At 45.3% G+C, this 72,089-nt stretch overlaps 1 protein-coding gene and 1 pseudogene across 1 annotated transcript; one reads left to right on the forward strand and one right to left on the reverse strand.

The window, feature by feature from the left end:
• Positions 1 to 14,936: 14,936 nt before the first annotated feature.
• Positions 14,937 to 53,729, forward strand: LOC124672545 (annotated as a pseudogene).
• Positions 53,730 to 62,427: 8,698 nt separating this feature from the next.
• LOC124670031 (E3 ubiquitin protein ligase RIN2-like) lies at positions 62,428 to 71,968 on the reverse strand. Its single transcript, XM_047206546.1, has 12 exons — positions 71,762 to 71,968; positions 71,042 to 71,119; positions 69,083 to 69,169; positions 68,890 to 69,011; positions 67,571 to 67,667; positions 67,297 to 67,402; positions 66,048 to 66,205; positions 65,821 to 65,958; positions 65,665 to 65,732; positions 65,013 to 65,222; positions 62,847 to 63,210; positions 62,428 to 62,757 (listed from the first exon to the last, which is right to left on the reverse strand). Exons 1-12 carry the CDS (start codon positions 71,966 to 71,968, stop codon positions 62,698 to 62,700), a joined length of 1,695 nt encoding a protein of 564 aa, XP_047062502.1. The 3' UTR covers positions 62,428 to 62,697.
• Positions 71,969 to 72,089: the final 121 nt, after the last annotated feature.

The raw sequence follows: 72,089 nt of genomic DNA on the forward strand, positions 1-72,089 counted from the left end.
GCTAAGTGCAAAGCTCTCAAGAGCTATGCATCACCCCTTTTTACCTTATGCTTAGTGGTCCTATCCCAATTTTTATTATACGAGTTTTAATGCTTTATTTTCAAAGTACTTTTTGATTGATGTTTTTACTTGGTCTAGAGTAGCATATGAGCACAAGCTTAGAGCTAGAACAAGCAATGCTAAGTTAGCACCCCTCATGATTAGTGCTATTGCTAACAAATAAAACTTGACTACTCTAGATGGGAACTTGGTGAAGTGAAGTTGTTTTTGAATGATTTTTGAAAGGTGATATGACCAAGAGAAGATGGTGATTTTTGATTTAAAACTGATATTGGTTTGGATGCGATACCTTTCCAATTTACAAGTACCCCCACAATACCTGATTATGGGTAGGGCTTAGCTGGAAGTTTGTGTGTCTTAGTATGGGTTCCCTCTGAACAAGCATCATAGGGGTTACGCCGAGGCTGCCTCCGTAGTTGAGAAATGATGTGAATTGAGGTGAATTGTACGGCCAAGCCCTGTGCAGTTCCCAGGCTGACGGTTTGTCTTCACTGGGAGGCCAAGCTCATGGGGAGAGGTGCCTATACTAGGATATATAAGTGAAAGGTTAAGGTTGATGATCCGCGTCTTGAGTTACGATGATTCGGGGTTATTCCCGACGGATGTAATCAAATGTTGTGGCACAAGTGTGCAACCTCTGCAGAGTGTAAACCTATTCGAATAGCCGCGTCCACGGTTACGGACGGTTGGAAAGGCCATACAGTTTCCAATGTCATATCTTTGAAAATGATATTGAAAAGGATGATGGTGAAGTATCTTGTGGTGAATTGAATTGAAATCACCACTTGAATGGTGGGAATGACACTAATGTTCCCACTTGAGTTAGTTAGCAAAGTTGAGTCTTTTACTAAGCTGTTTATGAAATAAAACTAGCTTTATGCAAATCAAACTAGAGCTTAGTACCCCCACTAGAACTGAATAGCACTTACAATAGTATTAGTTTGCGAGTACTCAACGTACTCACGGCTTTGTCCCTGGCTATTCAAATGGCCAGAGTATGAAGACGAACAGAACTATCAAGGTGAAGATCAGCGGGACGCCTACGACAACTAGGAGTCTTCTGACGTCAAGCGTTGGCCTGTGGACTAGAGAGTCCTTGTATCTTACGCTTCCGCTATGAACTTGTGTTTGTTCGTTGATCAATAGATCAACTATTCGTGTAATATGGATGATGTGATTCCAAATGTAAGACCTTATGGTTTGTAATGAATGATGATCTGTGATACTTAACTATTATGCCTCGCAACAACAATATTCCTGGGATTGCGATGTATGACATAATAGGCATCCGGACTTAAAAATCCGGGTGTTGACAAGTTGGTATCGAGCCATTGTTTGACCTTAGAAGACCCTAGTTAGAATGGACGTTCATAAAAATTTAACTTTGAAATCAAACCAAGAAGCTATTTATGAAAATCTAATTACATTCTTGCCTTTGAGACTTTTTCAAAATTTGAATCATGCTCTTTCTTATTCGAATTTACTTAAAATTTTGCCACACTTGTTCACTCTCTAACTTACTTATCCAATTCGCTTTCAGATGGAGCAAAATGAACCCATCAACACCAAGTTCTACCAGCTTGGAAATGGTGGACACTTGATCTTCGAGCATGACCTCGACTCCCTGTCGGAGCACCTTGGCCGCCCCCACCCTGAGTTCCACGGGATTCAGGTGGACGACCAGCCGGGAGGGGAACTGCAGTGGATTATCACCGCTGACTTGAGGGGCAAGCTGGAGCCTCCCACCTCTGAGAGGATCCTTTTCTCTTTCAGGGAGAGCAACTGGCTCGACGGGCTTGCACGTGCTCTTCAGGAAGCACTTGCTCGCCTGTGCGGACAGAATGTGGAAGCACTTCAGGAGGAACGCTTTGCGCATCTTGCAAGGCGTAACCCTGAGGGAGTACCCATGGAGGTGCCCCTGCACCCCCAGTTGAGGCACCATGTGGATCACTTGGACTTCATGCTCTACCAGACTCAGAGGGACCTCGACGCCTCTCGCGCTTATGCGAACCAGACCCATGCTCACATCACCGAGCAGGGTGAGGCGATCAAGCTCCTCAACAACGATCGCAAGAGCCTTCGCCAGCAGCGTGCCAAGAAGGACGCTACGATTCGTCGCCTTCGCGCCCGGATCGCGTCACTTGAGGCCACTGTTCAGGCTCAGGAAGCTCAGCTGAATGAGATGGAGGAAGAAGGCGAAGACATTCAGGGAGGAGGCGCCTTCCCGAGTGACGACGACGACTTTGAGGAGGATGAGAACACCGAGGAGGAGGACTACGAGTTTACGGAGGCCGGAGAGGATGGAATCATCCCTATCGATGTGGATGATGAGGAAGAGTAGTTGCACTAGTTTCACTTATAGTAGGTGTGAGTTGTATCCCGTCCCTTGTATCGTAGCTCGAGAATGGTTCTTAAAACCATTGGAGTATGTGTGTAGTTTGTACTATGTGTTGCATGAATAAATGAATGTTATGTTTGTCATGAAAAGCTTACAAGTTTTCAAATTGTTTTCAAACTTAACCAAAATGAACCATAGAATGTTCCCCCTTATCTCATAATCTTCTATATATTCGAGATGGCCCCTCCAAATCGCACCAACGACGCGATGCTTGCAACTGCTGCAAACCTTGCTTGCTGACCGGGAAACTGAAAGAGCTGAACGTCAAGCCAACCTCATCGCCTTGCAGAACATCGCTAACCAAGGCCATGGAAATCATGACCACCCCGGATCCAAGCTCAAGAACTTCCAAAACACCAACCCTCCTGTGTTTAGCAAGACCGAGGAACCCCTCGACGCCGACGATTGGCTCCAGACTATGGAGAACAATGCTGGAGGTAGCCGGAGTGGAGGCCAACGAGAAAGTCTTGTTCGCCACTCACTATCTCGCTGGACCAGCCCGCGCTTGGTGGACAAGCACCCGTGCCATGAATGGAGGTCAATTCATGACTTGGGAGGATTTCAAACTGAAGTTCAGCAAGTACCATGTACCCCGGGTCTTATCAAGAAGATGAGGGATGAATTCCGTGAACTAAAACAGGGTCGCATGACGGTGGTTGAATACCGCGACAAGTTTCTCACCTTGTCAAGGTATGCCCCTGATGAAACCGACACCGTTGAAAAGAGGAAGGAGAGATTCCTGAACGGACTGCATGATGAGATGCAGACTGTCCTCGTCAACATCCCCTTCGCCGACCTCGAAGCCCTTGTTGACTCCGCCATCCAGATGGAGGGCAAGTTACACCAAGCCAATGAGAACCGCAAGCGCCGCATGGCAAATCAGAGTGGATCAAGCCACCCCCAAAAGTTTCGCCCTAGCTCAAGCGGAGGTTTCACTCCGAGAAACAACAAGCCACCGATGCAGAACTCTCGCCCTGGTTATCAGAACCGGAGTGGAGGAAACTCCAAGCCAGGAGGCTACAACCACAACAACTACAACAACAACAACAATCACAACTACAACCGCGCTCCACCCCGAGCCCCTAACAACAACAACACCAACACCGCCCCCAGAACTGGAAGCAATGCCATTCCCGTTGCGAACAAGCCAGACAAGACCACTATCACTTGTTATGAGTGTGGTGTAGTGGGGCACTACTCCAACGAGTGTCCCAAGCGTCTGGCCAAGCTCGCCGGCAACACCGCTGCACCTGCTCAGCAGCAGCGCCGTGTCTCCACCGGCAAGAAGTTCGCCCCCAACAACCCCAACAACCGCAACGGCCGCCTCTACCACATGAGCGCCGAAGAAGCCCAGGAAGCACCCGATGTTGTACTGGGTATGTTTTCTGTCAACCACACCCCTGCCAGAGTGTTGTTTGATTCCGGAGCATCTCATTCCTTTGTCACTGAAGACTTTGCATCAACAAGTAAAATTCAACCCCTCAGTTTGAAGCATGTCATGATAGTTCAAATTCCCGGATCAACCACCAAAGCTAGAAAATTTTGCAAAAATGTGCCAATCAAAATCCATGATGTAGATTTCTTTGCAAATCTAATCATACTGGGAACTAAAGGGTTGGAAGTTGTCCTAGGAATGGACTGGATGTCCAAACACAACGGATTGATAGACTGTGCCAAGAAAGCCATAACCATGACTAGTAGCACCGGTATCGTAGTTGAGCATGTCTCTGAAAAACTACCCAGAAAATTCACCTGCAACTCAAGTGTAGCCAAGCCAACACTGGATCAAATCAGGGTCGTTTGTCGTTACCCTGATGTGTTTCCGGATGACCTACCCGGTATGCCCCCGGATAGGGATATCGAGTTCATCATCGAGCTAATCCCTGGAACGGGACCTATCGCCCAGAGAGCCTATAGCATGAACCCAGCAGAGCTAGTGGAGCTGAAGAAGCAGATTGACGATATGCTAGCCAAAGGTTTGATTAGCCCGAGTGCATCCCCCTGGAGATCACCAGTTTTATTTGTGGACAAGAAGGATGGTGCCAATCGTTTATGTACGGACTACCGTAAGCTTAACGACGTCACCATCAAAAACAAATACCCGCTACCAAAGATAGAAGACCTGTTTGACCAGTTGACCGGAGCCAAAGTTTTCTCTAAGATAGATCTTAGAACTGGGTATCATCAGCTGAAGATTCGAGCCACCGATATTCCCAAGACTGCCTTTACCACTAGATATGGGTTGTACGAGTACAACGTCATGTCGTTTGGATTAACCAATGCCCCCGCTTACTTCATGAACCTCATGAATAAGATCTTCATGGAATTTCTGGACAAATTTGTCGTTGTGTTCATCGACGACATTCTTGTCTACTCCAAGTCCGAAGAGGAACATGAACAACACTTGGAGATGGTCCTAGAAACCCTTAGACACCACCAGCTATATGCCAAGTTTAGCAAATGTGAGTTTTGGCTGAAGGAAGTTGGATTCCTGGACACATCTTGTCCGCGGGAGGAATTGCCGTAGATCCCGCCAAGATTAAAACCGTTATGGAATGGCAAGCCCCAACCACTCAAACCGAGGTCCGCGCTTTTCTTGGATTAGCCGGATATTACCGCAGATTTGTAGAAGGCTTTTCGAGCATCGCTCGACCAATGACCCAACTGCTGAAAAAGGACAGAAAGTTTGAGTGGACCGATAAATGCGAAGAGAGCTTTCAACAGCTCAAGAGTAGACTGACAACAGCCCCAATACTGATCATGCCAGATATCGCAAAACCCTTTGACGTATATTGCGACGCCTCCAAGACTGGACTTGGATGCGTGCTTATGCAAGAAGGCAAGGTTGTATCCTACCTTTCAAGACAGCTCAAGCAACATGAACAGAACTACCCAACCCATGACCTCGAGCTTGCAGCCGTGGTCTTAGCCCTGAAAGTTTGGCGTCATTACCTCATGGGTAATCGATGCGAGATCTACTCCGACCACAAAAGCCTCAAATACATATTCACCCAGAAAGAGCTAAACATGAGACAACGCCGATGGATCGAACTGATCAAGGATTACGACATGGAGATTCACTACCACCCTGGCAAGGCCAATGTGGTAGCGGATGCTTTGAGTCGACTGCCGTGCCAGTTGAACTCCATGCTCGCGACCGAACAGCCCAGCTTGCATCAAGAGTTTGAACAGTTCAGATTGGAACTTGTTAGTGAGGGATTCCTAGCCAGCATAGAACTGCAACCCACCTTGGTTGGTCAGATCAAGGAAGCCCAGAAGGACAACGCTAGCATTGACGGAATAAAGAAACAGATAGCCGCAGGAAAAGCCCCCGGATTCACCGTAGACGAAGCCGGAGTGCTTTGGTACAAAGAACGTCTCTGCGTACCATCGGACTCTGACTTAAAGCAAGTCATCCTGCAAGAAGCCCATGACACCCTTTATTCAATCCACCCCGGAGGTACCAAGATGTACCAAGACCTAAAAGAACAATTTTGGTGGCACGGAATGAAGAGAGAGATCGGTAGCTATATCGCTAAGTGTGACATCTGTCAGAGAGTCAAGGCAGAACATCAACGACCCGCCGGACTATTACAACCCCTCCAGATTCCGGAATGGAAATGGGACTCCGTAGGAATGGACTTCATCACCGGACTGCCCAAATCCAGCAAAGGCAATGATTCAATATGGGTCGTGGTCGATAGATTGACCAAAGTCGCCCATTTCATCGCCGTCAAAACCACCTATCAAGGCCCAAAGCTAGCTGAACTTTACATCTCCCGAATAATCGCTCTGCACGGAACCCCCAAATCGATAGTGTCAGATAGAGGATCACAGTTCACCTCAAGGTTACGGCGAGAAAGTGCATGAAGGACTAGGCACTCGCCTAAATTTCAGCACAGCCTATCACCCTCAGACTGACGGACAGACCGAGAGAGTCAACCAGATACTGGAAGACATGTTGAGAGCTTGCGTCCTAGAATATGGATCCAAGTGGGAAGACTGCCTGCCTTACGCAGAATTCTCGTACAACAATAGCTACCAAGCCAGTTTGCAAATGGCCCCCTTTGAAGCCCTGTACGGAAGGAAGTGCCGTACCCCCCTGAACTGGTCAGAAGTCGGAGAGAGCCAAGTCTTTGGACCAGATGTCCTCCGAGAAGCCGAAGAGAAGGTGCACAAGATCCGCGAGTACCTCAAGACCGCTCAGTCAAGACAGAAGAGCTACGCCGACAAGCGACGTCGAGAGATGACCTTCGAGATTGGAGACTTTGTCTATCTCAAAGTGTCACCCCTCAAAGGAATGCAGAGATTCCAGCTGAAGGAAAGCTCGCCCCCGGATATGTCGGACCTTTCAAAGTCCTGAGCCGCCGAGGAGAAGTTTCATATCAACTTAAACTACCGGAGGAAATGTCGGCGGTGCACAATGTGTTTCACATCTCGCTACTCCGAAAGTGCCTTGAAGTCCCCGAGAAGACTGAAGTGTTCAAGAATATCGATCACCGCTCGGTGGATATCAACACGGATTTGACATACCGTGAAGTGCCTATTCGCATCCTGGAAGAAGCCTTCAGGACCACCCGCACCAGGAGTATCAAGTTTCTGAAGATTCGGTGGAGCAATCACACCGAAGATGAAGCCACTTGGGAACGCGAAGAGGACATGAAGAAGGAATACCCGGATCTCTTTAGTACCTAATTTTTTCTTTAGATCTCGGGACGAGATCTTTTGTAAGGGGAAGGGTTTGTAACATCCCAAGTTTTCAATAAAGAGACAAAGAGAGAATCACCCAAATACCAAATTTGAGAACCAACAAAAACTTTTTCTCATCATATAGTGCTATGCATATAGGTCACTTGATTGTTTACTTGAGTGTGCAATTGACCATGTTATGTGCTTATGTGTTTACACTCATACCTAAACCCTAACATTGATCTTTAGATCACCCAAATACAAGGGAAAAGAAATAAGAAAAGAAAAGAGAAAATCCATCTCCACACACACATATGGCTTATGCCATTTTTGCAAATTATTAACCAAGACTACTTTGGCTTGCACCATTAGTTTTAATTGGTTACTAAACATATTTAAACACCTTTGAACTCAAAGAAACTCAAATCAAATGAAAATCAAATGCAATTTCCAAGTTACATGCAATATGGTCACATGTGAAAATTATAACTCGATGCCTACTTTGGGCCCTGTTATTTCAAGATTTCTCAACTAAACTTTGCCCAACCTCTGCACCTCATCCAAGACAACATAAAAGTGAACAACTTTGCTCAAGCAACCCTATACAAACTCCTTACGGATTCAAAGATAGCATCAAGCAAAGTTGGGACCAGAGAACAAAGTGAAGATCATATGCATTTTGGATTTTTGCATTCCAACTCCATTTTGACCACCACCACCACCAATCTACTGCAAATAATATATGATTACACTCCACCAAAATTCAATTCAAAATTTGAAAGTCAAGTTCTTGCGGGCATTTCATCAAACACTTGGTGAGCACAAATCTGCCAAACCAAGACATGGTATTGTCCAGCGAGGTTTTAGCATAAACCATCCACACTAGGTCATCACTTGTACTCCATTGACCTTCCTCTATCCTGCCAAGCACACCAGACAAGCCCTGGTACACCATGGCATCATCATCTGATGCAAAACATGCCATGCCGTGGCATGGCATGAGCTCACCATGCCCACCTGCTCTCTGGCCCTCTCCACCGTGCACCACCTTGCCAACGAGCTTCCCCACACTCCACTGAGTCTCCACGACACCAGCCCCGGTCGATTCGTGCACCACAGTGCCCAGGAACGTGACGCCCAGACACGCCCAGGATGTACACATGCACGCCAGAGCGCGCACGGCGAGCGTCGCGGACGCGTCTGGCCACGTCGACCCCAAGCGCCTCCGTTGACCCCTCCTGCTCCTCTCTGCGCCAAACGCTTCACGACGCCACGGTGAGCCGCCCAAACACTGCCATTGGTCCGCGGGAACGCCGTGCACCTCGCCCATGCCGACGACGTCCGCCACGGACACCCAGCTCGCGAGGACGGTGACGAGCTCGCCTCGTGCCTCGTTTTCAACGCAATCACGCTTCACGTCATCGCCGGGACGTCGCCTGCCCGCGTGCGTCATCGCCAGCCCATGACCGCCGCCGTAGCACCGTCGACGAGGATGAGATCATCCATGCGCCCGGCCACCTCGCGCTGCTATAAAAGGGGCGCCCTCTCGCTCAAATTGACCACACCACCCGCTTCTCCTCTTCCCCCTGAGCCGCCTAGCCACCTCGCCTTGCTCGATTCACCACCACACCGCCCCAATTGCAAGATCGTCGCCGCCGCCAGTACACGGAGCCCGCCGGAGAAGGACGCCACCCCCGGCGACGCAACTGCTTCCCTCTGCTTCCCCTTCATCAACAACGTCGCCGCAGCTCGTCGCCGACCCTCGCCGCGCCGCCGGTGAGCCGTCGACCCCCTGCCGTCGCCGCCCGTAGCCTAGCTTCTCGTCGGAGACGACGATGCTCGTCGTCCGTTCGATCTAACTCTAATCCGACGGCCCTCTTTTCCTCATACCGGTTCGGTGTTTTAAACACACTGACGTGTGGTCCCCACACTGTCGGGCGGCCCACTGCGCCGGACGCGATGCTCGGGCCGGCCCATTTCCCTCCTCTGCTAGTTAGCCCGTTAGCGTTTCCCGCCGAAGCCCATCGTTTGAAATTTGAATTTTAGATTTTGATTATTATTCTCAGATGCTGTTTTCAAAATTAAATAGGGGAAAATCTACCAAACCAAATTTGACAAATTTTATATATTTGAAAACCTTGTCAAATTGTCTACAAAACTACACTGGCCCCAACTCAAGATCTGTTATAGAATAAATGTGATAAAAAGAACAAAACAGGGACTTTTCCATATTCAAATAATTCTTAAAAATCAACCAAATTAGATATTAAGTTGATTCCAACTCTAATAGCTCACTTTTGACTTACACTAATTGTTTATGCAATAAAATGGTGTGGTCACTTTGCATGATCAGGCCCTAGTTTAATGGAAGGATCATTTGACTAGTTTAACTAGTTGATATTGTCCAAAACTATTAAAGTAAATAATGTGGAGTTTTACACTCCATTTAAACTTGTCTCACATGAATTCATGGGATGCTTGGACCCCTGGTTTCAAGCTCTCTTATATGAATTACTTGAGATTTAAATCAAATGTAGTGTTACTTAAATAGTAGGAGGTGATCTACCTCATTTAAATTATTTTCCCAAGTAATACTTATGAAGAGGTTGACCTTGGTCAACCTAGGTCATATAATATTATTTGAGGAAATTAAATCTTAACAAGATTCAATGAGAGGAAATCATTTTTTTTACGGAGAATACACCAAGGCCAACTTATGTAATAAGCATGTTGTGTGGTAGCCTAGAGGGTGTGACCCATGTGGTGTGCATTAGTCTAGTAATTAAGCTTGTGTGGTGATTATACTTCGTATTCGTATTATAGACGCTAGTACGGAAGAGTATCAAGAGGAGGAGGAGGCTTACTCCCAAGGAGAAGAAGATCAATTTGATCAATACCACTACCAAGGCAAGCTAATATACTTGCTAAGTGCAAAGCTCTCAAGAGCTATGCATCACCCCTTTTTACCTTATGCTTAGTGGTCCTATCCCAATTTTTATTATACGAGTTTTAATGCTTTATTTTCAAAGTACTTTTTGATTGATGTTTTTACTTGGTCTAGAGTAGCATATGAGCACAAGCTTAGAGCTAGAACAAGCAATGCTAAGTTAGCACCCCTCATGATTAGTGCTATTGCTAACAAATAAAACTTGACTACTCTAGATGGGAACTTGGTGAAGTGAAGTTGTTTTTGAATGATTTTTGAAAGGTGATATGACCAAGAGAAGATGGTGATTTTTGATTTAAAACTGATATTGGTTTGGATGCGATACCTTTCCAATTTACAAGTACCCCCACAATACCTGATTATGGGTAGGGCTTAGCTGGAAGTTTGTGTGTCTTAGTATGGGTTCCCTCTGAACAAGCATCATAGGGGTTACGCCGAGGCTGCCTCCGTAGTTGAGAAATGATGTGAATTGAGGTGAATTGTACGGCCAAGCCTCGTGCGGTTCCCGGGCTGACGGTTTGTCTTCACCGGGAGGCCAAGCTCATGGGGAGAGGTGCCTATACTAGGATATATAAGTGAAAGGTTAAGGTTGATGATCCGCGTGTCGAGTTACGATGATTCGGGGTTATTCCCGACGGATGTAATCAAATGTTGTGGCACAAGTGTGCAACCTCTGCGAGTGTAAACCTATTCGAATAGCCGCGTCCACGGTTACGGACGGTTGGAAAGGCCATACAGTTTCCAATGTCATATCTTTGAAAATGATATTGAAAAGGATGATGGTGAAGTATCTTGTGGGGAATTGAATTGAAATCACCACTTGAATGGTGGGAATGACACTAATGTTCCCACTTGAGTTAGTTAGCAAAGTTGAGTCTTTTACTAAACTGTTTATGAAATAAAACTAGCTTTATGCAAATCCAACTAGAGCTTAGTACCCCCACTAGAACTGAATAGCACTTACAATAGTATTAGTTTGCGAGTACTCAACGTACTCACGGCTTTGTCCCTGGCTATTCAAATGGCCAGAGTATGAAGACGAACAGAACTATCAAGGTGAAGATCAGCGGGACGCCTACGACAACTAGGAGTCTTTGACGTCAAGCGTTGGCCTGTGGACTAGAGAGTCCTTGTATCTTACGCTTCCGCTATGAACTTGTGTTTGTTCGTTGATCAATAGATCAACTATTCGTGTAATATGGATGATGTGATTCCAAATGTAAGACCTTATGGTTTGTAATGAATGATGACTGTGATACTTAACTATTATGCCTCGCAACAACAATATTCCTGGGATTGCGATGTATGACATAATAGGCATCCGGACTTAAAAATCCGGGTGTTGACAAAGCTTAAGTCCAGCGAGATGGCTCGCAAGAAAGCCGAAAAAGAAGCCGCAGCTGTCGAGGGTCTCTGCCAAAGACTCAAGACTACTGAGGATGCTTTAAGCGAGAGAGAGGCCCGGCAAATTGAGCGTGAAAACACCATAGTGGACCACTTCGATACGCAGAAACGAAGATTCATTAGGACGATTTTACTTCACTTGCCTTTTGCTTCTGCCTTTATTTGTTTGTCTCTGATGTTGATGAACCCGTGATTTGCTCCAGCAGGGCGGATGGGTGAAGAATATACCTTGCACGAGGAGACCGAGGACCGTCTGCTCGACACTCTCTCAATCTTTGAGCTAAATGGTGACTTGGCGTGCACCAACATTTCCAATGCCCGGTCCACGTTTAAGCGCATCTTCCCCCATTTCTTCCCCAAGGAGACGCAGCCGGAGATTTTCTCTGAGCTCGTCCAACGCTTCCTGACGAAGGAAGATCCTGCTTTGGCCCATCGTCAGGGTAGCCTGAAGATTGGAGTCGAAGGGACCATCGCCTTGGTCGCTGCCAGCGGTCAGGAAGTTGACTGGGTGAAGGCTGGCACTCCCCAAGGACAGAACAAGGAAAAGTGGAAGGCTCTGGTGAGGGACGCCAAGCCCCACTCGAAGAAAATCATCGCCTATCTTGACCCGAAGTCTGTTGCGTCCACTAGCACTGTCAGGACGGAGGTCAAGTAGACCAACCCGTGTCTATTTTTCCTTTCCTTTTGTAGTTGTCGCCTTATTTTGCTAATCGCGATAACTCATGTCGACTCGCTAGGAGTCGCCTTTTATACGGACCCTCTTTTATGTATATGTATTGAATGTTAATGAAAAAGTGTTCCTTGCTGAATGATTGATGTCGATATTTATTTCTTCCAGTTGATTTTTGATAACTATACCGAAGCTGCCGGCGTTTTCTTGGACGATTCTTCGTGCGCTGACTCAATTCATCAAGAACTTTCCGATCTTCGACAGCAACTCCAAGCTATGAGGAATCAGGCTGTGATTGTTATGGACCGGTCTCGCAAATCTTCGGATCGTGAATAAGTGTGGTGACCCTGCATACCACTGCATGTTGTAGTATGCTAGTCGTTGATATAACATTCACGAAGTACCATTCCGCAAATATTACATCCCTCAGAGTAGTACAACAGAACATAGCAGGGTCCATAACTCATTCACTTATTATTACAAGCATCAAACATATATTGTCTTGGAGCTCCTCTTGGGTCCTAAGAGGGATACCCCGGGTTCGAGGCGAACCCACCTTAACTTACAATACGTAAGTTTCACTAGGTTATACATTTATTACCACGAGCAGCTAAATACTAGGTGTTCCCACCGCTCGGCTACAACTACTACTTGGTGCTTCTAGGCTTGATCTCCACCGGAAGCCTCCCCGGTTCCGTAGACTATGAGATAGTCTACGCCTTCAATACCTCCTGAGAGGTCTGGTTCTTCATAGCCGATGATCTCGGCTCCTTCAGGGTTGTCGTAGCTCTCCTCCAGACGATTCGGACAATCTAAGCAAGGGATTTAAGAGTGGGATGAGTACGAGCGTACTCAACAAGTTCATTATAGGAAAGAGGTGTTTAATGCACTACCTACGATATTAGACCAGAAAGTCTAATACCAATGCAAGTTTTGTTAAACATTTCTTCAAGAGATTGCTTTTATTTCAAAGAGCTATGTCCGTCGACCTTCACCGGTTTACTAGAACTTCATGGAGCTCCTTTCCGGCCGCGTTCGCAGTTCCTCATCCCGGAACAGTGGAGTGACAGGTCACGGCTCTTTACACTCTGCAGAGGTGTGTTGCTTTACCCATAAGAGATCTTAACCTTGGTGCCAACCGAGTCTAGTTCTCGTCCACACTTCCTTTGGTGTGAGGCCCGGTATAAGGTCTAGCCAATCATGTTCCTCTCGCTACCTCGAACACCCACCCTTTGTTGCATGCCCCGACCCCGGGTCCACGCCGGTCCCATTATTCCTGTAGATTTCAAGGTGGACCCCGACCACGACGACAGTCGTCGGGCTCTACCATACACTCCTACGCCGGTAGCTGCAACCCATCATAGACCGCAATACCGTGGGGACTTAGGACTCCCCAGCCTCACCGCTTGCTCCTTCGGGCGACAAGTGTACTACGGACTATGCCGTGGGGACTTAGGACTCCCTGAGCCTCACCGCTTTCCCCCTTGGATCACAAGTGTACTACGGTAAAGCGCATCCGTTGATGAACGAGAGGTGGAAACACTTTTGACTACTCCGTCCCACTCCGGATCTTATGGTTAACACGGGTATTACGGCACAAGAATCACTGGCGACATTTGTTGTTTAATCCTAGATGGATATAAACCCTTGCAATGGAACCTCCACCATATCAACACAATCCATGGTTCCATTGCCCACCACATAGTCATATTCATAGTTATGAAAGTAGTGATTTTGGTTTTTATGCAATAGTGATAACCATAGTACTTTGCAAGTAATTTGATAGAAATACTCAAATGACATGAGCAAGTGATGAACTTGCCTCGAACACCGCAAAGTTTTGCAGTTGGATGGTGTGGACTGACCCTTGTCCTCTGGTTCTGAAAAATAGCATCATTGTCCGATAAGGGCAATGGTTAAAGAAGCAATTATGCATGATTCTAGTTTTAGGGTTTGTTCCCCCCTTCTGATGTCGTTGTTATTTTATGAGAGGTTAGTACTAAGATGGATTTGGAGATACTCTGTTTAGGGTAAATACAACCTTGAAATATTGTCAAGGTGTTTTGAAAATCCAATAGCATTAATGGACTTATTTTCATTATTGAAAATAATATGTGTGTTTTAAATCATTATTTAAGTCCTCAAGATAGGACTTATTCTTAATTGTCTTCAAAAATTCTCTTTGATATTTTATTTAAATAGAGAATTTTATGCTGATCCTTTTTCATAATTTTAATTTATTTTTTTCAGCTTTTATCAATTTTCTATTGAATTTCAAAGTTTCATGTATTTATTGAATTGTGAAAAGTCATTTTTGCCCCTGGGCCCACCTGTCAGGGTGGCCCAGTGGGTTGGGCTAAACCAGCTCGGGTCCAACCGACCCGAGCGGTCGCTTGCTCACTCCCTCACCTCGCGCCGCTCGACCTAACCCTAATCCCCTCCGCTCTCACTAGCGACCTGCGTCGCCCGCACCGTCGCCGGCCGATTCCGGTGGTCTCCGGCCGCCATGGCTTACGCCATGGGGCGCAATCGAACCGCCAGACGACGGCGATTCGCTCCCTCCGCGTCGATTTGGAGCTGATGCTGTCCCTCGCTCGTCATCGACCCTCACCGCCATGCCTAGGGTTCGGGATCCGCTTGATCCTGTGGTTCCCCAAGCTCCGGGCGTGATGGTGATGTGGCCGCCACGATGGGGTGGTGCTGTGGCGCCGCCATGGCCTGGCTTGGCCTAGCGCCGCCGAGCCCTGGCGTGTGCCGCCGTGGCCGCCATGGTGGTTGGCCAGCTCGACCCTGGTACATCCTCCACCGCTTCTTCTCTCTTATGTCCTGTTCTTCTTCCTCTCTCAGTAGCTCTAGCCAACGCGTTCCTCCTCATGGAGGCCTGCCGTGCTGTTGCTGCTGCTCTGTTGCGCCTAGCTTGCTGTGTGGCGTGTGCTGTTGCTGCTTGTGCTACTGCCATGGATTCTAGCTACGGTGCTGCCCTATTCTGCTTATTAGCTAGGCTTAATTCTTGCTATCTTGATTGTGCACAGTTTCGTGCATGTTTCAGAGCCACATGCTTGTTGAATCTTGCATATCTGTCTTGGATCCTTCCCTATGCCTCTGTTCTAGTTACTATTCTTGCTAGACATTCATGTGTATTCAATTTGGCTGCCCTGGCCTGATTACCATGTGTATTCCTTTCAATTTGCAAGTTCCAGGGCACTGGTATGCTGTCCCTTGTGCTCAATTTCATGTGTATGCTTGATTGAGCATTACTGCTGGTTTAACTGCATGATTCAGTGATGAGCACTAAGTGCTTTACTAAATTATCTTGATCTAGAGGTTCATCCTTCCTTGGATGTGCTTCTGGATACAATCATTTAATTATCTATTTATGTGTATGTGTGTGGCACAGATCAGTGCTGGTGCTTGCTCAAGCATCGACTGATGCTTGCGATGATCCTCCGGATCATTAGCATGTGTCTGTTTCATGATTTACTTGTTATTATCAATTATCTATGTTGCCTTTATTGATTGAGTGGATAATTGATGTGAACTGTGATACAGTAATGATCATCACATTTGATTGGCTTAGGCTAGATGGATGCCCACAGTGGTTGGGAACCCTAGCCCTTCTTTGAACCCAATCGTGGTGATGATAATTGTATTTGGCTTGTTGGTTTGGCTGTTCTAGGGTTTGAGGTGACCCTGGCAGTAGTCATATGCTGCCCTAGGGTAGCTCCCCTATTTGGTGGATTTCTGTTGATGGATAGATGCTTACTGGCTAGTCACTTAGTGAATTTCCAGTAGCCTTGATGTTGATAAATAGGATAGGCACATGTTGCCTGTCAATCTGATGGTTTAGCTAGGCTAATGGGTGCCTTGGGAACCTGAATGACTACAAGGAGTAAATCCATGCTGGATTTCTCTGGTTTTGACACTGTGTTGTCACAACCAGTGTTCCCTGGTTTATTTTCCTTTTAGCCTTGGTTGTACTTGCTGGCACCAATTGGTTTAGTAACCAAATGATGATACACCCAGGGTTTTCCTACCCTTCTGTGCTCCTGTGATGCAAGCATGCTTAAGTATGAGCAAGATATGATCTTGCTCAGGCTCTTGTGTGGTATACCTCACTCCAGCTCCTAGAAATAGGTGTTGGTGTAGAGGATTGCTTCGTGATGCTTGGTTTGCTTGCCCTCGCTCCTCCTTGCAAGCTTGTGGTGCTTTACTCCATCCGGTACTTGCTCACAGCTGACAGCTTCTTGATGAATCTGTCCCCGGATGGTTTCGGTGGCTTGTTGTTCTTCCCTGTTCTAAGTGTTCTTGCTGTTCTTGGTGAACTTACCCAGGAGCTTGTGTCGATGGAATGTTTAGGGTTTGGATGGAAAAAGGTTTTATATCATTCTCACTTTGCTCTCCTAGTCGACAACTGAGCTCGGCACCATTTTGGTGACTCCCCGGCTTGTGTGTGTCTGTTGTGCATGCACATAGCCCGGTGAGCTGCCCGGTTGTGTGTGTGTGCAAGTGCCGTGCACCTAGGCTTGATTCTATCTATGGCATGGACCTCGCTCTGCGAAACTTGAGCATATCCATCTCATTCCATTGTTTGCTAACCTGCCAAGTGGCTTTGCCACTTGGCTTAATACTTGTTTATTTGTGTATGTGTGCAGGTACCAAGTGCTGATCAGGATGAATTCAAGATCAGCAAGATCATAGAATTCATGAAAATCACTTTGTAGTTAGTTTATTTAGATAACTTGTAATTTTCCTTTTCTTTTTTCTATTTATTCAATTCTTGTAATGTGTTGTAATTCCATAATTCAAATCTGAATATTGTAAAGACAATGTATAATGTGTGTGATTATCAATAAAGCTCAATTTTTCCTTAATGAGCTTTAAGTAATTGTTGTATTACTTATATTCTTGCTTAATGATAATTGTTTATTAAATTATCTCAAATTTGAATTATGTGATAACCATTTAATGTTTGAATTTGAAATTCAAATTCAAAGTTGTTTGAATTCATTCAAACAACTTAACTTGTAATTCAATCATGCAACTTAAGATTTTTAATGCAATATCACTCTCTCTTCTCAAAACCCTAATTTTAGACAAGTAGGAACAAGTTCATCGCACTCTCGAAACCCTAACCCTGTAAGGTGTCGAGAGAGAAACTTGTCCCCCTTCGATGCAGTTTTTGTTTAAAAGTGCGAAATTTCCCCGTAAGTTACAATGCAATGCACATCTCTTTCTAAATATACCCCTCGATCGTCTCTAAACCTGGGATATTACAGCCTTTCCCCCTTAAAGAAAACTTCGTCCCGAAGTTGTGGTGGTAATACCTGAAAAGTTCGGGGTATGTTTTCCTCAGGTCTTCCTCTTTTTCCCAAGTAGCTTCCCTCTCGGGATGATGCTTCCATTGTATCTTGCGATATTTTATGGCTCGATTCCTCGAGTTGTTTCAGCTTTCCTCGAGAATCTTTGCTCGGCTTCTCGATGTACGTCAAATCTGGTTGTAATTCAAGTTCTTCATGTGATACCGGCTCATCTCGGGGTCTTCAAACACTTTCTCGAGTTGCGACACATGGAATACGTTGTGAACTCCGAGATAACCTTCCCGGTAGTTCCAATTCGAAGGCTAACCCTCGGTTTTGACTCAGAATCTTGAAAGGTCCGATGTATCTAGGGTTGAGCTTTCCTTTTACTCCAAACCTCTGGAGTCCTTTCATCGGGCTCACCTTAAGGTATACCATGTCTCCAACTCGTGGCTCCCATGTTCTCCTCTTTTGATCGGCATAACTCTTCCTGTCGGCTCCGGGCTATTTTGAGCCTATCTCTCGATGATGTCAATGATTTGTTGCTTTTCCTTGACATAATCAGGGTTGAACTCTTTGCTTGCTCCGGCTTCATACCAACATATCGGGGATCTACACTTCCTTCCGTAGAGAGCTTCAAACGGTGCCATCTTGATGCTGCTTTGATAGCTATTATTGTATGAAAACTCTGCTAGTGGCAAGTGCTCCTCCCATGATCCTCCGAAATCTAGGGCACAAGCCCTAAGCATATCCTCTAGGATCTGGTTGGTTCTCTCGGTTTGTCCACCGGTCTGGGGATGATAAGCGGTACTATAGTCCAACTTGGATCCTAAAGCTTCGTGTAGTTGCTTCCATAATGCTGATGTGAACACGGATCCTCGATCCGACACGATCTTCTTGGGCACTCCATGCTTACTCACGATCTCTTTGATGTAAAGATCGATGAGTTTCTCTCCTTTATCCCGCTGATTTACCGCTAAGAAGTGTGCACTCTTCGTCAACCGGTCCACGATTACCCATATCATGTCCTTCTTTTTATTGGTCATGGGTAGTCCGGTGATGAAATCCATCCCTATTTCTTCCCATTTCCACTCTGGTATAGGTAAAGGTTGTAACTTTCCTGCCGGACTTTGGTGTTCAGCCTTCACCCTTTGGCAGGTATGACATTCCGCCACATATTGTGCTATCTCTCTCTTCATGTTGTTCCACCAGAATAACTCCTTTAGATCCATGTACATCTTCGTACTTCCCGGATGAATAGAGTATGGTGTTTGATGGGCTTCCCGGAGTATTACTTCCTTGATTTCAGCAATATCTGGAACACAAATTCTCTTCTGGAACCATAGTGATCCTGATTCTCCTCGGTGAAATTCTGATGGTCTTCCTTCATCTATCCTTCTCATCTCCTCCAGGATGAATGGATCGTCTAGCTGACCCATCATTATCTCATTCTTCAAGTTGACATTAAGCTCATCGGCTACTTGTAAAGCCGATAGTCCTTCATGAGCTTCCTTCTCCCAAAGTTGTATCTGAGCTTGGCTTATTTCCTTCCTCAACTCCGGTGATAACTCTTGTTCCACTCCTCCAGTGCTCTTCCTACTCAAAGCATCTGCTACAACATTGGCCTTCCCTGGAGTGTAATTGATGGTCAAATCATAATCCTTGATCAATTCTAGCCATCTTTTCTGTCTCATGTTGAGTTCCTTCTGAGTGAAGAAATATTTGAGACTCTTATGATCTGTATAGAGCTCACACTTGGCTCCATAAAGGAAATGTCTCCATGTTTTGAGTGCAAATACAACTGCTGCTAGCTCTAAATCATGTGTTGGATAATTCACTTCATGAGGTCTGAGTTGCCTCGATCCATAAGATATCACTTTCCGATCTTGCATGAGTACGCAACCCAATCCATGTTTGGATGCGTCACAGTACACGGTGTAATCCTTGCCAACTTCTGGAACTGCTAACACCGGTGCCGTGGTGAGTTTCTCTTTTAGAGTTTGAAAACTCTTCTCACACTCCTCTCGTCCACACAAATGGTGTGTTCTTTCTTAACAGCTTCGTCATTGGTCCTGCTATCTTGGAGAATCCTTCAATGAATCTCCGGTAATAACCTGCCATTCCTAGGAATCCTCGGATTTCCTTGACAGTCTTGGGTGCTTCCCATTCTAAAACTGCTGCGACCTTGCTTGGGTTAACAGCTATTCCATCTTTGCTAATGACATGACCAAGAAATTCCACTTGACCTAGCCAAAATTCACACTTGCTAAATTTGGCATAGAGTTGATGTTCTCTTAGTGTTTGCAACACTAATCTCAAATGTTCAGCATGTTCGGCCTTGTTCTTGGAATAGATCAAGATATCATCAATGAATACAATGAAAAATTTGTCTAGATATGGCATGAAAATCTTATTCATGAGATTCATGAATATTGCTGGGGCATTGGTTAATCCAAAAGGTACTACAAGGTATTCGTGATGTCCGTACCTTGAAACAAAGGCAGTTTTCAGAACGTCTTCCTTCTTGATCTTTATCTGGTGATAACCGGATCTTAGATCAATTTTGGAAAAGACTCCCGAGCCTCTAACTTGATCAAATAGATCTTGAATTCTTGGAAGTGGATACTTGTTCTTGATTGTGACATTGTTCAAATTTCTGTAGTCTCCGCACATCCTTCTACCACCATCTCTTTTATCCACGAAGATTACAGGTGATCCCCATGGTGAAACACTTTCTTGTATAAATCCTTTCTGTTCCAAGTCATCCAATTGCTCCTTAAGTTCTTTCAACTCCTTGGGCCCCATCTTGTATGGTGCCTTAGCAATCGGAGCTGTTCCTGGAATTAGGTCGATAGTGAATTCTATCTCCCTATCTGGTGGCATACCAGGTAATTCCGCAGGAAACACATCCTGGAATTCATTCACTACCGGTATGTCTTCCAATTTCACTTCCTTCATGCTGTTCAGCTGTAGCTCCACTTCAATCTGTGTATGTTTGTCGCCTTGGTAAATCATTCTACTTCCATCGGGGCTTTTCAACGATACCGTCTTATTCACACAGTCGATCAATGCTCCATTAGCTTCCAACCAGTTCATACCAAGAATGACATCAATGTCCTTCATCGGTAAAATGAACAGGTCCGCGTCAAACGCGCACTTATTGATCATGATGACTTGTTTTTGTTTGGTATGGGTTACTACTATCGTTCCCCCGCGAAAGTATGGTTATGGGTGTATCTAACTTAGTGCAACTAATCCCATGTTTGATGATGAATTGTTGAGAAATGAATGATGTAGTTGCACCAAGTATCAAAAAGTACTTTGCCAGGATGAGTGAGTATCTGGAGCGTACCTATCACCGCCTGATCGGAGTTGACCACCTCCTCCAGACTGGTTCAGTTCAGCTTGCCGAAGGGCTTCTTATTCTTCCAGTTCCCTCCGGTGTTTCCTCCTCGGCTTCCACCTCCTCCAGACTGACTTCCTCCGGTGTTTCTCTTGGGGCAGTCCTTCAGCATGTGCCCCTCCTGACGACAACCAAAGCATATAATCCTTGGTTTCTTGCAATCCTTGGCGAAATGCCCTGTGAGTCCACGACTTCTGCAAACTATTTGATTTGCAGTACCGGAATGCTTGGTTCTTCCTACTACCGTAGTAGTTGCTGTTGTTGTTGTTGTTGTTGTTGTATCTGGGCTTGAAACTCAAGCTGGTATTAGGCTTGTTACTAACAAACCTCTTAGGCTCAAACTTGGCCTTTTTCCTTTTCTCTTCCTGCAGTTGTTTGAAATCATCTTCCGCAGTGATGGCCGCATCCACCAACTCTTGAAACTCCGTCGCTCTCATCATACGGAGCTGTACTTTGAACTGGGGACTTAACCCCCTCAGAAACCTTTTCTTCTTCTTGTCCTCAGTGTTGACTTCTTCAACAACATACCATGACAGCTTAGAGAATTCCCTGACATAGGTCAGGATGGCCTTGTCCTTTTGCTCGAGACTTTCAAATTCTCGACGCTTCAGTTCCACAATACTTTCAGGGACATTGGATTCCCTGAACTTCTTGGCAAACTCCTCCCAGGTAAATACCTTTCCAGCCGGATAAACGGCTACTATATTGTCCCACCATGATGCGGCAGGTCCACACAGCAGGTGGGTAGCATAACGGACCTTCTCTTGGTCATTGCATCCAACGGTATTGAGCTTTCGCTCGGTATCCATAAGCCAATCTTCCGCGTCCATTGGCTCGGGCGCGTATGCGAAAGATATAGGCTTGGTGTTCTGGAAGTCTGCTAAGGTGACTCCCGGGTTCTCGGGTCTCTCTACCCGGTTCTGTTGCAGCAGCTCTTGAAAGAATTTGTTTTGCTGCTCCAACGTCACACGTTGTCGTTCCTCCACCAGCTGCATGTACTGGACGAAATTCTGCTGCGTCATGGGTGGTGGTGGTGGTGGAAACTGATTCCTGGCTGCTTTGTCAGCCTCTTCCTTTTGCTTCGCCTCGCGCTCCATGCGCTGCGCTTCGCTCTCCTCTCCTATTGGTCCCGACATAACCCCCTAGTTCTGCAACACAAGATGACACTCATAATTACTCCATGCGCAAGTTTTCTGAGCTCAACACTGTGCACAGAACTAGTCACGCAATGGAAATCAAGAAGCAAATCCAAATCATACAAAACTTATACCATATATTTACATACTTAAGTGGTCTTATTACAATACTCAAGTCGATGTGAGTATGCAAACTCACTTATTAAAGTATATGTACAAATTTCTACAAAATATTACACACTACAATACGTGGTACTTGTGTATTGTAGTCCTGCTTCCCTTGGTAATCTCTAGTCGATCTTCACTCCCGATACATTCCAGGCTTCCATCCGGTCGAACGTGTCGTTCTCCTGACAAAACCTGGAACATAAGGTCTCCCCGTTGGCTGGTAGTCGGAATCAGATGATGATCCTAGGGAGAAATCAGTGTTCACGAACTGATCATTCAGTGCATCGTAGTCCACCCATCGGGTATACTACCCAGTACCTACACCATAGGTATTTCCTACATTCGTATCCGACTCAACCTGTGTCGGATACCCTCCAACTTCTTCCTCATTCCACGGATAACTTTGGTGCTGAGGTACTATGAGTTCCAGTATCAGACCCCCAACGCCAACCCGTGGAGTTCTCTATAGGAGTCACGGAACGCTGATTGTTTCCGGATTCCTCTCCGCCCTCATATCCCCCATAGGAACTTCCCAGATAGTTCCCGGTGTGTAACAGTGTAGCTTCACGCTCAAGAGGATCTATACTAATGTAGTCACCAGCTGAGTAGACTGGTGTGTGCACCTCCTTCTCCATAGGTTCTTTCCCCTTAGTCTCCTCCTTGGGTTCAGTAAACTCTTCTAGCATTGTATCAATTGCTCCCGTCAAATGATGGTTCAACTGAAAGAACAACGATAGTAAGTTGCGGCTATTGTCCATGTATTTTGCGGCTTCTGCTGGTTTGCGTTTTGCATATTTAAAATGGTTCAGCATGGGATCATCGTCCTCCTCCATATGAGGAATGTGTGTGAATTCGGAACCCATAAGCTCTTTCGTCTTGTGCTCCCGAATATCGGTTATGGCTCTCATCACGGCTATATGGTAGGCTGTGTTCATAGTTCTGGCTTCCCCTGCTGGCATTACTACGCTCATTCCCAAAGATTCGGGAAGTCGCAGCCCTACCCTACACTTGGCCAATACAGTACCATCATAGTACATGTATTTCTTTACTTGAATCTGGGGATCACACCCGAATTCAAGTAACATGGCACGTAGAATATCTGCAAGTCCTCCTTCATATTCACTCAGTGTGGAATCCATCACTTTCACGTTTCGTCCCGGACGTGAACTTGCCATTGTGGGTTGTAGATAATAGAAAGAATATAAGATTAGTAATAATGCATCATAATAGTGATAATAAAAAATTATCGCACTAAAAGATACGATTGTTGTATTCTAAATTGAATATACACCATATTTTTAGAGAATTCTTTACTAGTCCTATTTGACTCCTAACGTTCGGTCCCATTTACTAGGTTCCAACCTAAGGTCAAAGCTTTTGCTCTGATACCAACTGTGGTGACCCTGCATACCACTGCATGTTGTAGTATGCTAGTCGTTGATATAACATTCACGAAGTACCATTCCGCAAATATTACATCCCTCAGAGTAGTACAACAGAACATAGCAGGGTCCATAACTTATTCACTTATTATTACAAGCATCAAACATATATTGTCTTGGAGCTCCTCTTGGGTCCTAAGAGGGATACCCCTGGGTTCGAGGCGAACCCACCTTAACTTACAATACAGAAGTTTCACTAGGTTATACATTTATTACCACGAGCGGCTAAATACTAGGTGTTCCCACTGCTCGGCTACAACTACTACTTGGTGCTTCTAGGCTTGATCTCCACCGGAAGCCTCCCCGGTTCCGTAGACTATGAGATAGTCTATGCCTTCAATACCTCCTGAGAGGTCTGGTTCTTCATAGACGATGATCTCGGCTCCTTCAGGGTTGTCGTAGCTCTCCTCCAGACGATTCAGACAATCTAAGCAAGGGATTTAAGAGTGGGATGAGTACGAGTGTACTCAACAAGTTCATTATAGGAAAGAGGTGTTTAATGCACTACCTACGATATTAGACCAGAAAGTCTAATACCAATGCAAGTTTTGTTAAACATTTCTTCAAGAGATTGCTTTTATTTCAAAGAGCTATGTCCGTCAGCCTTCACCGGTTTACTAGAACTTCATGGAGCTCCTTTCCGGCCGCGTTCGCAGTTCCTCATCCTGGAACAGGGAGTGACAGGTCACAGTTCTTTACACTCTGCAGAGGTGTGTTGCTTTACCCATGATCTTAACCTTGGTGCCAACCGAGTCTAGTTCTCGTCCACACTTCCTTTGGTGTGAGGCCCGGTATAAGGTCTAGCCAATCATGTTCCTCCGCTACCTCGAACACCCACCCTTTGTTGCATGCCCCGACCCTGGGTCCACGCCGGTCCCATTATTCCTGTAGATTTCAAGGTGGACCCCGACCACGACGACAGTGCTGGGCTCTACCATACACTCCTACGCCGGTAGCTGCAACCCATCATAGACCGCAATACCGTGGGGACTTAGGACTCCCCAGCCTCACCGCTTGCTCCTTCGGGCGACAAGTGTACTACGGACTATGCCGTGGGGACTTAGGACTCCCCAGCCTCACCGCTTGCCCCCTTGGATCACAAGTGTACTACGGTAAAGCGCATCCGTTGATGAACGAGAGGTGGAAACACTTTTGACTACTCCGTCCCACTCCGGATCTTATGGTTAACACGGGTATTATGGTTAACACGGGTATTATGAGTTCCAGTATCACTGGCGACATTTGTTGTTTAATCCTAGATGGATATAAACCCTTGCAATGGAACCTCCACCATATCAACACAATCCATGGTTCCATTTCCCACCACATAGTCATATTCATAGTTATGAAAGTAGTGATTTTGGTTTTTATGCAATAGTGATAACCATAGTACTTTGCAAGTAATTTGATAGAAATACTCAAATGACATGAGCAAGTGATGAACTTGCTCGAACACCGCAAAGTTTTGCGGTTGGATGGTGTGGACTGACCCTTGTCCTCTGGTTCTGAAAAATAGCATCATTGTCCGATAAGGGCAATGGTTAAAGAAGCAATTATGCATGATTCCAGTTTTAGGGTTTGTTCCCCCCTTCCGATGTCGTTGTTATTTTATGAGAGGTTAGTACTAAGATGAATTTGGAGATACTCTGTTTAGGGTAAATACAACCTTGAAATATTGTCAAGGTGTTTTGAAAATCCAATAGCATTAATGGACTTATTTTCATTATTGAAAATAATATGTGTGTTTTAAATCATTATTTAAATCCTCAAGATAGGACTTATTCTTAATTGTCTTCAAAAATTCTATTTGATATTTTATTTAAATAGAGAATTTTATGCTGATCCTTTTTCATATTTTTAATTTATTTTTTCAGCTTTTATCAATTTTCTATTGAATTTCAAAATTTCATGTATTTATTGAATTGTGAAAAGTCATTTTTGCCCCTGGGCCCACCTGTCAGGGTGGCCCAGTGGGTTGGGCTAAACCAGCTCGGGTCCAACCGACCCGAGCGGTCGCTTGCTCACTCCCTCACCTCGCGCCGCTCGACCTAACCCTAATCCCCTCCGCTCTCACTGGCGACCTACGTCGCCCGCACCGTCGCCGGCCGATTCCGGCGGTCTCCGGCCGCCATGGCTTACGCCATGGGGCGCAATCGAACCGCCAGACGACGGCGATTCGCTCCCTCCGCGTCGATTTGGAGCTGATGCTGTCCCTCGCTCGTCATCGACCCTCACCGCCATGCCTAGGGTTCGGGATCCGCTTGATCCCGTGGTTCCCCAAGCTCCGGGCGTGATGGTGATGTGGCCGCCACGATGGGGTGGTGCTGTGGCGCCTCCATGGCCTGGCTTGGCCTGGCGCCGCCCGCCCTGGCGTGTGCCGCCGTGGCTGCCATGGTGGTTGGCCAGCTCGACCCTGGTACGTCCTCCACCGCTTCTTCTCTCTTATGTCCTGTTCTTCTTCCTCTCTCAGTAGCTCTAGCCAAGGCGTTCCTCCTCATGGAGGCCTGCCGTGCCGTTGCTGCTGCTCTGTTGCGCCTAGCTTGCTGTGTGGCGTGTGCTGTTGCTGCTTGTGCTACTGCCATGGATTCTAGCTACGGTGCTGCCCTATTCTGCTTATTAGCTAGGCTTAATTCTTGCTATCTTGATTGTGCACAGTTATGTGCATGTTTCAGAGCCACATGCTTGTTGAATCTTGCATATCTGTCTTGGATCCTTCCCTATGCCTCTGTTCTAGTTACTATTCTTGCTAGACATTCATGTGTATTCAATTTGGCTGCCCTGGCCTGATTACCATGTGTATTCCTTGCAATTTGCAAGTTCCAGGGCACTGGTATGCTGTCCCTTGTGCTCAATTTCATGTGTATGCTTGATTGAGCATTACTGCTGGTTTAACTGCATGATTCAGTGATGAGCACTAAGTGCTTTACTAAATTATCTTGATCTAGAGGTTCATCCTGCCTTGGATGTGCTTCTGGATACAATCATTTAATTATCTATTTATGTGTATGTGTGTGGCACAGATCGGTGCTGGTGCTTGCTCAAGCATCAGCTGATGCTTGCAGTGATCCTCTGGATCATTAGCATGTGTCTGTTTCATGATTTACTTGTTATTATCAATTATCTATGTTGCCTTTATTGATTGAGTGGTAAATTGATGTGAACTGTGATACAGTAATGATCATCACATTTGATTGGCTTAGGCTAGATGGATGCCCACAGTGGTTGGGAACCCTAGCCCTTCTTTGAACCCAATCAGGGTGATGATAATTGTATTTGGCTTGTTGGTTTGGCTGTTCTAGGGTTTGAGGTGACCCTGGCAGTAGTCATATGCTGCCCTAGGGTAGCTCCCCTATTTGGTGGCTTTCTGTTGATGGATAGATGCTTACTGGCTAGTCACTTAGTGAATTTCCAGTAGCCTTGATGTTGATAAATAGGATGTTGCCTGTCAATCTGATGGTTTAGCTAGGCTAATGGGTGCCTTGGAAACCTGAATGACTACAAGGAGTAAATCCATGCTGGATTTCTCTGGTTTTGACACTGTGTTGTCACAACCAGTGTTCCCTGGTTTATTTTCCTTTTAGCCTTGGTTGTACTTGCTGGCACCAATTGGTTTAGTAACCAAATGATGATACACCCAGGGTTTTCCTACCCTTACAGTGCTCCTGTGATGCAAGCATGCTTAAGTATGAGCAAGATATGATCTTGCCCAGGCTCTTGTGTGGTATACCTCACTCCAGCTCCTAGAAATAGGTGTTGGTGTAGAGGATTGCTTCTGTGATGCTTGGTTTGCTTGCCCCGCTCCTCCTTGCAAGCTTGTGGTGCTTTACTCCATCTGGTACTTGCTCACAGTCGACGGTTCTTGATGAATCTGTCCCTGGATGGTTTCTGGTGGCTTGTTGTTCTTCCTGTTCTAAGTGTTCTTGCTGTTCTTGGTGAACTTACCCAGGAGCTTGTGTCGATGGAATGTTTAGGGTTTGGATGGAAAAAGGTTTTATATCATTCTCACTTTGCTCTCCTAGTCGACAGCTGAGCCTGGCACCATTTTGGTGACTCCCCTGGCTTGTGTGTGCTGTTGTGCATGCACATAGCCTGGTGAGCTGCACTGGTTGTGTGTGTGTGCAAGTGCTCGTGCACTGGGCTTGATTCAATCTATGGCATGGACCCGCTCGGCGAAACTTGAGCATATCCATCTCATTCGATTGTTTGCTAACCTGCCAAGTGGCTTTGCCACTTGGCTTAATACTTGTTTATTTGTGTATGTGTGCAGGTACCAAGTGCTGATCAGGATGAATTCAAGATCAGCAAGATCATAGAATTCATGAAAATCACTTTGTAGTTAGTTTATTTAGATAACTTGTAATTTTCCTTTTCTTTTTTCTATTTATTCAATTCGTGTAATGTGTTGTAATTCCATAATTCAAATCTGAATATTGTAAAGACAATGTATAATGTGTGTGATTATCAATAAAGCTCAATTTTTCCTTAATGAGCTTTAAGTAATTGTTGTATTACTTATATTCTTGCTTAATGATAATTGTTTATTAAATTATCTCAAATTTGAATTATGTGATAACCATTTAATGTTTGAATTTGAAATTCAAATTCAAAGTTGTTTGAATTCATTCAAACAACTTAACTTGTAATTCAATCATGCAACTTAAGATTTTTAATGCAATATCACTCTCTCTTCTCAAAACCCTAATTTTAGACAAGTAGGAACAAGTTCATCGCACTCTCGAAACCCTAACCCTGTAAGGTGTCGAGAGAGAAACTTGTCCCCCTTCGATGCAGTTTTTGTTTAAAAGCGCGAAATTTCCCCGTAAGTTACAATGCAATGCACATCCCTTTCTAAAATATACCCCTCGATCGTCTCTAAACCTAGGATATTACAATAAGCTGCACTTCAACAAGCACAGGAGGCTCTGAAATTGAAAGAATATGCTGCTGCCGATGCCTTGCGGGCTACTAAACGCGAGGATTATATGCTTGACCTCATGTTATCACCAGAATTTAGCCAAAGCAGGAGATGGGCCGTGATTGAGATGGTCTTAGAGGACATGCACATAAAGTGTCTCTGAATCGGCCTCGTGCGGGAGGTTGGGCTAGATTGCCCGTGTATCTGTACATTATAGTAGATCACGTTTTAGTTTAGAATTAAGAGATAGAGTTTAGTCGTACACAGACTAGGTTTATTCCAAAGATAGAAAGTCTACGGACTATAAATATGTACCTAGGGTTATTGAGAAAGGAGGACGATCACGTTCACAACAAACACAATCTAGGCGCATCGCCACCCCTTGTTTCGAGGGTTTCTTCCGGGTAAGCGTCATGCTGCCTAGATCGCATCTTGCGATCTAGGCAGTATCAGTTTATTCGTTGTTTGGTGTTGCTCGTACTGAAGCCTTGTTGATGGCGAGCAGTACCGTTATCGTAGATGTTTTGGGGCTGACGTCGATACTTTTCTGATATGCTTGCTTAGCTATGCTGCCCCTCAATATCTAGCTGCATTTGCACCTATCTTGGGTGTAAGGGCAGCATCCTGCTTGGTCTTTATTTAGTAGATCTGATTTGTTATGGTTGTTCCTTGTTCTTCAAGGATTAGTTTGATATCCGCATGGTTAGGCCTTGCAAATGGGTTAAACGATCCAGTAGTGCGTAAGGTATGGTTTGCTGATCCTAGAGGGATTGTTCCGGGAATCGACTTTGTGTTGGTTTTTAGGCCTCTTTTAGGACTAGTTTTCTACTATCTTTCGTATCTGCCAGGCTCAACTACGCGTAGGATGTTCCGGTTATGCGGTGAAAACCCTAGACTGTCGTAGATTGATTTAACTTGGTATTGATAAAGCAGGATCCCCATGTTATCGTAAATCCAATGTGAACCATGGGTCAATCGGCTCTTTGAGCCGATTCACAGGATAACCTGAGAGCCGATCGGGGCTCGTATTTAATGTTTACGTGTCTGCCATGCAGGAGACTAATTGAAGCAATCCATCACCTTCCTGACCAGGTATAGGTCAGGTGGCACGCCCTCGCATTAGCCAGGATGTGTGCCGGAGTTTTGCGGGCCATCGCCCGAGGGACCAGGGCCCACCAGCAGTCCTGGGAGCCTCCCGGCTCTTCGTGTTGCTCGTCGGTGCTCGCCGGTGGGTTTTGGCAGGCAACACATTCTGGCACGCCCGGTGGGACATTCTACAGCAACTACGTCAACATCTGCAGCTGAGATGGCAGACAAACCAGTCACGTACGAAGATCTGCCTGAGGAGCACAAGAAGAAATATGATGAGATCAAAGCCGTCTTCGAATCCGATCTCATCGGCTCTTTCGCGAAGACCCGTTCACATGGCATTAGGTGGAAAGGGTTCTCACCCGAAGGCGTTCTCGATGAAGTAGATCTGTCTACCCCTTCAGAGGAACGCACCAGAGCTCTGCGCCAGGAAGTTAATTACATGGTGGCTCATTCTCTACACCGTCATTCTGAGAGCCTGGTGAACGCTTTCGAGCGCATTGCGGTTCGCGTGGTGCAGGAAATCATGAAGCATCAGTACTCTCCGTCAGGACCTGCCCTAGGGACTCACCAGGGAGAAATACCGTTCCAGACCAGACCGCAGCTGCCATTTGCGCTTGCCGCTCCAGAGCCATAGGGTTCACCGGCGTACGTCGTCTACAAGGTTGGAGGCGATCCTGGCGATTGCCAATTTCTGTATGAGCCGCCTAAAGAAATCCCACATGGATACGTGTGCACATACGTGCCGGACTGCAATAACTTGGCACGCACGAACCAGATTGCGGCAGGAGGGATTTCTGGAGCGGACGCCGATAAACAGGCGTGGCTAGCTAAGTATGCCACTGGAACGAGTCATGAAAGCTCAGCCCCTGCAGCTCATACCCTGGAACAAATCAGCACAATCTTGAGAGACCAGTTCGGCATCCTGCCAAAGAGGAGAACAATCGGCTATTCCAAGCCGTACCCCAACGAATATGATTTGATCCCGCTGCCGCCCAAGTATCGGCTCCCTGAATTCTCCAAGTTCAATGGATCAGAAGGGTCTAGCTCAATTGAGCATGTGAGCCGATATTTGGCACAGTTGGGCATGATTTCAGCATCAGACCCGTTACGAGTAAGGTTTTTTGCGCAATCTCTCACAGGACCAGCTTTTGGGTGGTACACCTCGTTGCCACCAAACTCAGTCCGGACGTGGAAGCAACTGGAAGAGCAGTTTCATGTTCAATATCACTCAAAAGCTACCAAGGCTGGCATTGCCGATCTAGCGCAGGTGCGGCAGAAGCGGGGAGAAACAGTGTCGGAATACATTCAGCGTTTCAGGACTGTCAGGAACCGATGTTATTCGGCTCGTTTAACTGAGAAAGAAGCAGTCGATCTGGCAGCGTTGGGCCTCGCAGCGCTGATCAAGGATCTGGCTTTCCAAGTGGAATACAATTCACTGGCGCACATGGTCCAGAAATTAACATTGTATGAGCAGCGCCACCCAGAATTGTACCAAGATAAGTTCAAACGTCCGATAGGCTTGATCGAGACAGAAGAAGTTGGGGACTCTGCAGAGGACCAGGAAGTAGCCGTGGCTGAATGGGCTCGGGGGGCAGTTCCCGTGTCCTGCAAATGGGTGAAACCACAAGGGCCTGCAAAAGGGTTTGACTTCGATGTAAGCAAAGCTGAGCAGATATTCGATTTATTGCTTAGGGAAAAACAGCTGAAGTTGCCCGAAGGCCATAAAATCCCTACGGCACAAGAAATGAACGGGAGACCGTACTGCAAGTGGCATCACTCGTTCACCCATATCACCAATGACTGCAAAGAGTTGCGTCGGCAGATCCAAACGGCGATAGAACAAGGCCGTTTGATCCTTGGACAGTTTGCCATGAAAGTGGACACGCAGCCGTTTCTGGCGTCAACATGGTGGAACTCAATCACTCCACGAGGCGTCGGCTAGATTTCTCATTCGATGTTAACATGGCAGGGCCTGTATACCACCATGGCAAGGATAAAGAAGAAAGCGGTCACTCCCGTGGCAAGGAAAAGGAGGAGGCCGGCCCACGCGACCGGCCCCGATATGATGACAGACGATACATCACCGAGGAACAAGTGAGAAAGGTGCGGTATCAACGTCCGCTCTCCGCGCATCTCCTTAACAAATATGAGCGTCAGTACGACCGACGTCGGCAGTACGACAGAGATGACGAAAGATATCGTCGGTCTGACGTAGATAATGGAAGATATCGTCGGTATGATAGAGACGACGAAGGATATGAGCACCGCGCTAAGGGGAAGTCAAGAGAGCAGGAAGACATGGATAGACACTGGGATTATCCTTTCTTTAAGCACTGCTGGGATTCAGGAATGAGCCGATTGCCTACAATCGACAACTGCCCGGAGTGTAGACAGCAGAAGAAGGACACAAGTGAGGTTTCAGTGTTCAAGCGTCTAGGGCCTCTCCCATCTCAGAACAGACGAGCTGAGTCATCTCAAGAGGAAGATTTTGAGGAGTCAGAAGATGAAGAAGAGGATAGGTACCACCGGCCAAGGTGGTGCCCTGATGGAGTCAGTCACTCCCAAAAGCGTAGGGTTTAGCGGCTACGTAGCTTGGAGGAAGCCGAGGCGCAATACCTGCACACGTTGAGGAAAGCGCGGCCCGATCTGGCCGTGAAAATTCAGCAAACTTTGGACGCGGAGAGTCGTCCACAGAAGAAAGAATGGCGCCCCAAACAAGTAAAAGCCGATGCGAATGCATCGGCTGGCACAAATATGGTGTTCATACTTCCGTCGGAGTTTTGTGCTCCAAGAACCGAAGAAGTGCCGGTAGCACAGTTTGACTGCGGCCCACGGCCAGTTATCTTTGAAAAGCCACGAGAGAAGAGCTACAAACATTTGAAGGCCCTGTACCTAAGAGGTTATATCAACGGGCAGCCTGTCAGCAAGATGTTGGTTGACACGGGAGCGGCAGTCAATATAATGCCATACTCCATGCTACGGCGTTTGGGACGCTCTAACGCAGATCTGATCAAAACCAATGTCACACTAAGCGACTTCAACGGCCAAGCATCAGAGACGCAAGGCGTTCTGAATGTGGATCTAACAGTGGGCCGAAAAACCATCCCTACATCATTCTTCATCATCGACAACAAAAGCACCTACGCTGTCCTGTTAGGGAGGGATTGGATTCACGCCAACTGCTGCATTCCATTTACAATGCACCAATGCCTGATACAATGGGATGGAGATGAAGTGGAGGTCGTTCATGCAGATGACTCGATCGAGATCTCAATAGCTGGCATGAATATTTGGGACGCGGAAGACCAAGGGCCGCTCTCTGGAGTCAGTTTGGACGGCTGTGAGCGTATCGAAGCTACAAAAAACGGGGTGAGGCTGGTCTTATCCACCGGCCTGACAGAGTAGCAAGAGCAAAGTCAATCGACGTACGTGGCAAGGCCGATCCCTGCGATCGGCCCCAAAAAATAAAAGGCAATGATCTCACCTCAAGCATGTCACGTAGTCGTAGTAGGGAGGCTCCCTCCCGTAGTGGAGCACACAAATAAGTTGTAAACCTTCATTGAGCAATGCAATCGAAAAGGAGGCCGATTCCAGCAATCGGCCCAAATTATTCTCGCCATACGTTTGCATGTGTTCAGCATCGATCTAGCAGGCGACGGGAAGCTAGGCTATGGGTTTACATCGGCTGATGACCTAGAAGAAATCGACATTGGTCCTGGGGATAAGCCACGACCAACATTTATCAGCAAAAAGTTGGATCCGCATCTGAGGGGCCTGATGATAGCTTTGTTGAAAGAATACCGAGGCGAGCGATCTCGCACGGATGGCGTCAGGCTACAAGGACGTAGCAGGTGGAGCCGATGTTCAGGTACAGTTCCTGGAATCGGATAACTGGAGAGCCGATATCTTCAATTACTTGAAAGATTCGGCTCGGGGGCACCTAATATGGGATGACGGACAGTGAAATATGGGGGCGATGCACGAAATCGGCCAGTAAAAAAAATATATACAAAGCAACAGGACGCAAAAAGCCGATGCGCAGCCATCGACTCTAGAGGTACAAGCTGTTATGAGCAGGTATCAGGTTACATGGATAAGCTCTAGTGAAGGAATGCCTCGAAGGCACGGAGGGCGTCAACACGAACATGATCCACCTCGACGATCTTGGCCTCGTCATCTTCGTCCTCGCCCGTCACTAGCTGTTTGTTCAGGGCCCGTATTTCTGCCAGATCAGTTTTCAGTTGAGCTTTGAGGCCTTCTGCTTCCTCTTGGGAGCGGGCAATAAGAGCTTCCTTATCATGAATAAGCTGCTTGGTTGCCCGGACCCTCTCTTCAAGGTCCTCCGAGTTCCTTTCGCAAGGTCTCAAGTTCGGCGGTGCTGACAGAGGTGTCAGTTTTGGCATCTAAGGCCGCCTTTTTCTCATTGAGCCGCTGACATTTGTCTGCAATATCGGCTTTCAACGGAAGTTGGGTGTGGCATAGATCGATTCTCTGACGAGCTAACTTCACCCTTGACCTATTGGCAGACAGAGTCACAACGGGACAAAGTTTCACCTGCAACGTTACCGGGAGGTGGTGCTGGATTTCTTCAAGAACACTCTTCACTTTCTCGGGGTCTTCGACCAACGTCTCGATCGGGGAGGAAAGCAGGGCTTGGAGACGCTGAAATTGACGTAGGACAGCGCTGGGTCGTGGTTCATCGCATGCCGTAGAAGGGGCCGGTTCGATGGATTCAGGGTCGAGCGTTAGCAAGCCCAAGAGGCCACAACCCTGACAAACAGAAACAGCGTCAGTATGCAGCAGAAAGGAAGGGTAAGCCAAACGAAAGGAGTATACCTCTCCTGAGACCAGGGGGACAGTCGATGATGAGGCAATCGGCTCTTGTGTTTCTGCTGGGGACTTGGCCAAATTGGCGACCTTGTAACGGCACCTTCAGGGATTACTGGACCCAGGCTTGCGGAGGGCATCAGCACTTCCTCGACTTCCCCACTAGAAGTGTCATCAGTCTGCAAAGGAGGTGGTTAGCCGATGCGAACAACAATGGATTAGCATGAAATATGAGCCGGGAGAGTATCGAGGGTAGTTACATCTGAAGCCTCTTGGTTTGATGAAGGGGCTCGCGGTTCCTTTCGAGTCCTCTTGGTGCATCGGCTCTTTGTGCGTAGGCCGCCTTGCCCCGCTTTGATTGGAGCTTGGTGGACAGCAGGTTCAGGAACTGGCCTTTTCCTGGAAGCCGATGGTGGCAAGTCTGGCTGGCACTGCGTGGTGATTTTCCCAGAATTACCTGAGCTCGAATCCCCTCGACTGGATTGTGTTTCCTCGCTGGAGTTGTCTTCGGTGGAGGCCTATAGAAGAAGAGTTAGTAAGCACAAGCATGTTTGCAGGAGCCCATAAGGATAGATGAAATCAATCAAGGCATGGATCAACGTACGTGCAAGCTCTCTTGATCTGGAGAAGGGCTCCGGCGCTTCAAAGTTTTCCTGACGGCTACTTTCCTCACCGTCGTTCTCGCCTTGGTTGAGGCTCGGGGGGCAGCTGGCCCGGGAGATACTTTGCTCTTGGGAGCCGATTTTGGTGAGATCGGCTGGCTCTGCGATACTTTGCTCTTGGAGGCCGATTTTGGTGAGATCGGCTGGCTCTGCATCAAAACCTTTTTCAAAGGTGGCGAGCTTTTGCAGAAGACGACCACAGGAGCCGGTGGGAAGAACTCAAAAGGGGAGCCATCATCATGTGTAGGTTCTGGACCATCTTGTTGCTGCAAGGAGACAGAGCAAGGTTATAAAAATCATCGTAAGCTACTTCAAGAAAAGTTGCGAGTGGTAGTACCTATTCTGTGGGGATGTTATATTCAGCATCGAGTTGTTTCAGCAACGGTCCCAGAGCTCTCCTGAAGGCATGAGTTTTCCACATTGGCCACCATGTCTCAAAACCATCGGTTGACGAGGTGAAAGAGAGGTTGTTAGGGACTGGGATGGCTAGAGCATCAAAGAAAGAGTAGCACCTCTGACCGGTGAGGAGATCGGGCAGGTCAGCTCTGCTCTCTGTTAAGTGGTGGAGGAAGAAATGGGGAGACACCTGCCCAAGACCAAACTGCCGGGCTGCTACGACCGGCTGATATGACTCATAACCAGGTTTGATGATTCTGTTTGATGTGCTCATGCCAACTGGAAGGAAGCAGGGACGGATCATGGTGGAATACAATTGCCGGGTGCTGGTGTCATCGGCAAAGCTGTCTAGCCTGAAGGAGACTGGGTTTTCAAAATTTTCAGACTCCGTGTAAGGAAAGAAGAGAGGATTGTCCAGGCCTTGGAAGAAAATGCTGAACCACTTTGATGCTTCCTTGGGGATCAGTATACTACCTGGAAGGCTATACAAGGCTTGGCCGTAGCTGGTGCATCGGATCTGCTTCCCGTTAGCGTCTGGAAAGGTGCAAGTAGCCAAAAGTGGGAAGTTTGGGATATGGTTCTGGAAATACATTTGAGCCCATAGCTGAATAAACCACCAGGGACCTCCTGTTTTGACCGTCTGTTGGGAGAATAATTTGACAGACATTAGTTCGAGATATCGATAGACCTCTCCGAGGAACAGTTTGTCGAGGCCAAGCTGGGTGCCTCTGGCAAGTTCATAGGCCAAGGAAAGATAATTCTTGGTCGGAGCAAGTGAAGGGCCACAGAATATGAAGTGTTCCAACCAGAAATTTAGGAAGGCCGTGTGTTCTTTCTCTGTTACAGGGCCTTTATTTTTCATGTGGCGTCGAAGGTAAGCACCCCGGTTTGTGCACTCTGTTTTGGAAGAGAGTTTGAAAGGAACCCTCGGCAGCATAAAAGCAGAGGGGCTGGGAGATGTAATGTCTAGGCCAGTGATCATTGCCACATATAGCAGAGTTGGTGTCATGGGGCCGTGGCCAAACATGAAGCAGTTCAGAGCATCAGACTAGAAGTAGCCGATGGTTTTTAGAAGGTTTTCATGCTTCTCAAGGGGAGACAATGATAAGGACAGAGCATCGGCTATTCCTGTGGTTTCCCATGTGGATTGGTAAGTTTTGGATACTCTACTATACCAGGAAACCCAATCTTCAGGAGGGTTAGGCCAGGCTCGTAAGCAGTCGGCCCAAGAAGTTAGATCTAAATTTTGGCTCACGAAAGGGATCCTATTGGCCTCGCAAGAAATCAGATGGGCAGGACTCTCGACAGAACGGGGGCCAAGACAAAGGGAGTTTGGAAGAGAAGGATGCGGCAACAAAATGTCTGATACCTAAAATTAATGGTGGAATAAAGCATTAATTCAGATGTTTGCTATTAGTTCTAACACCATGCTCGGATGGCGAGGGGCAGTTAAGGATTACCTTCAGGCCAGAGACCGTTGCGTTGGCGTTGGACGATTCCGCCATCTGATTCGCCGGCGGAGGTGAATCTGCGCGGTTGGGGATCTGGGATTCGCGTTGCCGCGAGTTGAATCTGCTCGATGGGTAATTGGGGATGTCAACACCCGGATTTTTAAGTCCAGGTGCTTATTATGCCATACATCGCAATCCCAGGAATATTGTTGTTGCGAGACATAATAGTTGAATATCATAGAGTCATCATTTATTACAACACATAATCGTCTTACAAGGGTAGATCACATGATCCAATATTACAATAGTAGTTGATCTCTAGATCAACGAACATCACAAATAGCGGAAGCGAAGTAGTAGTGGCTATCTAATCCACAGGCCAACGCTTGACGTCAGGAGCAGTCCTAGTTGTCGTAGACGTCCTGCTGTCCATGTTCCTTGTACTGCTGTTCTCCTTCAAAGTCTGGCCATTTGAATAGCCAGGGACAAAGCCATGAGTACTTTTAAAGTACTCGCAAACTAATACTAGTGTAAGAACTATCAATTCTAGTAAGGGGATACTAAGCTCTAGGTTTATTTGCATAAAGCCAAGTTTATTTCATAAACATTTAGTAAAGATGCTTGAATCACTAGACTAACTCAAGTGGGAACATTAGTGTCATTCCCACAACTCGGTTGTGTTTTAATTCCAATTCACCATTCACCTTTCCAAATTTAAAACACAAGTCATATGTCACATTTTTGAAAATGGTCTGATGACGGAACAGTATGGCCTTTCCAACCGTCCTTAACCGTGGACGCGGCTATTCGAATAGGTTTACACTCTGCAGAGGTTGTACACTTGTGCCACAACTTTTGATTACATCCGTCGTGGGTAAACCTGAATAATCGTAACTCAGTACGCGGATCATCAACCATAACCTTTCACTTACATATCCTAGTATAGGCACCTCTCCCCATGAGCTTGGCCTCCCGGTGAAAACCGCAGTCAACCCGGGAACTGCACAGGGCTTGGGCCGGACATTCACCTCATCTTTAACGTCGTTTCTTTTGTGTTGTGGAGGCAGCTTTTGGGCATAACCCCGATGAAGCTTGTTTAGAGGGAACCCATACTAAGACACATAAACTTCCAGTTAAGCCCTACCCATAATCAGGTATTGTGGGGGTACTCGTAAATTGGAATGGTATCGCATCCGAACCCAACCATCAATTTTCGTAAAATTCACCAAGTCATTCACCAGTCATATTCACCTTCAAAATCTTTCAATAGAATGACTCATCATTCCAAGGTTTTCAAAGTCATTGGTTTTCACAAGTTCCCATCTCTAATAGTCAATTTTAATCTTTAGCACTAGCAACTAGTTATGAGGGGTGCTAAGTAACTCTGGATTGCTCTAGGCTAAGTTTGATACTCTTGCACTACTCCATAAATAAACAAAATGAATCATGAATCAAAAAGTAACTTTGATAAATAAACTCAAGTAAAGCTTTGATAAACCAAAGTCAAAAACTTGTAAGGTAAAAACTTGGGATAGGATCATTAAGCATAAATTAAATGGGGATAAGGCCTTGCTCTTGTAGAGTTTTGCCTTAGGGTATCTTGCAAGAATATTAGCTTGCCTTGGTTGGTGTATGGATCAAAATGTTCCTCCTTCTTTTCCGTAGATGTGCTCGTCGTCCCCTTCGTAACCTTCGGTACTAGCGTCTATAAACGAATACGAGGATACAATCACCACACAAAACTTGCATGCTAGACTAAACACACCAAAGATTCACACAAGCCTATGGTAGCATCACTTCTTATTAGCATGGTGATTTACTTTGTTCTATTTTAAAGAAAAATAATTTCCTCTCATTATAATTATTTATTAGTGTAGCTCTTTAATGCTTTGGAGGAAATAATTTCCTCTCATTGAATCTTATTAGGATTTAATCTCTTCAATAATAAAATATGGGTATAGGTTGACCAAGGTCAACACTCATATTTATTATTTGAGAGTGGAAATTTAAATGAGGTGCTACACCTCATGCATTTTAATACTAGCATGGAGATGATTTAATGTCTCTAAGTAACCAAGCATGAGGCTTATTAGACCAAGGTCAGTACCTCTATTTGAATTACTTAGGATCACAATTTAAATGAGAGAGAAGCTCCCATACTATTTAAATAAGTTTATGTGTATGTGTTAAATGGACTAGAAATGGCTCCATAGTCATTATTTGGATCTAGTCCATGATCATGCAAAACAACTATGCTATAATTTTGCATAAACAATTAGATTATGTCAAATGTGAATTATTAGAGTTGGAATCAACTCAAAATCATTTATAGATAATTTTTAGTATTTATTTGAAGTTAGGAAAGGCCCTGCCTTGTTATTTTTATCATTTGAATTTAATTACGAATTTGGACATGAGGCCAGTGGCATTATTTAGATAATTTCATGAGCTTTCCAAATATATAAAATTGGTTAAATTTGGTGTAGTAGATTTCCAACTATTCAAATTTGAAGTGGGCAGCAGTATTGGATTTTGCTAAATAGATTAAATCGAATTTGAATGAACTGGGCCGCGCGGGAAAAGCCTACGGGCCAGGAGAGAGGAAACGAGCTGGGCTGGCCCAGCTACGTGTCTGGCGTGAGCGGGCCGCCTGACAAGATGGGGCCCAGGCGTCAGTCTGTATTAAAACCCGAAGCGGTACCTGGCAACGTGCGCCGTTAGATTAGAAGTGGATCGTGCGGTTGAGGGGGGTCTTCTTCTCCGGCGAGAGGAGGGCGTGCTGGCGACGGAGGGAGGGGGTCGGCGGCGTGCTGAAGCTCCGGTGATCAACGGCGTCGAGGCACAGCGGGGTTGTCGAGGACGGGGAGTGTACGGGTGGTCGCGGCGTCGCTTGGGGAGGCGTCAATCGGCGGCGCTGATCTGCGGACTCCGGCGGACTCGAGCTCTCGATTCGAGCTGCTCCGACGACTACTGGTGAAATTGATCGTGGGGTGTTGCTCAGGGAAGGGAGGGGAGTGTTTGGTGTGAAGAAATGAGGAGCCGATCGCCCCTATTTATAGTGTTGATCGGTGGCCGTGAGGTGCTGCAAGGGAACGGCCATGGCGCGGCGCTTCTGGCGATCGAAAGGGCAAGCGAAGGACGGCAGCGTGTAGGCGTTGTCCTGGCGATGCTCTAGGACTAGCTGGCGCAGCGAGGGGACGACGGAATCACTCGAGGGCGTGCAGTGATCATGACGGTACCCGCGGTACCTCGCCGGCGAGGACGACGGTGACAAGGCTTCTGCGCGTGCTTGAGCATGTCTAGCGGCTAGAGGGCGCAGAGGCGGTGCTCGACGCAGCGGTAGGCTTTGCAGGGGAGGCGTAGGTTGCTCGAGTGCGTGGCGTCCTGGCGCGTCCAGGGCGCGATCACCGCGTGCGCTGGCACGTCCTGGTGAGTTTTGGGCGAGCGCGTTCCGGCCAATGGGGAGCGTTGGCGTTGCAGGGGCTTGTACCCTCGTCGTCCTTGAGTGTTGTAGATGCTCCAGGACAACAGGATGAGTTGAAATGGTGGCCAGAGGTGGTGAGGCCAAAGGTGGCCGGGTGTGCTTTGGCATGGGCTGTTCTCTCACTTCTCCACTTTCTCCAAGCCTAGCAAGTACTAAGCTCGATGCAGGGGTCCTAGAGATAGCTAATGATCACCGGCTTAAAGTGATTTAGGCAAGAAACCACTGGATACAAGGGTGTAACACAAATCTGGAACTCTGCCTGCCAAGTGTTCGACACAATGCCCGCATGAATATTTTTGTCGAATTATGGAATTCTTTTTGGTACATCTCAATCATATATTTAATGTGTTGGATTGGTGGTGGTGGTGTTCATTTTGTAAGTGATTTGCAACATTTCAAATTTGAGGTGATCTTCCCATTAATTTAAAGTCTTCTCTTGTTCAATTTCTACTGGTCAACCTGGTCAACTTTAACCATGATGGTCAACATGAAAGTTGTATACCTTGACATGGTCTTGGATGACCTGGCTTTGGTTGACTAATTTTAGTTTAGGAATTGAGAAATACAGGGGGTAAAGTGGTGAAGAAAATATTTTTGGTCCATATGACCATTATCATATGTATGAAGAAATCTTGATTTCTTTGGGTTTTATTCTTGATCCAAGGATGCATTTGTGTTAGTTTATCACTTTAAAGTATTTTAGAAGCAATGGGGCAAGCAATTGTGGCCTAGGTTAAGGAATTGCAAATTGGCATATGGTGTATGTAAGTGAAATATGGAATTTTCTCTCCATTTTATTTCTCTCCAATTGATTTGATTTTCTTGACTCTAATGTGGTTCTTATTAGTTTAGAAACATTTTAAGAGCATTGAAACCAATTCAAATGGTCTTGTTCAAAGATTTGCAAATTTGACCATAACACATAAGAGGTGATGTGTCAAATTTTATTATTTTTGTAAATTGTTCACCTTGCTTTGCTTGGGCATGGGTTAGGGTCAATTTAGGGTTATATTAGGTTGGGAGATGGTTTCACATTATTTGTTCAAGGTTTAGGGTCATAGAGCAAAAATTGGGTATTGTGGCTATGTGTCACATATGCCTTTATGCATATGTTGCATTTGAGTTTTAATTTGACTTGGCTTGACCCAAATGGTGTGGTTGAGTTTTGAAATGGTATATAGGAGTGATCCCACCATTCATAACAAATATTAGGGTCAAGGTTCCCAAATTCATAAATTTGCATTTTACTCTCATATGCCTCTATGGCATTTTTAGCTTCTTTTTAATTTCTTTGGTTTCACCTTGGATTTGGTTTGATAAGTGCTAGGTAGAGTGTATGAAGGTTTTCCAAACCTCTAAAAAAAGTAGAAAGGTCTAGGGTAAGGATTTGTAAAAATAACCATAGGCACATATACCTTTTTCTTATTTAATTTCCTTTTATTTTATTTTAGCTAAGATGATGAAAAGAGGGGTGAGTTTTAGGGTTTTAGGTTATTTCAAACTACTATAACAAGCAATCATGGCAATAGCACAAGAATTAAGCAAGATCACTATGTATCACACTTAATTTAATAAAAGTTTTTGTTGGTTCCAAAATTTGGAACTAGGGAAATTCATTTGTTTTGTTTTGAATTTTTGGGATGTTACAGGGGATCTGGGTTTGTTCCTCGCTGGAAGGTCACAGGTTACCGTTTGAAATTTGGGGAATGACCGCTTGGACCGGTCTAAATGGGTAACTGAGTCTGGCCTTGCTGGCGTTTTTGGTAAAAGACCGATGCGTTGCCATCGGCTCTTTGAACGTTGACCTATTTTGACAATCGGGAAAATCAAACATGGAAGCCTTCTTCATTGATTAAAAGGGGGTTTTTATAAGAAGAGCTGATTGCTCACAAAAGGAGGATCTGCTGCCTAATGTACTACTACTAGTCCTATTCTAGTAGTCCCTAATCTAGGGGCCGTCGCTGCCCTCGTCGTCGCCGTCCTCGCCGCTATCGGCGCTGCTGCCGGCGATGTCTTCGTCGCTGCTGCTGAAGCTGTCGGCAGGGGCTTCTTCTTCGTCTTCGTCGTCGTCGTCATCCTCCGACCCGGCGCGGAAGCGTTTCGCCGGCGGGTACTCGTCGGAGGAGGTGTCGTCCTCCGCTTCATCCTCCTCGTCGGAGGAGAGGTCCGCGCCCCAAGAGAAGGCGTCGTCGTCGCTCTCCTCCTCCAACTCCCCGTCCACGAGGAACTGGAGGTTATCCTCCCCGTCGGTCAAGGATTCGTCATCCTCTGACCCGACGGTGAAGTCCCAATCCCTTTCGTCCCACCACTCTGGGGCGCGGGCCTCGTACGCCGCTATCGGGTCGTACTCCGGCACCGGCTCGCTGGAGGAGGAGGATTGGAAGGAGAGACCCGACGAGACAGAGGAGGAGTCCATGGTGCAGAGGAGGGTTTTTTCTGATTGCTAGTGCGGAACAGGAGAATGAAGAGGCGAACTGCTCAGATGAGGTTAAATAAAGGGGATACAGTGGGAGATGATTCAATGTTGTGGCGGTTTTCGAGGAAGCGGTGCCAAAACTGTCAATCGTGCAGTACGGAGAAGTTGAGAAGACAAGGCATCATGATGGAAGGACACTGAAGCGGTTCTGCTCTGCAACGCGTAACCCGATGAAGAAAAACAGAGTGGTTTTGGAATTATTATTGCCAAAACCAGGGGGGCATGTGTTATCACCAGAATTTAGCCAAAGCAGGAGATGGGCCGTGATTGAGATGGGCTTAGAGGACATGCACATAAAGTGTCTCTGAATCGGCCTCGTGCGGGAGTTTGGGCTAGATTGCCCGTGTATCTGTACATTATAGTAGATCACGTTTTAGTTTAGAATTAAGAGATAGAGTTTAGTCGTACACAACTAGGTTTATTCCAAAGATAGAAAGTCTACGGACTATAAATATGTACCTAGGGTTATTGAGAAAGGAGGACGATCACGTTCACAACAAACACAATCTCGGCGCATCGCCACCCCTTGTTTCGAGGGTTTCTTCCGGGTAAGCGTCATGCTGCCTAGATCGCATCTTGCGATCTAGGCAGTATCAGTTTATTCGTTGTTTGGTGTTGTTCGTACTGAAGCCTTTTTGATGGCGAGCAATACCGTTATCGTAGATGTTTTGGGGCTGACGTCGATACTTTTCCGATATGCTTGCTTAGCCATGCTGCCCCTCAATATCTAGCTGCCTTTGCACCTATCTTGGGTGTAAGGGCAGCATCCTGCTTGGTCTTTATTTAGTAGATCTGATCTGTTATGGTTGTTCCTTGTTCTTCAAGGATTAGTTTGATATCCGCATGGTTAGGCCTTGCAAACGGGTTGAACGATCCAGTAGTGCGTAAGGTATGGTTTGCTGATCCTAGAGGGATTGTTCCGGGAATCGACTTTGTGTTGGTTTTTAGGCCTCTTTTAGGACTAGTTTTCTACTATTTTTCGTATCTGCCAGGCTCAACTACGCGTAGGATGTTCCGGTTATGCGGTGAAAACCCTAGACTATCGTAGATTGATTTAATTTGGTATTGATAAAGCAGGATCCCCATGTTATCGTAAATCCAACGTGAACCATGGGTCAATCGGCTCTTTGAGCCGATTCACGAGATAACCCGAGAGCCGATCGGGGCTCGTATTTAATGTTTACGTGTACTGCCATGCAGAAACTAATTGAAGCAATCCATCACCTTCCTGACCAGGTATAGGTCAGGTGGCACGCCCTCGCATTAGCCAGGACGTGTGCCGGAGTTTTGCGGGCCGTCACCCGAGGGACCAGGGCCCACCAGCAGTCCTGGGAGCCTCCCGGCTCTTCGTGTTGCTCGTCGATGCTCACCGGTGGGTTTTGGCAGGCAACACCTCATGACTGATGCAAGTCAGGATATGGTGGGTATGTTACGCTTTATCCTTTCTCTTCCTTGATATTCTTCGTATCCCTTCTCACACTATCTTGTTTTCGTTGTTGCATATAGGTTCGTTTCTGGATGTTGTCACCGAAGAATAGCGCGTTAATTCGCGAGTCGAAGTCCTTCTTCGACTTGCCAAACAGAACAACATTGATTTCTGGGCGGATGAAGATCGCACTCGCAGAATCGTTCGGTTCTAGGATCAAGCCGCTCAAGTCCGCGAATTTCGTGATTTCTTCGGCAGTACTCTGGCCATGATATATAACGCTCTATATCCTCGAAATCCTCAGCCTGCAAATCTCACTGAGCTGATGAATAAATTCAAAGATGTGGAGAGTATCCACGACTTTGTAAAGGCGCAGATGGTGGTCGGTGCGAAGTTTGCTCTGATTTGGTTGAGGGTATGTCACTCGAAATTGGACTTCAACGATCTCTTTGACATTTTTGTCCGCAAGACATCAAAGAGGAGGGTGAACGTTGACAAACACAATGAAGTTGTATCTCCTGTAGCCGAAAAAATGATCGACGAGCTTATTCGGTACGATGCTGCTTTCTTCACATATCTTTGGTATGATGACTCAACGCAGATTATTCGCGCTGCCTGGGAGAACGTAACCGTAGATAGATTTATATAGCGCCTAGTTTTTTCTTTTCCCTGATGCATTTGGCTTGTGCCGAATATATTTGTAAGTCATATATATTGTAACCGTTATTGCAAGACTTATGTGAAGTCAAGGCAAAGTTTTTGTTATCTTTTTTCTTCCAGCCCCCGAGTATTTTGGCTGGCGTGCCTATCTTTATTGTTCGCAAGATTTTTATGGAACCAAGGCGTGTAAATTGAGATATGTTGTGAAGTCAAGTATATTTTGTGAATTTGTCGGGTACGATCCCCCGAGCCTTATTTTCTGAGAAAGATTTATGCCATCACTATTTTTATTATATTGCAGCATCGCAAGCCCGCCACATGAAAAACCTTTCAGCCCCACTCGGTGCCCTAAAAGGAAAAGAGTGCGTCTGAAAACTTGCGAGCTCTTCAAGTACAATGTATGCTTACATAGTTGATACTATATTGATCTCTAAGCGTAGAATCGCCATAGTTGCGCCACGTTCCATGGGTTTTCTTCATCCTTGCCCGTTTTCTTGTCCTTCAACCGATAAGCTCCTCCCGGAATAACTTTGGTGATGATGTACGGTCCCAACCATGGAGACTCGAATTTCTTGTGTCCATCTTGTGTGAGTCGAAGGACTAGATCGCCAACTTGAAAGAACCTGGGCCGCAAACATCGGTTGTGGTAGTTTTTGAGATTCTGCTGGTATGCGCTTACTCTTGATAATACTTCGTCTCTTGCTTCGTCGAGTGCGTCAACGTCGTCCTCCCGTGCTTTCTGCGAAGTTTCCTCTTCATACTCCGCCACTCTTGGGGAGTTGTGTTCTATTTCTATCGACAACAATGCTTCGGCTCCATGGACCAAGAAGAACGGTGTTTCTTGAGTTGTCGTGTTTGGCATTGTTCGCAAGCTCTACGTGCGGCAGTTCATCGACCCATGTGTGTCGCGCTTTCTCCAACGGTGTTAACAGACGCTTCTTGATGCCATTGCAGATAAGCCCATTGGCTTTTTCGACTTGACCGTTGGTTTGCGAGTGCGCCAAACTTCGTTGTCTGTAACTATGCTGTTAGGAACGCTGAACCGAAAAACTATCCCCTTGATGAAGTTCACCGCCGATGTTGCATCTGCCGACGTTACTGGTACTACTTCAATCCACTTGGTAAATTTTTCGACAGCTACAAGTAGATATACGTGTCCTCCTGGCCAGGACATGTGTAACTTTCCCACCATATCGAGCCCCCATTGTGCAAACGGCAAAGCCACTGGTATCAGCATCAACTCTGCTGCCGGAGAGTGAGGTTTAGATGCAAATCTCTAGCACGCATTGCACGTGCGGACTATGTCTTTTGCATCTTCTATTTCTGTCAGCCAATAAAATCCTGCCCAAAAAGCTTTGGCCGCTATTGCTCAACTGCTTGCGTGGTGGCCACATGTTCCTTCGTGTATGTCCTTCAATATAACTCGCCCTTCTTCGGGTGTAACGCACCTCTGCAACACTCCTGAGATGCTTCGTTTGTATAGTTCTCCCTTGACCACGGTGAAGGCTTTGGATCGTCGGATGACTCACCTTGCTTCGACCGGATCTTCGGGTATCTCTTTCTTTGTGATGTATGCTAGATAAACCTGCATCCAGGGAACTTGTATCATCATAACTTCCTCTGGTTCCTCCTCATCTTTCCATGTATGAGCCTCAGGAGCTGTCGGAGCCCCCGAATCTTTTTTGGACTTCTCCTTTTTCTTTGGCTGCTTCGGTACTTTTTTCGGCTTGGTTGATCTTTCACTTATCTCTTCCCAGAAGACTCCAGGTGGTATGGGGAGGCACTGCAAGCCGATGTTTGCCAAAACGTAGGCTTCATCGTTGTTGAGCCTGCTGATATGATTAACCTCACAACCATCAAAGGTTTTCTCGAGTTCATTGTACACCTCTTTATATGCCATCATGTTGTCATTGACTGCATCGCACTTGTTCATCACCTGTTGAGCCACCAGCTGGGAGTCGCCGAATATTTTTAAGCGAGTAGCGCCGCACGCCTTTGCCATCTTCATCCCGTGTATGAGGGCTTCATATTCTGCCTCATTATTAGATGCATTGGGGAACGTCATCCGCAATATATACTTCATTTTGTCGCCCTGCGGTGAAACAAGTACGACGCCTGCTCCAGCTCCTTCCAATCTCTTGGACCCATCGAAGTTCATGTGTTGGGTACTCGACAAATCAGGGGGTCCCATGTTTTGTAGTTCCATCCACTGTGCGACAAAGTCCGGAAGGATCTGCGACTTGATCGCCTTTCTTTTTTCATATGTGATGTCCCGAGGGGAGAGCTCGATCCCCCATAGGGAGACACGTCCCGTAGCTTCTGGTTTGTTCAATATGTTGGAGAGAGGGGCCTCATTGACCACTATTATCGGGTGCACCGAAAAATAGTGTCTTAGCTTCCGTGCGGACATGAAAACTCCGTAAGATAGCTTTTGGTACTGCGGGTAACGTTGTTTGGATGGTGATAGGACTTCACTAAGAAAATATATTGGCCGCTGCACCCCGTGAATCTTCCCTTCTTCTTCTCACTCTACCACGAGGACTGTGTTGACCACTTGAGGTGTGGCCGCGATGTATAACAGCAACGGTTCTTTTTCTTGGGGTGCCACCAGCACTGGTGGTGTCGAGATAGTCTGCTTCAGATGCTCAAAGGCTTTGTCCGCTTCTTCGTTCCACTCGATTTTTTCCCCTGCTTGATTAGCGCGTAGAAAGGCAGCGCTTTTTCTCCCAACCTAGCGACAAGCCTGCTCAAAGCTGCGACACGTCCAGTCAGTTGTTGTATCTCCTTGAGCTTGGTTGGTTTTCTCATCGTTAGGATAGCCTGTATTTTCTCAGGATTGGCCTCGATTCCCCTGGCTGACACTAAGTATCCGAGGAGTTCTCCCGCAGGAACACCAAAGGAGCATTTTGTCAGGTTGAGTTTCAGAAGAAACTTGTCGAGGTTGTCGAAGGTTTCCTTGAGATCATCAATCAGGGATGACCCTTGCTTTGTTGTTATGACGACGTCGTCAATGTACACTTAGACGTTTTTTCCGATCTGCGTGGCCAGGCACTTCTGCATCATCCACTGATATGTGGCTCCCGTGTTTTTCAACCCGAAGGACATTGTTCTATAACAGAACACACCATAAGGGGTTATGAAAGCTGTTTTGACTTCATCCTCTTTTTTCAGGTGGATCTGGTTGTAACCAGAATACACGTCGAGGAAGGAAGGACGTTCACAACCTGTCGTGGAATCGATAATTTGGTCGATCCTCGGGAGGGGAAAGTGATCCTTTGGACAGTGTTTATTGAGATACATGAAGTCAACGCACATGCGAAGGACTTTAGTGTTTTTCTTCGGGACCAACACTGGGTTAGCGACCCATGTGGCTTCAGTGTGCAGCTCCTTGATGAAACCTGCTTCTTTGAGCCGACGAATCTCAGATAACATGGCTTTGCGGTTTGGCTCGGAGAATCGCCGCAAAGGTTGTCGAATTGGCCTGGATCTTGGATCCAAATTAAGGGGGTGCTCGGCAAGTTCCCTGGGTACTCCTGGCATATCAGCTGGACACCATGCAAAGATTTCCCAGCGCTCACGGAGGAACTCGACGAGCGCGCTTTCCTATGCGCTGTCCAAGTTGGACGCGATAGTTGTCGTCTTTTTTGGATATGTCAGGTGGATCTGTACTTCCTTAGAGTTTTTGGAGGTGGCGAAAGCTTGCTCCTGCAAGGATCTACCTCCGTTAGGCAATACGTCGTAGTTGGTGGTGAGCTTGGATGCTACATACTCGGTCTGCATCCCGAAAGTTTCCGAGAGTTTGTGAAAATCCTTGTCGCATTTATCTGCCAAGGCGAAGCTTCCTTTGACTGTGGTTGGGCCCTTAGGTTCGGGGATTTTCCACATCAGGTATGTATAGTCCGGCACAGCCATGAATCTGGCGTATGTGGGTCTTCCCAAGAGAGCCTCGTACTGTGATGGGAAATCAATAACTTCAAACTCCAACTTCTCCTTCCTGAAATTTTCTCGGGTTCTAAACTGTATGTTGAGTGATATCTTTCCTAGAGGATGATTTGGCTTCTCAGGTGTGATGCCGTGGAAACGCGTATCCGTTGGCGTCAGATTTTCCAGAGATATATTCATCTTCCGCAATGTATCCGCGAACATGAGGTTTAGACTGCTTCCTCCATCTATGAATATGCGAGAGACCTCAAATCCTGCTATTACTGTTGGTAAGATCATAGCTGACTGCCCAGGTCGTGGAACTTGGGGTGGGTGATCCTCTTGGCTGAAGGTTATTGTCTGTCCCGACCAATTTAGGTACTCAGTGGTTGGTGGATGCATTTTTTGCCATGTATACCTGCCGAGAAATTAACTTTTGCGCCCTGTTTGAGGGTCTGCCCTTCTGTATCATCGACACCGCTCCCGTTGTGTTTATGAAATCTACATCATCGCCCGTAGGTGCCGCAAGTTGCAACTGATGTTGGTTTGCGCTGGTGACTGGAGGTGGTGGCGGCATGTGAATTTCGCTCCTTGGCCCCTGCACATACCCCCTGTTTGCAGCTTGTGTATTGTTGTTCTCTGCGTATCTCCGAAGAGCTTGAAAAGTTCGGCAGTCTGGAGATGACCCGACTGTCTCTTGCCCTCGTTGTCGAGGTAAAAATGCATCTGGCATGGCCCGTTCAGCAGATCCTCTGGTGATACGTTGTATGGCCTAGGGAACCTAGGCCGGTTATTTTGCCTGCTAGAGCTCGGAGCATCTCGATGATCGTTGCGCTGGTCATTGCTCCGCTGGTAATCATCTCGATGATTTCCTCCACTATTTCCTCGGAAGCCAGCCGCCACTTGCCTGGGACCGTTGTAATCTGTGTATGACCGAAAATGTCGCCTATTTTGATTGTTGTTTCTATTATATTCTTCCTCGGGTGATCTCTGCCGTTTGTTATGAACGGAATCTTCTCCGTCGGCCCAGCAATTTGCTATCTCCATGAGATCAGCTATTGTTCTTGGGTTTGATCTTCCCAATTCCTCGATCAGATCTTTTCTTCGGATTCCTGCGATAAATGCGTGTATCGCTCTTTCGTTTGACACATTTTCTGCCAAGTTTTTTATGATGCTCCACCTCTGGATATACAACCTCATTGACTCGTCCGACTTCTGCATGCAGGTCCTTAGCTGCTCTATTGGCGCGGGTTTCTTGCACGTGGAGCGGAAATTCTTCACGAACAAATCCTCGAAGGTTTCCCAGTTATCGATGGATCCATCCGGTAATTTCTTCAACCAAGCTATCACGGCTCCGCTGAGATGAACCTGGATGCTTTGCATGGCCGTTGCTCTGGTTCCACCCATCAGCTTTACTGTCTCTAAGTAATCCACTATCCAATCCTCGGGATCTTGCAATCCATCAAATTTCTTGTAGTTATCAGGTAACTTGAAGCTAGAAGGCACTTTGGTCTTGCGAACTCGTCGGGTAAAGCAAGAGAGCCCACATAAATCTTCCTCTCTAACTTCCGGTGAATGCTGACGTTGTCTTGTTCTATTTTCTCGGTCCCTCTCCTGTCGTGCTCTATCGACTCATGCTTGCGTCATCGTATTTCTTGCGTCACCTTCTCGTGGAGGATCTCGCGCCACCGTGGTGGCTCGAGGACTGCTTCTTCATGGAGCACTTTCGGGCTGCGGTGTGCTTGAGCCTGCTAGTGTTGTTCACATGACGCCAACTCCTGCCATAGCCATCTGATATAATGCTTTTCTAGGATCTCCGGGAGGTGGCTTGGATGCCAGTATAAAGGCATGAGTCATCATATATCCTGCTTCCGGTGTTTTGGGATGATGTGTTCTCTTGTATCTATCGACATAAAGGATATGTCGAAGTTTTGGATCAAATTTTCGCGCTCGTTCTCGGGCACGTTCGCTAGTCGAGACCTTCCTCTTGCACGTGCCGCTCTGTGACTATCTCCCGAGGTTGCTGATTGTCGACTCAGGGCGGCTCTACGCGCACTTCATGCAGAGGCTGCAGCTCTTCTTTCGTCGAGTGCTATTCTTTATTTTTCGAGCTCTCGTCCAGAGCGAGCGAGTCTATATTGATATGCTTGCAACTCTTCTGATGTAGCTGTGGTGGTCGTCGGCTCCGTGCCATCCATGGCTTTCTGAGCTCTGTCCCAAGCTGCTTGCGGAAGTTGTACTTTCTCGCGAGGTGTGGTCCCGACGTATTTATTTCCTGTTCCACGCGTGAGATCAGCGGGATCGATGTATGGATTACCCAAATCATGAAAAGCCTCTGACGCTTCATCCTTAATTCACCGATTGCATAGACTTAATGATATATTGTAACTTTGTTTTCCTCTTCAGATCGGTGACACCGTCATATAGATCGGTGAAGACCTCCCAATTTGTTTGGGAAAAAAGTCCGTTGAATAGAAGCCGTTGTTGGGGACAAAGAGGGACATCCGTTGTGGCCCTTATCCAAACGCATACGCATCCTGAATTTTCTTCTCGTCCGTTGCGCAACCTAGAGCTCGCTTTCTTTTCTTCCATTCCGCCACAATGGATCTCGATTTCTAGTCAGCACGTACAAGCTCGTAAAATTCATCCGTAGTTGTAACACTTTTGTGTGACAACCCGTATGTGTAGCATCATGTTGTAAACAATGAGGGGCCAAGTCAAAGGTAGAGCCACACTTGCTGATACCCCATGACTCCATGAGGCCATGACGTGCATGGCATCGATCAAACCGAGTGCTTCCTCTCTCCAACCTATTTTTTCCCTACCTTCCCTTGTCTCTCGCTCCTCCCCACCGCATTCCTCTCGCGCGCAAACCATCCCCCGCCTCCCCCCTGCAACTAACACCTCTCTCCTCCTCCTCTCTCCCCTCCAAGCTCCATTGCGATCTCCCACATTGTGCAGGGAGCTCTGAACACACGCAGAAATGGTGATCTCTCTCTCCCTCTCAATGCAGTTGCTCTTGATCAATCAATGTGCATGAGTTGAATTGTTGTAGGCAAACTCCGCGTCTGGTCTGGCGGTGCACGACGATTGCAAGATCAAGTTCTCGGACCTGAAGGCGAGGCGGAGCTTCAGGTTCATCGTGTTCAAGATAGACGAGAAGTCGATGGAGATCAAGGTGGAGCGGCTCGGGGAGACCAGCCACGGATACGAAGAGTTCACCAACAGCCTCCCAGCCGACGAGTGCCGCTACGCCGTCTACGATCTCGACTTTGTCACCGACGAGAACTGCCAGAAGAGCAAGATCTTCTTTTTCTCCTGGTACGTACGGACCTACTTAATTTCGTTGCATCGTTCGTTGTTGCCATTGTGCTTTCTCCCACATGCATCACCTATATCTCCCCTCTGTCCATCAATTTGTCATCAATCCGTTGTACGGTAGTGTCATTTTTTACCATTACTTTTGTGGATCGCGTATTAAAAATTATTGAATGTGAGGAGTATGTAAGTTTTTTTGTTCAAGAAATTGAATGCATGCATTCTAAAACAATACTCCCTCTGTTCCATTCAATAGTGCCTATAGTTTTTTGGCACGGAAATTAGCGCAAGAGTATTTTTTACACAAGACCCCTAGCTGAACGGTTTGAGATCAACGCAAAATTTGGGAAATTCATATTTTCCTAACTTACCATAACAAATTTGGGAGCTAAACGATTTGGGAGCTGAACGGAGAGGGGGTAATTGAAAAAAAAAGCTAAGCTACAACCTTATATTTTGAAACAAATGCCAAAAATCTATAGGCACTATAGAAAGGAACGGAGGGAGTAATAAGTAAATAGAAACAGGATAGATAAATCCATTTCAAGAAACTAATAAGAACTTCTATAACCACGATGACACTATATAAGGTTATGTTTGACAACACACTAATATCTTATGTATTGCATGTCTTCTAGAGAACAAAAGAAATAACCCGATTGTTGTTTGACCACGATTGTGTTTTATACAACGGGTTATCTCTTAGTGTTGATATACAACGGGTTATCTCTTAGTGTTGACAACAAGTTTGTTCGTGAAAAATCTAAGAGATAACCCGTTGTATAAAACACAATCCAGGACTCTTACAACAATTATGTTTTGGCATGTAAAAGAAAACATACCTAAGACTAAGAGATAACAGCATGTCTTCTAGAGAACAAAAAAAAGTAGGTTACACCACGTCGTATTTTTCTTTGTTGACAAAAATTTTGTCCGTTACACAACCCGGAACTCTTGACAACAATTATTTTGGGCATGTAGATAAATGCCGCTCAAAATGTACAATTCTGAAAGAAAGTCTATGCGTGGATGTTAACTTAGGCTTTGTGTATGCTATTTTGTTCAAAACATAAGAGGTATGAACTATGAGAACAATACTCGGATCACATGACTATTTTACCATGCTCTTGTTTACTAGACGGAGTAACGGGCATGTGGCAAACATCATTTGCATGTGGTCCCAAGAGACTGGGACTCATGTCACCTTGACAACATAAACAATTTAAATATCATTTCTAGTGCCATTTTAGCAGTCAATTTCCCAGATGCATGAAATTTGGCCGAATTATGTGCCTTGACATAAAAAAGTGTATCATTTCATTCTTCTACAATGTAGGTCTCCTGACACAGCAAGAACAAGGAGCAAGATGCTTTATGCGAGCTCCAAGGACAGGTTCAGGAGGGAGATGGACGGCATCCAATGCGAGATACAAGCCACCGATCCTAGCGAAATGAGCCTTGACATCATAAAAAGCCGAGCTCACTAATCAACCACAAGAACACATACACCAGCTTCACAGCATATAATCTATATATACACATGAGCCCATATCGGGGTCGTCTTCGACTCACGCTGTGCCATGGATTAATTGGGATATCTCTCGGTTAAAGTTACCGTTTAATTTGTTTTTTGTTCCATCTGCTACATATTTCTTTTGGGGGCATGTTGTTTGAACAGTGGTGCGCATATCATTCCTTAATTCCATTGTTTATTTTCTGGGTGATTGTTCAATCTGTATGGATCGTGTGCAATTATTTGGTTACTCCTATCTGAATGTGTTGCTCATGTAATGTAGAAACTGATAAGCCAATGCCATGCGTATCAGAGTGATCCACTGTTCACCGTACAAACTCAAGGCAATCAACTACAAACAAAAATTCAAGAATATTAAAAAATAGTGTACATATACTTCTAATTAAGGATACTCCACCGCCATCTAAATTACATATTCAAATACGATGTATGTCAGAAGTTGCAAAAAAGTAGAACTATGACTGTGTCTTTCTTCAAAAAAAAAAAAATTAACTCCCTCTTTGTTGTTACTTCTAACATTTATGTGTGAAGCTGAAATTTTAAACATATGTTGAGTGTGGTTAGAAGTATGTACACACAAGTTATTGAGCTTCCGGTGGCCGCCTTGTAGCGGATTGCTGGGAGATTACCCGGTAGACCGTATATTTTCCCTTCGGGTACTCAGTTTACTTTATTAAAGATATTTTGATTTCTCTCCTCATCTATGAAGATTTTTGTAGTGATATGTCAAATATGTGTTTGCTGCGTAAACGTTATGCCACTACTGGAGCAACATTACCAATGGATAAATGTTTAACTTTAGGCATTTTTTTAGGCATTTCTTGAAGACGAGTTTTCTACTCAAATTATAGAGGAAATTGCACAAACCAGCAACTCTCTGGGAAAATGTACCAGTGACTTAAACTTTGTTTTGCACAGACCAATCACTCTAGGGGTAGCTTGTGGCAAGGAGCTCTAATGACTTCATTTTGTCGTTTAACAGTTTATGGCCGTCAACGGGGAAATTGCACAAACCAGCAACGGGAAGTGATCGCGTTGGTTGCATCCGAGCTCGGTAGGCAGTGATTAGATAACCAAAATATTTCTTCATTACTATTGATTGGTCAAAAGGACCATCTTTCCAGAGATGGTTAGTCGAGTTAAGCTAAAACTACAATGGTTGTACCTAATCGCCGTCGCGCGGCCTACCACGGTCGGGGTTACTCGCATCGCTCTGCCTACTACTGGCCGCCGGAGGGGCCGGCGCCGTTGTCGAAGCACGAACGCTTCACACACTCCGCGCACCGCGCATGTCGCACATGGGACACCTCGTCCTGCCGCCTGCGGCGTTTGAGGGCCTCGGCCAGAGAGGGTCCCACAGGACTCTCCTGGCCTCCGCCGCTGCCGCAGCCGCCGCCGCTGGGCCGCCGCCTCCTCCGTCTGGGCCGCCTCCTGCAATGCCGCCATCTAGGCGTGGTAGTGGTCCCTGTCCCTAGCCACCGCCACCTCTTCGTCCCTGGCAGCGATGGCGTCCGCCAGCTTCCGGTTCTCCTGCTCGACTCGTGCGGGGGAAGGGCCCCTCCGCTGGAGCGAATCCAGGCCGGAGCACATGTACCTCCGAGCCATTCGAAGCGGCAGGGTACATCGTCGTCGGTGGCGGCGATGTTGTGGATGACGGCGTCCGCTGGTGGGGCCGCCAGCGCCGCCCGCGCCTCGCCAAGCTCGGCCCTAGCGTCGGCAATTTCCGCCCTGGCCTCCGTGAGGCGCTCACGCCCTTGCGCGCGCTCTGCCGCCTCCGCCTTCGCAACCTCTGCCTCCACCTCCGCCGCCTCCAGGTCCAGCTGCTCGGCTTGAAACGCGTCGGCGACTAGCTGCTCGACCTCTTCCCGGTGGGCTTGGCGGAACATCTGAACAACCTGATCCTAGCTACGATTGTGCTTGGCCATGGATGGATGCTAGGGCTTAGCTTGAGGTGTGCCTGTCACCCCCGCCGGTTTCACCATATATAGCCACGGCGAGGCGGGAAACAGCGTTGTCGCGCAAGTCGTTTCCCGCGCGCGAAACGCCTGCGAAACTTGCCAATGTGTTGGGCAAGTGTGGAAAGACCGTCGTCGCGCGGAAACCATTAATCGCCAGCGGCGGGCCTCGACGGGACATTAAACCGCCATTCGATGTCTCCGCATGGCGTCCGTGGGCCGACGCAAAGGGACGCAACCGGACATTTCGGCCAGTTGGAGATGCCCTAAAGGGAGCTGGAGTTTAGATGAAAACGTGCAACCAGGTCAGCTCCCCTAATTAACTAATACGCTGTTAAATACGAAGCTGATCTCTTTGGATCTGTGCAACGAAATATTAAAGTTGCTGGTATGTGTAACATTCACCCCAAGGCTTACTGGTATGTGCAATTTCCTTCAAATTATAAGACATGAAACTCTGATTCGGAGATAGGCAAGTAGGGTCCTAGAGGGCGAAAATGCCAAACGGAACCTGGGTACGCGCGCACCCAATTATGAAAAATTCAAAACAATGCTATTTAAAAGTTTCAAAAAAATATGAAGTAAATTTTTGCATGTTCACACTATGTTGATACTTACCCGTGTGCGTTTTCACGAAAAAATACCATTGTATGTGGCCTACACAAAAATGACAAAATGCAAATTTCGGATCATGTGAATAGTACAAATTCCTATTCACTATTGTCATTTGGGCATTTTGTCATTTTTGTGTAAGCCACATACAATGATAATTTTTCGTGACAACGCACACGAGTAAGTATCAACATAATATGTACATGCAAAAATTTACTACATATTTTTTTGAAACTTTGAAATACCGTTTTTTTCATTTTTTTGGAAAACTGGGTGCGCACGCACCCAGGTTCCATTCGTGCATGTCCCCTAGAGGGGCTTTATACTACCGGCAAAGTTAGGGCAACCCAAACTCAATCCTCCCATTGGTATTCGGCTTCTCTTTCCTCTCAATATTTGTGACATGTTGACCCATGGCTCACTAGGATTGATAGGATACTCATACCAACAATTTGCAACTTCTTTTCTGAAAACTCATCAAGCATGCTCAGCCTAGATAGGTTTGAGAATGGGTGACCCACCAGGAAATTAATCCCATCTGCGCATAAGTGAGCACACAGTGCACAGAAAAGACTAGTGTTGATTTATGGGGCCAGTAACAAGCCCGACTGGGGGTGGTCGGGGTGTTACAATATTGGTGGTGCATGACGGTGCAACATACACGATCTTACATGGGCCATGTTGGATTAGATTGCTCGTCCGATGATGCGAGGGGGGCATCACTGGCAGAACATCAGTTGGTGTATCAGGGTGGCTGTTTGTTATTGCGCCCACCCGTCGTTCCCGCTGCTTTGGGAAGAGTTATGACTTCCTACGGTTTATATCTGGTTTTAGCCATGTTTTTTCAGACTACTTGGACAATTCTTCTTCTTTAGAGCAAGTACAATAAGTTTTAGTCAGCTGGCTATAAGAATTAAAATATTATATTATTGCTTAGTTGGAGAAGAGAGAGAGGAGAAGAGAGAACGAGAGTGGGCTCTTATGTAAGAGTCAGCTTTAGTACGTGCTCCTAGGCACTTTGTGAGAGTGAAAGGTGGGCCCTACATTGATAAAGTACTATGTTTTTATAGCTTACTATTGTACATGTTGGTTCTAATTTGGGTATAAATGACATGGCATTTGGCTTATAGCTAGCAGTTGGCTATACTATTGGAATTGCTCTTATGAATTGCACATTCCTTTATGTTTTGCAAAAAAAGAAGTAACAGACAAGCCAGCCAGCTCGATTACTATTACATTCAAGAGTTCAGTTTCAAAGTTAGAGAGAAACTAGAGATTGAGTGAATGATTGATTCTTTATTGATGAACAGTACATGTATATATAGGTCCTGAACCGGTGCCTTACAACGTCGGTTTACATATTAGTGCCTCTTGGAACAGACATGATGTCCCTTTGGGATCGACAGCGTTTGATCAACGCTAACTGTAGGCAGTTAGCTTATAGGAAATACTAACTGCTATCTTAGCCTAAAACTGACGCTAATAACTATCTGCTTATTATTTTCTAACACTCCCCCTTGAGCAACGGTGTCTATAAAATCTCCAATGTCTTGAAATTTTCCATAGCAGTCTTGAGTGCTTGAAAATCTTGATAGTCCATAATTTTGAAAGTTTGAGAATCTCCAATCTTGTCCAAATTTATCCTCTAAAAATCCTGTGGAAAAATATAAAGAGAATATAGGAATCCGATATACCGTTGGTATAATAATTTTATCATTAAAACCTATATGAGGAATCCGTTGGAGAACTCATAAGGAAAGAGTACAATATATTATTATCGGATGATAAATAGTAAGTTCAGTCCTGGGATATTTCTCCCCCTGAACTTTGCAAATTTCTAAGTCGCCTCATACCAATGCCATGAATGCATTTTTGAAATGCAGCTGCTGGTAAAGACTTAGTGAACAAATCTGCAAGATTGTCACAAGATTTTGTTTGCAAAATATTAATTTCTCCATTTTTCTGTAATTCATGAGGAAAGAACAGCTTTGGAGCAATATGTTTTGTGATATTACTTTTAATATATCCCATATGCATTTGAGCAACACATGCAGCATTATCTTCATAGATAATAGTTGGTGATTCTAATGAACCTATACCGCATGAGGTCTGGATATGGTTAATCACTCTGCGAAGCCATACACACTCACGTGAAGCTTCATATAATGCAATTATTTCAGAGTGGTTAGTGGAAGTTGCTACTAGAGTCTGTTTAGTTGACTTCCATGAGATAGCAGTTCCACCGTATAAAAATACAAATCCAGTTTGTGATCTAGCATTATGGGGATCAGAAAGATAGCCGGCATCTGTATAGCCAGTCAAAGTCATGTCTTGATTATTCTGATAGAACAAACCAAGATCTTTGGTACCTTGTAAATACCTGAAGATATTCTTCACTCAAGCCCAATGGCGTTTTGTTGGAGCTGCACTATGTCTAGCCAGTAAATTTACTGTGAAGGCAATATCTGGCCTAGTACAATTAGCAAGGTACATTAGTGCTCCGATCGCACTAAGGTATGGAAACTCAGGTCCCAATACATCTTCGTTATCATCCCTAGGTCTAAAAGGATCCTTTTCCATATCAAGGGATCTAACGACCATGGGTGTTTTGGATGGATATGATTTATCCATATTGAAATTTTCCAAAACTTTTGAATATATGCGGGCCGAGTATTCCTAATGGAAGATGCTTAAGTTGTAAACCGAAGAAGAATTTGGTTTTAACCAAATCCTTCATCTCAAACTCTGTCATTAAATGATTGCGTGCTACAGATATATCTGCCGCGTTACCAATGATGTTGAGGTCATCAACATAAACTGAGATGATGCAAAATCCTTTTGAGGATTTCTTTATGAAAACGCATGGGCAATCATCATTATTTGAGTATCCTTTCTGAAGAAGGAACTCACTAAGCCGGTTATACCACATTTTACCCGACTGCTTTAAGCCATAGAGTGACTTTTGTAATTTTACACAATACATATTGTGATTTATGTTTGGATTAGGGATTTTAAGTCCATCAGGGACTTTCATATGAATATCTGCATCGAGTGACCCATATAGATATGCGGTCACTACATCCATTAACTGCATTGATAAATTCATTTGTACTGCCAATGATATTAAGTATCGAAACGTAATTCCACTCATTACAGGAGAATATGTATCGTCGTAGTCGATACCGGGTCTCTGCGTAAACCCTTGTGCTACTAGTCTCGCTTTATATCTCACCACCTCATTATTTTCGTTCCTTTTTCGAACGAAAACCCATTTAGCTCCCACAGGGAAGACTTTTTGAGGAGTAGGTATTACTTTAGAGAATACCTCTCTTTTATTAAGCGAGCGCAATTCTGCCTCAATTGCCTCCTTCCATTTAGGCCAATCCGAGCGCTTTAGGCACTCTTTCATAGTTTTTGGCTCTGGATCCAGTTGAAGGGTTTTAGCAATTTTAGAGGAGAAATATGTGTCGACAATTGTAGTCTTTCTATTATATGATTCTCCCGAATCGATATAGTTTATGGAAATTTCATTAGTTTCTTCAGGCACCGTGTGATTTCCCATAACAACGGAGTCTGGTTGTTTCGATGTCCTAGCATTAGAATTTTTGTGCACATTTATGCTAGGTTCTTGATGTTGAACATCATCTTGGTGTCTATCAACTTCAGGTTGATTTGCATTTACCGTCATAGATTTCCTTTGTTTCCGCGGTGACTTTGGAGAAGCCTTTTCCCTTGAGACCATATTTCTCCCCCTTTTATTTGTAATTGGGAGTTTTGAGTAGTTTTATTTGGTACCTCTACTCGTTCTGGTGCATTGACTGCAGGGATATATGATTTGGAGACACCTTTGTGATCAGTAAATGCGTCTGGCAAGTTATTTGCAAAGTGTTGCAACTCTATTATTCTCTGAACTTCAGATTCAGATTCTTTAGTACGTGGATCTAAGGATTGGATGTCTGTTACATTCCAATCTATTTCCTGGCATTCTTTGTGGTTTGTTTCTCCCCCTAATGCCGGGAAATGATCCTCATCAAAAATTGAATCAGCGTACCGGGCTGTAAACAGGTCCCCTGTTAGGGGTTCTAAATATTTTATAATTGACGGAGATTTATATCCCACATAGATTCCATTTTTTCTATGGGGGCCCATGGAGGTACGCTGCGGTGGTGATATCAGTACGTATACAGCGCAACCGAATTTTTGCAGGTGGGAAATACTTGGCTGATTGCCTCGTACTATTTGAAATGGGGAAGTTTCATGATATGCAGTTGGTCTGACTTGTATCAGATCTGCGGCGTGTAAAACCGCATGTCCCCAACAAGAGGTTGGTAAATTGCAATTCTGCAATAATGGTCTAGCAATTAATTTTACTCTTTTGATTAAAGATTCAGCCAATCCATTTTGAGTATGAACATAAGGTACAGAATGTTCTAGATGAATGCCTAAGGACATACAATAATCATTGAATGCGCGTGAACTAAATTCAGCCGCATTATCCATTCTTATTGTTTTAATCCTGTGTTCAGGATGATTTGCTCTTAATTTGATAATTTGAGTTATTAATTTGGCGAAGGCATGGTTACGTGTTGATAATAAACACACATGTGACCATCTAGTAGATGCATCAATTAGCACCATGAAGTACCTAAATGGTCCAGATAAAGGTTGTATTGGACCACATATATCTTCTTGAATTCTTTCAAGAAAATTAAGTGACTCATTTTTAACTTTGAGGTAGGATGGCCTAATAATTAATTTCCCAGTAGCACATGCAGTGCATACAAAATCTGATGACTTAGGAAATCCTTTAATTGGTAAATTATGACCAACAGAATTGCTTATAATTTTTCTCAACATACCTATTCCAGGATGACCAAGGCGATCATGCCAAGTCTTGAATTTATCAAGATTTTGAAAAATTATTTTGTACGCAACATAATGTACGGGTTTAATGTATGTAAAGTATAATCTGGAAGAAAATGAAGGGAATTTTTCAAGAGTTTGTTCCTCATATCCGTTGCTTTTTGTTAAAAGCAAATATTCTTTCTTATCCATCTTAACAGTTTTAAGATGGAAATCATTTGATCGGATATCTTTGAAACTTATAAGGGTACGTGTTGATTCAGGATACAAGAGTGCATTCGGAATTACAATAGTAGTACCCATAGGGAGTGTGAATGTGGCTCTTCCTGAACCAATTATTGCTTTGTTACTCCCGGTTACAGTCATAACATCTTCCTTTCTCTTAGTGAGAGTTTGGAAGTATTTAGTTTCCCTTAAAATTGTATTAGTGGTAGCACTATCCACTAAACATAATTCTTCTTCCATCAATTTTATTTTTCCCGTAAAATTTATTTCTCTGTTTTCTCCTTTAGGCCTACTCGCTAGGGGCAGAGCCAGTGCTGATAACGTAGAGAGAAACTAGAGATTGAGTGAATGATTGATTCTTTATTGATGAACAGTTCAGGTATATATAGGTCCTGAACCGGTGCCTTACAACATCGGTTTACATATTGGTGCCTCTTGGAACAGACATGATGTCCCTTTGGGATCGACAGCGTTTGATCAACGCTAACAGTTAGCTTATAGGAAATACTAACTGCTATCTTAGCCTAAAACTGACGCTAATAACTATCTGCTTATTATTTCCTAACAAAAGTCTTGTAGCTGGTGATTAAGTAAGTTATAGAGGAACATGGACTAACTATAGGGGGTAGGGTCGGCAATTGCCGATAAAGACAACATGGCAGCATGAATAAGATTGAAGAAAACTGGTCATCCTTTCGCCACAAACATGCCAGCTTTTTTTTTTCCTTCCCTGAAGAATTTTCCAAGACTGAGAGTAAGCATGTTCAATTAAAACAATGTAGGCATGTAAGTTTGTTTTCGTATGAGATGAATTTAGAACAGAGTTATAGCTGTGTAGATGTGATCAAACTAAGATAGCTTTGCACCAAGCTGGTTACAAATAGTTCAAAATCACAAGATAAAGCACATCAAACATTGTAAGGCATTTGCATTTTAAGGAGTGTAGTACTTTACTCTATGAGGTGATTAACACGAGGAGGGCTTTTGACAGTTCTCTTCAGAGCCTGCAAACATTAATTTTCATGATACTGACAACACATGCAAACTATGGGAATTTTATTCGGGTGGTAGCATCTGCATCTTTCTACATATACTACAACTATACTGGGAATAACTTTACTATACAAAGCTGGCACATTTTATCCATGTTGAACAAAATAAACATCTTACAAGAACCAGCGGTGATTTAACACCCAGCTCATCTTTAACTATACAAGACTTTTTGTATATATAAACTTATAGCCAGTTCTACGTTGTATCATCCTTTCACTGCATCAGCAGAAGATTATTCACAGTGGCATTCACGTTATTAGTTCTCATCAGATCCTGCAGTGAGGTTGCAAAGAGAAAGCATTAGTGCATATGCCAGCGTCTAGAGCAATTACAACAAGAGAATAGCAAAAACAGAAATATACCTCCAGAATTAGCTCATCAGGCATGTGGGGTAAAACCTCGCGTACTCTATCTACCATGGAATTAATTTGCGACGTGCTTCCATTAATTGTTCCTGCAGTAGCTCCTCGGAACCGCAAGCCAGCAGCAGAAGCACCATCAGGCCTCGAGGAAGACGCTGGAACAATTGAAGGACCAGCCATTGCATCGGGCCATAGATTCCAGGTGGCATCTGTACGCCCATAATTATCACTCACAGAAGCAAACTGTCTCATCATCATTTGAACTCCGGTAAGCCCCACAGATCTCACTGCACTGGAGGAACTGGGATCATCCATTCCAGGGCTCGACCAGGGTGGTGCCCAGCTAGAATCAAGACCAGCACCTCTGTGACAACCAAAACAAACAAATTAAGGAATCACATATTGACATCTCTGTAATCACCAGAAATGGCCAGATTATTGAGTGTAAGACTGCACTTGTCAGACTTTTCAGTGCACATGTTCACAAAGCATTTTTGGAGTTTTATACTAAGTGTCTTATTACGAGATTAGGATCACAACTTTGTTACTGCTTTAGTGGTTCTCTTCCCTTCCCTGCCAGATTTTCACTGTAATATTTTTTTATGAACATCTAGATTCAACTTCACATAAACCAGCCATTTAAGAGCAAACAGACCCCACCAGAAACTCCCATCACAGGTGTCAAACTGGCCAGTTACCACCAAGAAACTGTGGTTCTGGAACTAAAACACCATTAAGTGGCACATCATCAACAAAGGAGGTCATCCAATTACAAGACATCGCAATATCTAGCGTAAAGAGAAAGGCATCAGAATAGCAAGAACTCTCGACAACATGCTAACTTGAGGGTCAATGCAGGGATTCAAGAACCACAAAGTGCACCATTGATGTGAATGCAACTATATTTACTGAATCTTCAAGGCTAATTCCAAAAGAGTAAATTGCGCAAAACCACACATTAACAGGTTCTTATAATAACATTACCACACCATGGTTTTTAAGGCGACTGCCATAGGACACGTAGGCGATAAGGCGCCCTGGCAGCACCTTGGAAATTTGCCCGCTTTAGACGCTTAAGCGTGGACGCCTTAGCGCTTAGTCGCCCACTTAAACGTCAGAGCGGGTGTAGAACGCCTTAGGACGTCTTACCGCCTTAAAAGCCATGACCACACCTTTTGGAATTTTTCCAAAGAACTAAAATTTATGTACTAATTATTCATAGAACCCCAAATCAGACAATTAAGGGTAATCCTGACAGAGTCAGTGCCTAGGTGTGCTCACAAGGACACAAACACTACTAAGGTGAACACGAAACCTCCCTCCATGTCTATTTTTAATGTGATCCATTAGAATCCACGGATGCCTCTTCTGATCTTGGAGCAATCGAAACAATCCACAGGCCACCACCGCCCCACCTTGCCCTGCTTCCGCTCTCAGACACAGCGTCTGTGGGCCTCGTTCTTTCACTAAAGTGCCTGACACCTGTCATGGCGTTGCTCAACTCTCCACTGACATCGATTCAGATGTCTTGAGCATGCCCCGGTGTCAAGACTCCTCAGGCTCTCGTGTGAGCTTGACAAATGATCCACCGGTAGGCTAAGGCCAAGCGCTCGTGGCGCCAGGGGTTCAAATGTGTTGTCATCCCGTGCACCACGCATGGCTGTGATGTTACCATGCACACCACGCGCAGCTGCCCTCCAGCTCACGCACCTAGGGCTAGGTCACTTGCACTGGAGCTCTGCATGTCGGAACTGGTTACTGCTGCAGATAATAGAACACTCCTAAGGGACAGAGATTTGGTGCACATGGGCAAACGTGCACCAAATTAGGATGACAATCATTTTTCAAAGTTTTAAAAATTATGAAAAAAAATTAGGATGTAGCCAGTAATGTATCTCACAAACGTGCAAATTTTCAATTGGAAAAAATGTGTAGTTTGGGCAACACAAAAATGACAGTCACTTTGTCATTTTTGTGTACCTTAGAATACAGAATATTTGAAACGGAGATTTTGCTAGTGTGATATATCATTGCTACTTTCGGAATTTTGTTTAATAATTTTTTGAAACCTGTAAATATAAATTTTCGAATTTTCTAATATGCCGAGGAGCACTGGTGCTCGAGAGCCAAAATAACTTTCCAACTCCTAAGTTTTTTTATGCATACCTCCAAACAGCATCTGAAGGATTCTGCTGTTCAACAGGATGTTCATGACCAGGAACCCTCTGCTGATTTAACCCCATATTTAGCTGTTCCGCAATTAGCTGAACGTTTGCTACCTCTGTCGTTGCAGACCTAGTATGCCCTTGAGATGAAAGAAAGAGTGGCCTTCGACAAGTTGGACAAGAGTAACCCTCCATTAATCCTTGATCCAACCTAACCATGGCAAAAAAAACTTCATGAGAAAATATAAAAGAAGACAATGCAATTTGTGCTAGACACATTTCATGGTGAGAGGTTGGAGCTCTTAATATAATGTACTGCACATATTAACAGTAGGGGCCTCTGACATGATTTATTAGAAGGTGAATTTCCCCCTGATTTCTCCGTATACACTGCTAAGTAATATCAAAGGAACTCCTCCTTTATAGAAAGTTCCACTCAACATCAAAATCATGAGTTCAGGACACTACATACTAGTCCCCTAAATTAATTTGGAACACATGGGATCAGTAACCAATTGAAATGGACATATGGAAGTTATAATGACAACTACAGCCTTTGCTTCAAAGATTATTTACAGGAAAACACAAGCTATGAACTGAACCAAAGATTATCAAGCATCAACTGCAAACAGTAAAAGCACTTCAGGGCATACCAAGATCGCAAGCAAGGTAGATGAAATAGATGGTTGCAGGACAACTTTTTAGCTCGAGCCATTGGTCCCTATGAGTTGCAGCAGAACCAACGAAAAATTCAGATAAACAAACAGTAAAGGACAGCAATGCTTCTCCAAATCTAGAAAAGTATTTACCCGGCAGATGGCACACTCATCATCATATGTGCAGATTTCATCATATGTAGCATCTGGAAGTGCTCCATCCAGCGAACGAAGCGCCTTTCTTAACTTGATGTACGTCTTGATCCTTTTCAAAAATGAAATTACAAGAGCCTGTATATGTTAAAAGAACACATCAGTATGTAACTTCATTATAATCCCTTAGTTTATCAACAGTTGCCAATAGGTGCCGTCTGCCTTACACGCAAGTTCAATATGAGAACTGCATCAATCAGGTGAAACGCCATACCACGGAGCCAAAAGATCATCGAATAATGACCAAGTGACATCAACAAGCTCATCAAGTCAATGACGAAACCAAAATTCCTGATAACTTTGCCTCTCCACTCAGAAAAGGATCCTGAAGGTACAAAACATGATTACATCCTGGTGGCAAGATGGAAAGGGTTCAAGAAGAGTATGGGCAGGGACTTAGTAGCCTTGCTCCTGAAACACTGACAGATGATAACGAGCAGCTTACATATAGACCAAACCAATATAACTGGTGTCTATATGTGACTGAAAAACTTCTGTTTTTGTAACTCTCAGGTTAAGAAGTGTCATTTTGGCCACTGGAATGTTCCTTTCTTGACAACCAAATTTAATTGACATATGGTTGTACTTGTACAATCTAATAAAACTAAAATACTACAAAACTAACTTTTAGACAGATATATACATAGCATTTTGATGGATAATCCAGATATTCAAAGTTAAAAAGTTTGAATGCAAGCATGGATGTCACCTATTTTGCCACATGTACTATTTGTGTTCCTCTCTATGTTCACTACCATCAGGAAATAACCATACAAGTTGTAGACCATATTTGCTTAGTTACACTTCTCCAGTCATTTGATGATTTTTGGATGAAGACGGGTCTGATGATTTTAGCTCATTTGTCTAACTTAAGAGAAAAATAAACATAAAAACATTTTGTTACAGGGTTTAGTTATTACAGTCATAGAAGTTAGTGTTTCTCTTGATTATCCTTGATTGATGAGCAGACTTGGACATTTTGTGGAAAACTCTGCTTGTTTCTCTACACCAAACTGATATTTATCCATTTTTGTGCTTCAGGTTTGGCACAGTTTAGGATAAATTTGGTACAGCCTTGTGCAAGAAGCTTCATGAAATTGCCTGGCGAGTTTCTCATGTAGCGGTTGTTCGCAATAAAGTAAGTGATGATTAATGGATTTGCATAGACGTATGTCCTACAATTCTTGTATAATGACTCAAATGTCAGCAAATAGATTGCTGCAGTATTGTTGTCGAGTGTACAATTAAGCTCTGACTCTGCCATGTTTCTTGTCATGTAAATTTAATGGACATAATCTTATGGCATTGCAGACTAATTCTGTTGCCGAGGAAATTGAAAGATGTAAATCTTACACGCACAACATTAGAGTTGTGTATCAATGAGGGGTTAGCTGATGGAAAAAAGTAGCTTATCACCTGCTGCTTGTTTATAAGTCTTCTGGAAATCCAGATAGTCCACACCACTGTCCATCAGATGTCGCTGCCAAATGTCAAACAACTGAAATCCATGCACCATGATAGACTGCACAGAAAAAAGAAATATTTGAGAAAAGTCATGAAGAGAGATTCAGAAGTATTAACTATGTGCAGATAAATATTCATGAGGTTTCTTGTTGTTTCAGAGCAACAACGGTGCAGAAAATAGAAGTCAAGGACTGATAAATATTCCTCACATTTTGGGTCCAATTACCTGCAATGACTCAAAGGCAATACTAAGTGGCTCAAAGAACATAAGCCAAAATAACTTAGAATTGCATGCCCTGCAGAACCCTACACAAAGCTTCATCCTGTACAAGTTAGATGAAAAACTAGTGAGTTTGCTTTAACAGAAACAGCATCATATTTCTGCTGTGAGCAGAGTTTGTTGCATTGCACAAGCGGAAGCGCCTAACATATATAGTACAAGGACCAAAGGACACATACAAATTCTAGACCAATAGAAGAAGACCATAATACTCATACCAACACAGTAGCAGCATTTGATGATATACGACGCTAAAAACAAATAAACAGCAGAAGTGGAGTTCTTGATAGCACTGTCGTAATGTGGAATCTCAAAATCTATCGAATCAAGCTAAAGAGAAGCTATGGGAAAAAGAACTCCGGGGAAAGCAGGACAGCAAAGAGGCATCATGAAGACCTCTATGATCAATGACCATTCGAACAGAAAGACGCCGCGATCATCCAGAAGAAAGAACAGACCAGGACGAAAAACAAAGGTTGAATGGCCAAAGTTTTTATGGACTCTATCGCATGGACCAACACAAGAGCATTGGACAGGATGAACGTAACAGAAGCAAATTCAACGACCGAACTGACTTGAGGGGGTACTAGCTAGAAGTAGCAGCAGCCAGCGAGCACTTAACCAAAATAGCACACACCGGTCAGCACAACGGCTACTCAGACCAACACCACCGATCCAACAGCAGTAGTGGCCAAGCGCTAAATTGTTCATGAAGCGGAGTAAAGCAGCAGCGTGTAACAGAGCAGATCACAAATCTGTGCAAAGAACCTGCAACTGCATATCCGTTCATGGGACGGCAGTTGCAGCCAGGTCACAACCTGGGAGGCCAATGGCGCTGGATGAAGAATACCAGTGCAGAGCAGATCAGGGCAGCAGCCGCTGATACATGTGATTGCCACAAGCCTGCAAAAGGTAGAAGCAGCAACACACCACAGCCAACACAAGCTGCAAGCAGAGGTGACTAGGGGCGATGTGAGAGGATGCTAAAGAACCGATTTAGTCGAAGACCGGATCCAGCGACAGGAAGCCTTGCTAGAAAGCAAGGTCAACGATGATAATGCCAGGTTGGTGGCTGGCAGCCTGGCGGTGCCAGACAGAAGCCGCCGCAGATCTACACCAGCAACAATGACTTAAGGATACCAACAAGAAAAAAAAAACATAATCATAATACATTTAGGAAATCAGGTAAACTCATCTCCAATAATACCTAAATTATGCTATGAAGTATGAAGCTTGATTCATGCTGACTAACCAGGGAATATTACCATAGTAGATCAGTCGAAAGAACAAACAACAATGCAGAATATACACGAAGATATTTTGATGGAGTTGCTGAGGGTGACGCATTGAGGCGCTCAAGACGTTCTCTGGCCAATGATTGGAACATCTGGATGTGACATGCATTTCAGTTAATATGCTAAGTAGAATCTCAATAGTTGATGTAGCTTCACACAGTACCTTCAGTGAACAAAGAAGGACCAACCAAGTTGACCAAAGGATTATTTGTTGAGAATTAGGAGGCACAACCAATGGGAGAAAAGTTCCCTGCAACAAAAGATCGAGCACCAAGCACATAAATAAATAAATTGCAGATAACACAAGGTAGATTACTGCTTGTGTCACTCACAACTAGACTTTTTGCAGTTCGCAAGAAATAAACACTTCACACAGTTAGGAGCAAACGATATTGGACTCTACACAAGACTACTTAACACGTTGCCACATCCGTTTCGTTGCATGTGGGTTCCACCGGTCAGTGTAATGGGTTGCATCAACCCCACATGTGCTTCTGGCTCCTCTCATCTCCTCTCTTTACCCCAAATCTATTCCATAACCCATTGACACACCACCAAGCCCTCATGGAGCTGCCCCCTTCTTGTTCTCCTCCAAGTCACTTCGCACGATCCCTCAAAGCCCCTTCCAGAGAAAGTTGGTGCACCCCAGCTCCAAATATCTCGCGGTCCTGCACGCTGGCCCAAACAGCAGCAACGTGGGAACAAGGATGTAGGTTCACTGCACATGGACAGAGTTGACAAGGGCATGGAAGCGGAGCGGTGAGGTTCAAGATGACGGATCATCCACGATGTCCTCGACCGACACACGAACAGAACATGATGCTGCCACTCTCCTCTGCCCTCGCCAAGCTCTCTCCCTCACTAGTATTCTAGACGCATGGCCTCCATCATGCCCTCAACCGACACATGAACAGGACATGATGCTGCCACTCTCCTCTGCCCTCGCCAAGAAGCTCTCTCCCTCACTAGTGTTCTAGACGCACGGCCTGCTACTTATTTTTCTTTTCCCATTGTGGGTGTGTTTCTTCGTTTTTTGTTGTACCTCAGCGGTCCTACACACTGATCCAAACAACATCCCCAGCTGGGAAGAAGGAAGTAAGGTTGCTGACATGGATGGAGTCAACAAGGGAATCGAAGCGGTCTGGTGCAGCTGAAGATGACGGATTCATCGAGGTTGACCACGACAAAGCAAGACATGGACAAGCCTTCACACCATCACTCTCCTCTGTCCTCGCCTTAGGAGCTCTCTACATCACTAGTCTGCAGACACATGGTCTCCCTCATGCGGTCCTGCTACCTTTTTCTTTTCTCACTGTACTTAAGTGTGTGTTTCTTTGCTTTTATTTTCACCACCCTCTCGGTCTTCTTTGTTGCTTCAGCCATGTGTTGAAACCAAGAAACGCCATGCGAGCAGCCAAGGAGCAAGTCCTCCAAAGAGACAGGCTGGGCTTCAAGGTTGCTGCACAGGCTACTACTTAAGACCAGACCTTGAGGTGTGGAATTGATTTACTATTCTGGGCCGATCTTCACAGCACTTCATCCATCTTGTTTAAGGCATCTCACCGGCACATGGGTTGCAGACAAAGTAGACTCTGAACCTTTCAGTTCAGCACACAGAAACCAATCTTGTAGACCACAACTCAAATAGCAGAACGAAGAGTTTCCTCCAAAACTTAAAGGTATTTATCAAGATTCCCTCAAAACCCAATAACAGTTTATCTGCTATGAAGCATGCATCACGCTTAATTAACTTACCGTTACATGGCGCATGCAGCTATTCATATAATATCAGTTGGACAAAATTCCATCTAATGACTAGAATAACAAGAAATAAAAACTCAACTAAGACCCCGATATCTATTTGATAGACAAGTCTTCTAAGTCTCTGCAGTTATTTCTTATTTGTGCTTGATTTTGTCACGTCTGGTTCGTGGTCCATCCACAGGCCTTCATGCACGTATAGTCGCCATAAGTGGCTGTATAGTCGCGAGTCGCTGTGATTTTTGGAAAACGACTCGGCGACTATACAGCAACTATTCAGCGACTAAAAAACCATGATACAAGCACGATAATAGTTGAATGGAAGAAGCTCATGAAATAAGGAGAGGGGGATAATTATTACCTTATAAATTACATAGTTAATGATGTGTTCCAGCACTTTTCTAGTCTCTGAAGAAGTTAACTGAACAAAAAATAAAGTCTGCATAGGATAAAAAAAAAATAGATGTAAGTCTGACTGCTGTAGTAGAAAAATAAGAAGTTGAACATGTTGAACTTATAGCCGAGTAGCAGCACGCAAAAATATTCTGCACTACTAGAAATCGCTAATTAATAAATTTGAATGCTAAGGTAATACGTTTCAGCTTAATTTATGGAAGGCGCTAAGAGAAGATGCAGATAGCCAGATAGCAACAATTACAGAGTTATTCTGCTTCCAAAGAATGATGGTCTGTTTGTTTACTTTTCCTGTTATTCGAAACAATGAGTGGATGGGCAATACTAAGTAGAATCTCTTTCTTTTTTTTTTGTAATCAGAGTAACAGTCTAAACTTGATTGATATCTCTCGGAGGAAAACATTCGATCGAACCATTGGCTAGTACTACCAAGTATCAGCATCCATCCATGCGGTAAATGAATTGAGGACGAATGGTGAGATGACAAGGTTATCTATAGAGAAATATTGACCCGCGGCAAAATGGCAGCTAGAGGAGCACGAATATTACGAGGTTGCAAAAAATCAGGCAGGTCGCTAATGCAATTAGTGAGCAGAGCCCGCAGCCCACGTCGAGGAGATTGATCAATCGGCTACACCAACCGCCATGCGGGATTAGGCGCAATCACCTTGAGGGCTATGACGATGAGGAGGAAGAGGTGCGCGGCGAGATTCGCTAGCAGCGCGACGGTGACGTGCGAGCGCAGCAGGGTGTGGAGCGAGTCCCCGGCGGCGGCGGCGGCATCCCCGTCGAGGAGGGAGGCGGCCCACCACTGCAGCGCGGCGGCGCTTGCGGCCGTGGAGGCGGCGGCGACGTAGAGGCAGTTGACGGCCATGCGTGGCGCTGGCGCATGGGCCGGGCGCTCTGGGGCGGAACCCTAGGCCTGGGCGGCGCTGGGGGTCGGGGAATCGGAGGGGGTCGGGGGAATAGGACGCCGGCCGGCTTTATTCGCGCGG

This window comes from Lolium rigidum, chromosome 7, assembly GCF_022539505.1.
Source record: "Lolium rigidum isolate FL_2022 chromosome 7, APGP_CSIRO_Lrig_0.1, whole genome shotgun sequence".
NCBI classification, from domain to species: domain Eukaryota; kingdom Viridiplantae; phylum Streptophyta; class Magnoliopsida; order Poales; family Poaceae; genus Lolium; species Lolium rigidum.

Coding starts and splice junctions, on each gene's coding strand:
- LOC124670031 (XM_047206546.1), bottom strand. CDS start 71,968: ATGGCCGTCAACTGCCTCTACGTCGCCGCCGCCTCCACGGCCGCAAGC. Junction 65,959..66,047: donor TTCTCATATTGAACTTGCGT/GTAAGGCAGACG, acceptor TAACATATACAG/GCTCTTGTAATTTCATTTTT. Junction 65,223..65,664: donor CTACCTTGCTTGCGATCTTG/GTATGCCCTGAA, acceptor TGCCATGGTTAG/GTTGGATCAAGGATTAATGG.